Genomic DNA, 53,006 nt, shown 5'->3' on the forward strand with positions numbered 1-53,006 from the left:
TACAGCATGTTGTCCCTTTAAAGCTGACACACGAGCTTCCAGTGCAGCTCTATTTGCCTCCGCTTTAATCCGTGCAGAAGACGTGGTACTTGATCTACCACTGTTAACACTCCTTTGATTTGAGCGTTTACTACCAACCTGGGAAATGCTGTCATTAGGGTTCACGTCATTATTACCTTCAACATTAACACTTGCCAAGTCATAACCTTCATTTTTTGAAACCCACCCTTTTGTATCAGCAATACATTCATCATTAAACATCATTTTAGCTTTAAACCATATTTCATGTTTTTCAATTTCCTCATGTGGCAATAACCCCAACAAAGATTCATGCGTGCATTTTGATTCATCACATACCTCAATCAATTCTCCAAGAGCATTCAGTATCTGTTTTTTATCACGCTTTGATATCAAAGCTTGCATTGATTTTCTTAACACACTGGCTTTGTTAAGCTTAGCATTTCTAACATTTTGCAACGTGTCCAGTTTATCAGCAAGCGCCTTTGCAGTGAGCTTCACTACCCGTTTTCCAGCTGGTGCTTGAGCACCGCTAGTCACACTACTGGATTTACCAGCTGTAACTTTAAGCACACCAGTCCCGCTAATGTCCGACGCTTCATCGCGCGTCTCCATGATAAAGAGTCAGTCACTCAAAGTTCGCCGTAACAGTCAGTGAAAGGTCTATAATTATCCGCCTTTTTTGGCAACCAATGCATTGGGTTTATGCCTTTTTATGTGTGCACACAACTTAAATGGCCAAAAGTGTAGCGCTACACATACCTCTCGCGTTGGGCGCCTTTAGATGCTCCAGTGATCTGCTGCCCGACAGCCGCTTTAGCCTCGTAGCTTCCTGCGCGTCGTTTCACCAACCACTGAATGCATCCGTCAGCGTCGTTTTAATCCCAAGGAAAACAAAGCGACTCATCCTCTCATGCCATCTCATTGCGTCCCACACATTAACGTCACGGTTCAAACTTAGTTCCAAATGAGCAGGTTTTTGACTAATATAGCCGCTCAGTCTAATACTGACAGCTGAGGTGGTTTAGCCCAGGTATGCCTGGCTGACGCGCTGTGTCCTTGTTGTTCTGTTACCTTACTGACTTGGTCTTAAGCATATGCAGGCTTTGTTGTGTTGCTGATTATTCCTTTTATTTGCTTTACCGTGCAGAGGCAAATATCCATTTATCCAGTTTCAACGGTAAATCATATCGGTATACATATACACACAGACTTATCTACAATCAGTTTTCTAGCGCCTTTGCGCCACAGCGGTCAAAAACCTTTGGCCCTTCCGGGTCAAACCCCCCCTGCCTCTTTGGCAGTGTGATACTTCCTTTATAACTTTGACCTCAGGTAACATTAGAGCGACACCCACTGTACAAACAAGAAGCAACACACAATATCTAAATACACTGACACCACATTTGGCTTCTATAGTACTGGAATTCAGACATTCACCGATTCTGATTGCATCATATTGGCCAGGAAACTGTGGATAGCAGGAGTAATTCCATTCCTTTACAATCAACCCTGGCCTCTTCCATTGCGCAAGGACCAGGCAAATGGGGAGATATATCATCCTACACCCCACAATGAAGCTCTGTGTCCGTTGTTCATGAGAGGATGAATTTAAATGTCACTGGGTTAACCACAAAATGTGACTGACACAATACAGTGTGCGAGGGAAGCCTCCACACCCTCTCTTTATGGTTTTACAAATGGAGAGTGTTTAAACAATGGTGTGCAGAGAGGCATATTACTTCCTTTTTAATGCTCTGTATTAGACATTCTTTGCTTTATGCAGGAACCATTGGATAAAGGTAGAGCCTTTTTGACTGTAAAAGTCTATCTTTAGGCTATTTCAGCATGTCATGTGGGGCTGAAATCTGGAACGATAAGTCAGCACCCCCTGATTTGTCTATTTATGAGAGAAGTGAGACGGTTGCATCTGGTTACTAAATCCCTGATCCCATCCTGGACTTAACAGTGGTTCTGTATGCACTCTTGCAGCCGCCTTTTGAACCACTAGAGGGCATTGATTTGTGGCGTCCAGTGTTGCCAGACGTATGAAAATTATCATATTTGTACGATCATTTTTACCTCTGTACGATGTATGATCAATAATGAAAAAGATCCTGTAATGTACAATAATTTCAGAATTTTATGAAAATTTAAATGATGGTAGTTGCAGTCATAGGGCTTCTTTTCTCATACACAAAATCGGCTCATTACAGACACCCTAAATGCATTCGTGTGCAACTCAGGGTGTGTTAAGATTGCAGGAGGGTGCCCTGCTTTAAAGCCAACGAGCACTAGTTGCGGTCCATGACAGCAAGAACCCCTTCAACATCTGTCAACACGCAGGATTCCGATGACAGCGGCTCAGATGTGGAGTTAACTGCACCACGCAGCAACAGCTAAATTCCTTCTTCACTGGATGCGACAAAGCAAGTGTTAAACATCATTTCAATATGTTAATATGCTCCGCGACGCAGACAGTCACTGAAAATAATGGGATAGTATTTTGTCTCACTGATTCCGTCCAACAATTATTATTGTTGTATATAACATAATTATTATGTTATCTATTTTGGTAATTTGCAGGTCGTGTCAAAATGTTGTTGGTTTAGATAAATAACTCTTTTGACTCGTGTAAGATAATTTTCTTCCAAATACGATAATTTTGAACTTCTGGTACGATACTTGGACATTTCAAATCTGGCAACACTGGTGGTGTCTTTCTTTAAAGACAGCTTTGTTGATTGCTCGGACTACATGTATATCAGTACATACTTCCTGTATGCAGTTTGCATTGGATGGATCAAAAGGTACGCTAAGGACTAATCCGGCATTTGTTCCTAAAGTTAGGGACACAACAGGAAGAAACAAATCTATGGAATTGCTAGCGTTCTTTTCACCGCTTTTTTTCTTCATCAGAGGAAGAGCAGTTACACTGTTTATGCCAGGTGTGCTCTTTGAGCATTTATGTGCAGAAGAGGAGACGAAGGAGTAATCAGCTCTTCGACTCTTGAGCTGACAATCATCGAGGATGTTCTGTTTCATGTCAGCTGCTTTCTCACTGGGTGGTAGACACGTTCATAATGTGTTACAAGGAGGCAAATTTACAACCTGGACTTCGCAACCACTCCACACGTGGGATGGCCACGTCCTGGGCGATGTTCATAGGAGTTTCTATTCACGACATTTATGCTGCGGCAAGCTGAGTGTCACCGCACACATTTATCAGATATTAAATGATGTTTTATTAACAAGATTCGGGAGGAGCGTGTCAGATACTTAGCCTAATCAACACAGGTGGACCATAATCAAGTAATCAATCCCATAGTATGAATACTGCTGACTTACCTCTATCCAATGACGGTTTATCAGCATTTTGGTCTGCATGAATAGCACCATGTCCCAAAACAGAGATTCCTCATCAGAAGACCCATCCAGTTTTTCTCCGGTCCCATCACCGCAGCCAGCCGGCCCAAAGGCCACCCCTACCCGGCGTGGCAACCAAATCGAGCCCCTGGCTCCAACCTGCAGGCGCGGTACGACGCAAGCAGCCACTCGCCTCCCAAGACGCCTGAATGCCCACGATGTTGGCTGGAGCCTAGCCTCCCACCACGGCTTATATCCCAACAGCACAGGGGGCTGTAGCTCAAGGAGGCTCCTGGCCGCCTCCTCCACCCATCTCAGCCCCATCGCATGGAACTTTTAATCCAGACCTCGCAGCCCAGGCAAGCGCTTGGCCGAACAGGTTGCCAAATACAGCACCGCCTCCCACTCCTTCCAGCTTCGGGCCCGAGGCTCAAGCTAGCGCTTGGTCGAACTGGCTGTCGCATACTGCCCCGCCTCCCGCTCCTTCCAGCTCCGAGCCCGCGGCTCACACTAACGTTTGGCCGAATTGGCCGCCTAACACAGCCCTGCCTCTCGCTCTTTTCAACTCTGGGCCCACGGCTCAAGCAAGTGCTTGGCCGCAATCGCTGCCAAACACAGCCCCACTCCCAGTCACCATCACCACCCTCCACCAAGCGAAATCCCCCTATTCACTCTTCACGGCTACACCAATGCCCGCCCCATCAAACGCTGTCACCTCTGATCCTCCCCAAGTGACTCACAGCATCCGAGCACAAATACTAGCAGGTGCGGACGTAGATCTCTCATCTCTTCTTTCCCTCCTGCCCACTCCCGATTCAATCCGCCAGATAGACTGCGGGGATTTCTCAGTCACGTTAAAAAATCCAAATCCCCTTTCATCTTGACTACTTTCCTTTTCCGAATTCACCGAATTTCACTGATTTCACTGAGATAATCTGTTCAGCCTTCCCCCACAGGCAACGCAAACTCAACGACTATTTGTCTATTATAGCCGAGCTCGTGTTGTCCTATGGAGGAGGCCACTTTCATACTTACCACAAGCTTTTTTCCGCTAAGTGTGCAATCCGAATCGCTCAGTGGAACCAGTGCCCTTATTGGGGAGCCCTCGACTCAGATTTGCTAAGCCCACATATTTTTAGGGTGCAGGAGCAATTCTTGCGCAGTCTGCAGGTCAGTGGCTCACTCCACCATAACCTGCCCACAAATAAATTCCGATGCACCCCAATAGTCCGATACTCCCCCGGCAAAATCCACCAGCTACATCCCAAGATCAGCGACTTCAGCAAACTCGCGTCCAGCCAAACCAGAAGCAGAAAACAGGCAGCTATGCATCGCTTTCAACAGCAGGAGATGCACCAGACAGCACTGCCGCTACCTACACACCTGCTAATTTTGTGGCGGTGCTCACGCACGCATAGTTTACCCTGTGTCTAAAGCCGTGAATAAAAAATCTAAAAATAACCTGTCGACTCCTGTGAATATCTATCGCATGACCATTGAACTAGCTCACAATCCTGACAAAGAATTTACAAATTATCTCCTGTCTGGCCTCAGACACGGTTTTAACCCCGGCATCATATGCAAGCTTTCCCAAAATAGGTCTGCCATAATCTGCAATCTGCCCACGCAGAGCCAGACATAGTAGTTAACCTTATCAAAAAAGAATTTGAGTCAGCCTTCATGATCGGGCCCTTCAATAAACCCCCTTCAAAACATTCAGAGTCAGCCCAATCGGAGTGGCTACTAGAAAATTTTCAGGTAAGAAGCGCTTAATAGTGGATCTGTCATCCCCACATAAATCCACAGTCCCAATAGTTTGATACCTCTAGACGAATTTTCACTCAAATGCCAAGACATAGATCAGGCAGTTGAACTGATTAAAATCATGGGCCGAGGAGCCTGGCTTGCAAAAATAGACATCACTTCTGCCTTCAAATTGATGCCTATCCATCCGGACTTTTGGCACCTGTTCGGGATCCGATGGCTCAAGAAATACTATTTCGCCATCCAGTTAACCTTTGGATGCAAAAGCAGCCCCAAAATTTTCGATATGCTATCCGAAGCCGTTTGCTGGATCCTTTCCAACAATTATGCAATTACATATTATTATCCATCTTTTAGATGACTTTCTGGTTGTAATGATAAAACCTTTCATATTCATCCGGAAGAAGGAGGCGGGAACCGGCGGACAATCAAATAACGTTTAATTATTCAAAATAAACACAAAACAGCGCACCAGCCCCTCACGGACGACTGGTGCGCGCAAAATAAAACCAAAACAGAACTAAAATCCCAGGCCTGGTCCTCTCTCGTCCTTCACTGTCGTCGCTCCAGTTTTATATCCTTCCATCTCCTCCATGGGCCTCGAGACCGGTGGGTCGAACAGGTGTAGTTCATCTCCAATCACTCCCCCGGCCTCGCTCCCATGTCCCTCGGCCCCGCCCCACTCGTCACATACCCCCATCGCCCCTCGCAGGCCGGGGGGTACTCCCGAGACTGCGCTCTACTCCCCCCCCCCCTCCCTCCGGGGGGGCCGCTCACGGGGACCTGCGGGAACCTGGGGGTAGGACAGATGAGGCGAGAGAAAAGGAGATGGAAGGAGGAGCGACAGAGACGAGAGAGGGGAGAGAGAAAAAAAATTAATAAATTCCGGTTCCCAGACGCACCGCTGCTCGGCCCTCCACCAGCTGGGCGATCTCCTCCGTGGTGCCTGGCGGTGGCACTGGACGGCCCTCGGCGGACGGCACGACACTCCTCCGCCGCCCGGTGGACGGCGACGGCTCCTCCGGTTTTGGGCAGCCGGCAGGAGTCCCCCGTTCCCTGCTCCTCCCCGTTCCGGCGGATGGCAGCAGGCTCCGGCCACCTGGCGAACGGCGCCGACTCCTCCGCTCCCTCACGGACGGCAGCCGTCTCTCCACATCGTGGGCGGCCGGTAGCGAGCTCGCCCGTCCCCGGCAACTCGCTCCAGCCCACCGCCTCGAGCGTCCATGGCGGCACACTCCTCGCCAACTCGATGGCACCGCGGATTCACCACAGCGGCGAGGGATCTTCAGCAGCGCGTCCCTCCTTCTCCCGGGCTTCGGCACCACTGTAATGATAAAACCTTTCATATTCATCCGGAAGAAGGAGGCGGGAACCGGCGGACAATCAAATAACGTTTAATTATTCAAAATAAACACAAAACAGCGCACCAGCCCCTCACGGACGACTGGTGCGCGCAAAATAAAACCAAAACAGAACTAAAATCCCAGGCCTGGTCCGCTCTCGTCCTACACTGTCGTCGCTCCAGTTTTATATCCTTCCATCTCCTCCATGGGCCTCGAGACCGGTGGGTCGAACAGGTGTAGTTCATCTCCAATCACTCCCCCGGCCTCGCTCCCATGTCCCTCGGCCCCGCCCCACTCGTCACACTGGTCATTTCACCTCCTAAGGCAATCCCAGCTGCCCATATCCTCACAGTCCAAAAAGTTTTTTTCGAGCTTGGGATTCCCATTGTTCAGGAAAAAACCATGGGTCCTGCCACATCCATCGAGTTCCTCAGTTTCAACCTAGACTCGGCTAAATTTCAGCTCTCCCTGCCAAAGGAGAAGATCGATAGAATAATCCTTGTCTCCTCCACCCTCCTCGACAGCCGAAGCTGTTCCAAAACCGAACTCCTTTCTCTGCTCGGGCACTTAAATTTCGCAATGCGCATCATTCCCCAAGGACGCCCCTTCATCGCGCATCTCCTAACACTCGCATCTTCAGTTCACGCGCTCGAGGACCTCATCCCCCTATCCCACACATGCGCGATGAACTTAATTTATGGATCCTGTTCCTTAGACAATGGAATGGGCTTTCTTTTTTTTTATAACAATCTAGTTTCGTCTCCCACCAACTTACAGCTATTTACAGACGCAGCTCCTTCAATCAGTTACGGAGGTTTCTACCAAGGTCGTTGGTTCACGTCCACATGGCCCCCCCAGATGCAGGACTCGACCCAGTCCTCAGCTCTTTTCGAGCTCTACCCCCTCGTAGTAGCAGCCTTCCTGTGGGGAAATGAATCGAAGCAGTATTTCAGTGTATAAACTAAGGCCGTTCTCATTCCCCCGCCCTCATGCCTCTCCTTAGACGTCTAATATGGATCGCAGCATGCGACCAATTTATAATTATCGCTAAGCACGTTCCAGGTACAGAAAACCAAATTGCTGACTCCTTGTCTCGTTTTCTGTTTCAGAAATTCAGGAGGCTGGCTCCAGAGGCGAACCAATTCCCTACTCCGGTTCCTCAGTATTCGGAATTAATATTCCCGTAACTCACCCTCTAAAACCACTTCTCGAAGCATCGCTCGACTCTATTCTCCAGGCAGTTTCTCCCAGAACCCTCCAGTCATACGCGACTGCATGGAGATGCTTTGAGACATTTCACTTCACTTATAACATCCCTTTCCCGGATTTTTCCCTACTCTCAATCACCTCTTTCATTTGTCTAACCGGGCACATGCTCCCTTCGGACGCTGGCGAGAGCCTCCTGGCCAGACAACCTTTACCTTTCCATTCTATGGTCGGCGAGACTTACCTGTTCGATGCATGTGCTCCCTTCAGACGTCGGTAAGAGTCTCCCGGCCACGCAACTTACCTTTCCATTTGACGGTAGACGAGGCTTATCCATCCGAAACTACGAGTCTCAACCTCTCGCCAAATCCTGCAAAAAAAAAAAAAAAAAACCTCACAGCTATCCTCACATCTTTTAACCCCGTCTGACGAGGCTTACCCGTTTCGATGTTCTGAGTATGATGCCCCATCGGATGCCGCAAGAGCTCTCCCAGTCGGGTTTTCCTTTTCACTCTCCCCGTCCGGCGAGGCTTACCCGTGTGATGCGTGCACTACCTTCAGACGTCTGGCGAGAGTTCTCCCGGTTGGGTTTCTATACTTGCTGGCCGCAAGCGTGCCTCATCCATCTGATGCTGTGAGTCGGGATCTCCCTTCGGACGTCGCCAAGGTCCTCCTTGTCGGCCAGCCCAAAGCTTTTTATCTGCCAAACCGAGAGGACACAGACGTCCGTTGTCCTGAGTCTCAAATCTCCAGTCAGAGGCTTCATGGGCCCTCTTGGTCAGCCTTGGGCCCTTCGCCCACTGAATAGCAGGGGCTATCAGCTAGTAGGGCCGGTCGGGCATTACAACCATGTTGCTCCTCCTCATCGGCTGGTAGGGCTCACCGTTCCAACGCCACGAGCTCCCGTTGAGCATCGGCTCGAATAATCCTTGTCTCCTCCACCCTCCTCGACAGCCCAAGCTGTTCCAAAACCGAACTCCTTTCTCTGCTCGGGCACTTAAATTTCGCAATGCGCATCATTCCCCAAGGACGCCCCTTCATCGCGCATCTCCTAACACTCGCATCTTCAGTTCACGCGCTCGAGGACCTCATCCCCCTATCCCACACATGCCGCGATGAACTTAATTTATGGATCCTGTTCCTTAGACAATGGAATGGGCTTTCTTTTTTTTATAACAATCTAGTTTTGTCTCCCACCGACTTAAAGCTATTTACAGACGCAGCTCCTTCAATCAGTTACGGAGGTTTATACCAAGGTCGTTGGTTCCCGTCCACATGGCCCCCCCCAGATAGATACATTTGTCTAACTGGGCACATGCTCCCTTCGGACACCGGTGAGAGCCTCCTGGCCAGACAACCTTTACCTTTCCATTCTATGGTCGGCGAGACTTACCCGTTCGATGCATGTGCTCCCTTCAGATGTCGGTAAGAGTCTCCCAGCCATGCAACTTACCTTTCCATTTGACGGTAGACGAGGCTTATCCATCCGAAACTACGAGTCTCAACCTCTCGCCAAATCCTGCAAAAAAAAAACCTCTCAGCTATCCTCATATCTTTTAACCCCACCTGACGAGGCTTACCCGTTTTGATGTTCCCCGTTGAGCATCGGCTCGAGCCCTACCAACTGGGTGCCCATAACCACTTAGTTCAGTACCTGCAGCTGGTAGGGCCTACCTTTCCAATGCCTAAGTCGCTCCCACCAGAGTACGTAGGCTCTTCCGGCCTGCCAACAAGACGACTTCTCAGAAAAACTAAATCAGCCCCTGCCAGTACTCTATGCTATTTTTGGGGGGCGTTCTTTAAACTGGCGGCTGTCCTCTTGTTCATTTGCTTTTTGGGGGGTACTCCCAGCCCTTCCCCAGACAGCACGCCAAATATGCATACCATACCTCAGCTAATTATATGTAAGCGTGAACTCGTGAAATGATGTTTTATTAACAAGATTCGGGAGGAGCACTCAGATACTTAGCCTAATCAACACAGGTGGACCATAATCAAGTAATCAATCCCACAGTATAAATATCGCTGACTTACCTCTATCCATTGACGGTTTATCAGCATCCCTCCTCCACCCCATCTCCTCACTTTGAGTTCACTTTATAAATAGACAGGGAAGGGGGGGTACTCTAGGTTCGGGCCATTCCTGAGCTCGGAGCCCCTCCCCGGACAGCACGCCAAATATGCATACCATACCTTAGCTAATTATATGTAAGCGTGAACTCGTGAAAGATTGGGTGTAACAGAGTCGTCACTGGTGCATTCAGTGCTGGGAGCAGGGGCGGTGCCTGACATGTAATGTCAGGGTGTCGGGTGCCTGCGGGTGTCGCTGTTGGACAGTGTTTTCTCTACTTCCTGTTGGCCTTCTGTAGCAAATTGTAGCTCCGTGTAGCTGTTTTTATTTTATTTTTTTCTCTAGAATCTTTATCTTACTATCACTCTCTGTTTTTTAAAGTGGTAAAATATAACTTAATTCACACCATATTTCTGATATTATCGATCAATCTTATCAGATTAACTTTGATCGTTCACTTTTATTTTATTTCCGTGAGTGCAGTACACCTGCAAAGCGTTAGCACTCGTTAGCTTGTCATTAGCGTTTTCATTCGAACCTATCGCTGTTTTCTTTTCTCCTCTCCCTCGCTCCAGTTTTTCACAAGTTCATCAAACAACCGCAGTAAGAATTTTCATCAAGCACGGTGAGTAATGGCTTCTCCTATCATTGTTTCTTGCACCTCTTGCCAACTGTACAGTTTATCTATCTCTGTCGCTGATGAGGGATTCACATGTGATAAATGCAGGGAAATAGTTAGGCTGACAGAGAAGATTTCAGAATTAGAGACACGCATCCAAACTTTAATTGAGGACAGTAAAAATGTTAGGGCTCTAGATACGGCTTTGGATGCGTCTAGCTCAGGGATTCCTGTACATTGTTCGGTTCCGGAAACAGAGCCCCAGCAGCAGGGCAACTGGGTGACGGTAAGGCAGCGTAGTCGTGGGTCAAAACACCGCTCTTCTGTTCCGATCAAAACATTAAACAGGTTCTCCCCACTCCTGATGAAAACCTGATGAAAGTGCTCTAGTTATTGGTGATTCTATTGTACGGAACGTGAATATAGAGACACCAGCCACCATAGTCAAATGTTTACCAGGAGCCAGAGCGCCTGACATCTTGGCAAATTTAAAAGTGCTGGCTAATGCTAAACGTAAATACAGTAAGATTGTTATTCATGCCGGCGCTAATGATGTTCGACTTCGCCAGTCGGAGATCACTAAAAATAACATTAAAGAGGTGTGTGAACTTGCAAGCACGATGTCAGACACTGTAATATGCTCTGGTCCCCTCCCTGCTTACCGTGGTGATGAGATGCATAGCAGATTGTCATCACTCAATGGCTGGATGTCTAAGTGGTGCCCACAGAATAACATAGGTTTCATAGACAATTGGACGAGCTTTTGGGGCAGACCTGACCTGTTTAAAAGAGATGGTCTTCATCCCTCCTGGGGTGGCGCCACTCTTCTCTCTAGAAATATGGCAAATAGTCTTAGTGTTTATACTTGACTAACTGGGGCCCAGGTCAGGAAGCAGACAGACTGGCTAAACCGACCGACTGCTAGCTGCCTCCCATCACAGAGGTCAGTTAATTCTCAGCACATAGAGACTTTTTCACCTAGATATCACACTATAGAGACTGTGTCTGTTCCCCGAACTAGAAAATACAAAAAACGTCCAAACCAAGTTAAGATTAACAATTTAATTGAGGTTCAACAAATAAAAAACAGAAGCAATATGGCTAAACAAATGATAAAGCTTGGCTTATTGAATATGAGATCCCTTTCTACGAAAACACTTTTTGTAAATAATATGATCACTGATCATAATTTAGATGTACTCTGTTTGACAGAAACCTGGCTAAAACCTGATGATTACATTATTTTAAATGAGTCCACCCCCCAAGATTACTGTTATAAACATGAGCCACGTCTAAAAGGCAAAGGTGGAGGTGTTGCTTCAATTTATAACAACGTTTTCAGGATTTCTCAGAGGGCAGGCTACAAGTATAACTCGTTTGAAGTAATGGTACTTCATATAACATTATCCAAAGAAACAAATGTTAATGATAAATCCCCTATTATGTTTGTACTGGCTACTGTATACAGGCCACCAGGGCACCATACAGACTTTATTAAAGAGTTTGGTGATTTTACATCCGAGTTAGTTCTGGCTGCAGATAAAGTTTTAATAGTTGGTGATTTTAATATCCATTTTGATAATGAAAACGATGCATTGGGATCAGCATTTATAGACATTCTGAACTCTATTGGTGTTAGACAACACGTTTCAGGACCTACTCATTGTCGAAATCATACTCTAGATTTAATACTGTCACATCTCAAATCTCCCTTTTCTGTCCAAGATACTAGAAAAGGTGGTATCCACACAATTATATTCCTTCTTAGAGAAAAATGGTATATGTGAGGATTTCCAGTCAGGATTTAGACCGTATCATAGTACTGAGACTGCTCTTCTTAGAGTTACAAATGATCTGCTCTTATCATCTGATCGTGGGTGTATCTCTCTATTAGTTTTATTGGATCTTAGTGCTGCGTTTGACACAATTGACCACAACATTCTTTTGCATAGACTTGAATACTTTGTTGGCATCAGTGGAAGTGCATTAGCATGGTTTAAATCGTACTTATATGACCGCCATCAGTTCGTAGCAGTGAATGAAGATGTATCCTATCGATCACAAGTGCAGTATGGAGTACCTCAAGGCTCAGTACTAGGGCCGCTACTCTTCACGCTTTATATGTTACCCTTGGGAGATATCATCAGGAAACATGGTGTTAGCTTTCACTGTTATGCTGATGATACTCAGCTCTATATTTCTTCGCAGCCCGGTGAAACACACCAATTTGAAAAACTAATGGATTGCATAGTCGATATAAAAAACTGGATGACGAGTAATTTCTTACTGTTAAATTCTGAAAAAACAGAGGTGTTAATTATAGGACCTAAAAACTCTGCTTGTAATAACCTAGAACACTGTCTAAGACTTGATGGTTGCTCTGTCAATTCTTCATCATCAGTTAGGAACCTAGGTGTGCTACTTGATCGCAATCTTTCCTTAGAAAGCCACGTTTCTAGCATTTGTAAAACTGCATTTTTCCATCTCAAAAATATATCTAAATTACGGCCTATGCTCTCAATGTCAAATGCAGAAATGTTAATCCATGCATTTATGACCTCAAGGTTAGATTATTGTAATGCTTTATTGGGTGGTTGTTCTGCACGCTTAGTAAACAAACTACAGCTAGTCCAAAATGCAGCAGCAAGAGTTCTAACTAGAACCAGGAAGTATGACCATATTAGCCCGGTCCTGTCAACACTGCACTGGCTCCCTATCAAGCATCGCATAGATTTTAAAATATTGCTTATTACTTATAAAGCCCTGAATGGTTTAGCACCTCAGTATTTGAATGAGCTCCTTTTACATTATAATCCTCTACGTCCGCTACGTTCTCAAAACTCAGGCAATTTGATAATACCTAGAATATCAAAATCAACTGCAGGCGGCAGATCCTTTTCCTATTTGGCGCCCAAACTCTGGAATAACCTACCTAACATTGTTCGGGAGGCAGACACACTCTTGCAGTTTAAATCTAGATTAAAGACCCATCTCTTTAACCTGGCATACATATAACATACTAATATGCTTTTATTATCCAAATCCGTTAAAGGATTTTTAGGCTGCATTAATTAGGTAAACCGGAACCGGAAACACTTCCCATAACAACCTATGTACTTGCTACATCATTAGAAGAATGGCATCTACGCTAATATTTGTCTGTTTCTCTCTTGTTCCGAGGTCACCATGGCCACCACATCCAGTCTGTGTCCAGATCAGAGGGTCACTGCAGTCACCCGGATTCCAGTACGTATCCAGACCAGATGGTGGATCAGCACCTAGAAAGGACCTCTACATCCCTGAAAGACAGCGGAGACCAGGACAACTAGAGCCCCAGATACAGATCCCCTGTAAAGACCTTGTCTCAGAGGAGCACCAGGACAAGACCACAGGAAACAGATGATTCTTCTGCACAATCTGACTTTGCTGCAGCCTGGAATTGAACTACTGGTTTCGTCTGGTCAGAGGAGAACTGGCCCCCCAACTGAGCCTGGTTTCTCCCAAGGTTTTTTTCTCCATTCTGTCACCGATGGAGTTTTGGTTCCTTGCCGCTGTTGCCTCTGGCTTGCTTAGTTGGGGACACTTCATCTACAGCGATATCGTTGACTTGATTGCAAATAAATGCACAGACACTATTTAACTGAACAGAGATGACATAACTGAATCCAATGATGAACTGCCTTTAACTATCATTTTTGCATTATTGACACTGTTTTCCTAATGAATGTTGTTCAGTTGCTTTGACGCAATGTATTTTGTTTAAAGCGCTATATAAATAAAGGTGACATTGACATTGACAATGTAATGCATTTTATTCAGAGCATATGCACTTATCTTCAATTCATCAGTATAATACACCTTGTGCTTGTGTTCACTTTATTATGTTATGAAGTGCATCAGGTTTGCTCAAGCATTAAGCCATGATCACTTGTTTATCACCTTTCTAGGTAGCACCTGTTCATACAGTATTATCTGCAATACGAGAGTGGTCTATATCCCATAGTGAGATACCGAACGGATGGAAGAGAACGTTAGATTACTTGAGTAACCCCGATTCTCTGATAACAGAAGTGAGGTATTTCACCTCACCACTATTCTTGTTGACTAAACGGTGAAGAAGCTGTGTAGAGAATGATGTAGCAGCAACTTGCAGCGGCTTATATACCAGGGAGGCGGGACTCCCTAATGGCTTCAGCGATTGGTTTATCAGTCTGACAGAATTGGTGTTAGTTGTCCTTTCGCAGTCAGTCACGCCCGAGGCATTCCCAATGTGAGATACCTTACTTCTGTTATCAGAGAACCTGGGTTACGTTCTGGGGGTCTGAATCCAGCTCAAATTCATATGGTAATATTGACGCCATCCTTAACCATACTAGAGCAGACAGAACTTGCTGCTTTGGCAAGGGGTATGGCAGTACTGAAACACTGTCAAAACTGTTCGGCAATCAAAATGCACTGGTACAGCTAACCAATTGTGTAGAATTTAGTTTTTCGGAAGGTGGGCCTTCATCAAACATAGAACAAATCAAGTCATTGATACAACCCCAAAACAAAATCAAGACTTTGTAAAAGAGCATAATAGGTTAACTTTTTATACTGATTATATCAAACAAATATATATTTCAATGAATATACTGATTATATCAAAAAAGTGAACTATATCTGTTTTGTAATACACTGAAAAACCAACAAAAAACAGGTTGTGATGAGAAAGCCACATGATAAAGAAAAGCATCACAAGCAGCTTTTCCCCTTAGGAGATAAATGCTAATATATAGAAGAAACATAGTATCATTCACAGAAATACAAAACAACATGGTAACATGCACTAAAATTATGCAATAAACATTCATTTAACAACATTAGATGCAACACAAGACCCTAATGAACAATACTGATAAGAAAAAAAACAGTTATACAATGACTTGTTCTTTTTCACTTCCAAAAACTGAATTTAACAGTATTTTCGGTAAAATTACATTAAATGTAACGTTAGCTCTATTACAGTTGTTTACCATATAGTATTGCAAGGAATTTCCTTTTTTGCAGTTAATAGCTTTTTGCCATTGGACTTTTACCATTAAACTCACAATCATTTTAGGTGAGTTCCTACTTCACTGTCAGGTAAATGAAAGGTTATGGTGGTAAATGTTGGTACATTCTGCATGAATGTGTATATTAAATTTACATTTAGAACAAACTCTATATACATTTCTTAGTAATATGTTTATGTTTTAGCAAACACATGCAGTTCTGTATATCATGCACATTTTAATTCACTGTTGAGTTACAATTCTTGGAAAATTGATTTTATGTTTATCAGTGAAACCAAGGTCTGTTGATACAACAGGCATGAAGAATGTCCTAATGGGTGTGGATGATAACCTGGTGCGTCTAGGAATGTTAAATGTATGCCGTTTTGTTTTGTTTTAACATACTTTAAAAAAAATTGACCTAACCCTGACAGTCTGCATTTCAAACAATGGCTAGACTGAAAATGTTTTGTAGTCAAATAAAAAACAACAGCATTAATCCTGACTTCCTGTTTAGCGTAGCACTAGACAGAGATGCCCCACCTTTGTTTACACTATGGAGGCTCTCACAATCTCTTTTCATACTAATCACAGTTTGCCTGGTAATTTAAGAGCAGGAAGAGAACAAAAAACTCCCTTTGTGCAAATGATGTGTTATTTATCATAATCTTCCTCATGTTTTTATTCATTTTGGAGGCTTCAGTGATTTTTAAGTTAAGAGTTTTCCACAAGAGCTCACCCTTGTCAGTTTTATCATTTAAACTAATCATATCATAAGTGTCTTATAAGTTTATTCCACTTCTGGAGTAAAAGAAACAGAAACTTGCTAAATCGACAACACTCCCTCCTTTGGCTGGCGAAATTATTGCCATAAAACTAAACATATTTTCTAAAATCCTTATTCGGTTTCAAAATACGCTGATATTTCTGCCAAAACTTACTTTAAGACATTAGATCAAGTGATTTTGTATTTTATTTAGAGTGGTGGCCCAGTTAAAGTTCAGAAAGTATTTACAGCAACCCAAAATATATAGGCACCTCCAAAATTCTTGGTTTATTTAATTCATAGAATTTTAGTTTGAACTTTGTTTCATTATGGACTTTGGGTTCCTGCATGGGTTTAAATGAACAAACATGAGGGAGAATTAAATTTTCACAGGTATCCCAGAACAAACTTCTGATGCTGGCTGGATTGAGTCAGTCATATGAAAGAGTTTGACAAGTACTAAAACCATATATTTTATGCATTTAGCAGACGCTTTTATCCAAGGCGACTTACATTGCATTCAGGCTAACAATTTTCTCCTGCCATGTGTTCCCTGTGATTCAATCCCCCCAACCTTGTGCAATGCTCTACCACTTGAGTTACTGTTACAACTGGGGTGTGAGCTAACGTAAGAATAAGGAGCTTGAGAAGGATCTGGATCAAATGAGGAGTTTACTGGATAACAAAGGAGATTATAGACTATATACACACACAACACATTAACATCATAACTTCACAATACTACATAAGGTTAACAATAACAACATTACAATACGATAAACACGGACGAGGAAGAACAGAACAGAGGGTATTTAAACACACAGGAGGTAATCTGGGAACTGGAGACAGGTGGGGATCAATCAATTAGCACAACAAGAAAAGGAAGATGACCAAATAAGGGAACAGAAAGTTCATTAATGTAACAGTTCGCCTCCTCCCGGAAATACCAGTGGAGGGAGGGTGGGGGTTCTGGAGGCGGGCGTGGGGCAGGCAAGGGGCAGGCGAAGAGGGAGCAAGGAGGATGGAACCAGGGCGGAGTGGATGGGAGGAGCCAGGGAGGAGCCCGGAGCAGGAGGAGCCAGATGGTCCTCCAGAGACCAGCCAGGATGGAGATCCACGGTGGAGTCGACGGCGGGAGGAGCCATGGTGGAGAAGGGGCCGACGACACCAGGGGGCCGACAGGCAGAGACTGCACCGGTGGGTGAGGAGCACCAAGATGGAGCAGCACAGCCGCAGAGCCAGGGTGAAGCCGAGGATCCGGAGGACCTAGGTGGAGCAGAAGGCTCAGGCGACCAAGGAAGAGGCGGGGCCCTGGAAGACCGCTGCAGAGCCAGAGTGACAGAGGATAGAGGTGGAACCAGAGGGAAAGAGGAGCCTGATAGAGCCGGAGGGATGGAGTGACTAGGTGTAGCCAGAGGAATGGAGTCCAGAGGCGGCGGATGGTCGACAACTGACCAAGGTGGAGCCGGAAGGACAAGGGAGCCCGGTGGAGCAGGTGGGATGCCAGGCCACGGTGGAGACGAGGGAGCTAAGAGCCAAGGCGGAGCCGCTCAGGGCTTCAGGGCTCAGAGGTTGGAGGCGGAGACAGGGCATTCACACGCCAAGGCGGAGCTGGAGACTGGCAGTCTAGCAGCGAACCATCGCGCCCAGATGGCGCGGACTGAGGGTGAGCTGCAGGACTGACTGGCACCAGCAGAGATGAGGTCGAGGAACTGGCTGGTCTAGGAGGAGAACAGAGAGAGGGAGGATGGGAGGAAACACAGGAGGATCAGGGCTGGACGGAACCAGCGGAAGTGGAGCAGAGGAACTGGCAGGACTAGGAGGAGGTGGGAGAGGGAGGCTGGGAGGGAATACAGGAGACACAGGAAATTCAAGGCTGGGCGGAACCAGCGGAGACACGGAAGATTCAGGGCTGGGCAGAACCAGCGGAGACACGGAAAATTCAGGGCTGGGCAGAACCAGCGGAGACACGGAAAATTCAGGGCTGGACAGAACCAGCGGAGACACGGAAGATTCAGGGCTGGGCGGAACCAGCGGAAATGGAGCAGAGGAAAATGACCGGAGGAGGTGGGAGTGGGAGACTGAGAGGGTATACAGGGGGATTAGGGCTGGACGGAACCAGCGGAGAAACAGAAAATTCAGGGATTACCTCCATAGACCAGTCCATAAGATCCATAAGTCGCTCCATATTTCCCGAGACCGAAAACAGCTCACCCTCAGTCGCAGAAGTGTGGGCAGGGCTTTCCTCCACGCCCTCGATCTCCACTAAAACTCCTACGACGCACGGTGTTGCCGGCTCACACACCTGGTCAGTCGCGATTGAGGTCCTGCTCCCTGTTGGTGATAGGCTCGGGCTCTGCGGCTGCGGTGGGCTCTAGCTCCGTGTGTCGGGATGGTGGCTGGCTGGTCTCTGGGTCGGGAGTGGGGCTGGAGATATCCTCTTCGGCGGTGCAGATGGTCCATGAAGATCCATTTTTCTCCAGCACCCACTCCACGAAATGGAGTGACGAAAATCCTCTAGGGGACCGTTTGCTGGTAGGCGTGCCTTACGGGGAAGTAGGTAAGGCACGCCAGATCTAGAAAGTCCCTGGTATGGTCCTCCAGCGAACGGTCCAGTTGCTCCAGGCACAGGAGTTGGACCGCTGGAATTGCCATTCTGGGAGAGGGAAGAAAACAAAAACCAAAAAGAAAGAAAAACGCTGCTAACTAAACTGTTTTGGTCCGTGATTCTGTTAAAACTGAGGTGTGAGCTAACGTAAGAATAAGGAGCTTGAGGAGGATCTGGATCAAATGGGGAGTTTACTGGATAACGAAGGACATTACAAACTATATACAACACATTAACATCATAACTTCACAATACTACATCAGGTTAACAATAACAGCATTACAATACGATAATCAAGGACGAGGAAGAACAGAACAGAGGGTATTTAAACACACAGAAGGTAATCTGGGGGTAAGAAGGTAATCAATTAACACAACAAGAAAAGGAAGATGACCAAATAAGGGAACAGAAAGTTCATTAACGCACAATATATTACAATATATCAGCAAACTTTCACTTTTATGCTGACAAAATATAGCCTATTTACCTATAGAGCATAATCTACATTGTGATGTTTTGGAAAAACCAAGCTATAATTAGTTATAGTTATATATCACACAGTCAAAAGTATTTATTCCAAGAGCTGTATTTTGACTTTAATGTACCTTTTTTATTTATTTATTTATTTTTATTATTATTGTTATTATTATTATTATTATTTTATTTTTTTTTTTGTGGTGCAACATAAAATCCAATCGGAAAAACATTATTTAATTTTACCAAATCAACTTGACTTTACATCAACAAATAGAATTTTTATGGGCTAGATCGAGACAAAATGAAAGACAATTTCTCACAAGCACATTTATTAATAGGTTTGAACTTGGACAGCTGTGCTGAATTAATGTTCAATATTTATAATGTGAAAACAATCTAGTCCTACTCTCAAATATTTGTTGCTTATATACTGTTTCACATAATGTCCTTAAAACAGAACCGAACTCTATATTTAAGTAACTAAGTAGACCTACTTCAAGGTAATGGCAAAATATTTTGTAGGCTACTTTTTTTTTTTGAGAAATACAAAATATAAAATGTAAACCGTGAATTGTAAAAGAAAAAAGACTAGTAAAAACTATCAAATTAACTGTAAATGAATTCAAGCAATTTTTAGCGGTGAACATATGACGGAGGTTCACCGTCACTTTAAACCTGCGCGTCAACTACGGAACTGCTGAGTGGGTTCGGTTCCTCCGGAATCATTACGAACTGCAGTGATGTCGTTGTGTAACGTTTGTTTATGGCCGTGTTTAAAACGTTGAAAGGACTTAAAAATATATGCATAATGTTACATCGAGTTATGATAAAATATGCATGTCATCTAATGAGTCCCGATGGTGAAAAGAAAGCAGATGAGAGTCTTGCGCTATGTGGAGAAGGGCAGTCTGATGAAGTTAAAGTCGTTCCTTCGTAAACACAAGGATCTGGAGCTGAACTTCGCGCAGGGGAAGAAGCACAGAAGCCCTCTACACATTGTAGTTCTCACGGGGATGATGCAGTTCTTAGACTGCTGTTGAAACATGGAGCAGTTCCCCTTCAAACCGACAGAAATGGAGAAACACCGCTACATCTGGCCGCAAAAAGAGCCCTCAAACATGGCAAAAGAGGTGTAATAACCGTGTAATATCGACACACTATTTCTCCAATTAAACTGTTTTAATGCTGTTCAACCTTATTCATCACAGCTTATGATGACCTGGTGGTGCCATTACGAATAAGCTGTCCAGAAGCTATGGGTATTTCTAATAAAGCAGGAGTGACTCCTCATGACCTGCTCCAGTGGATGAAGCCCAAGCAGGTGCTGTGAGAAGAGAGACCCTTATCTGGTGTTATTTGGTTATATCAAGAATAGGTTTGTCATTTTTAGTTATGCATCTTGAAGTTATTAATATGTTTCATGTTAATTCAACTGAAACGGGAACATCAGGAATGAATCCTCGCACATTGATCCAGAGAAACAGTGGGGAGAGAAGCTGTTAGGTGAATGTCAGGAGGAGTTTTTTGAGACATTCGGACAGTATGAGGGTAAGCTTGAATATCCTGCACTATCTCCATTATATATTTGTAATAGCTGGCTATTTCACACAATAGAGTCTATTGTAAAATAATACATAGATGGGTCAGTTAAAGAACATTGAGATTATTTATTATTTTAAGTTCTTAGAAATGTACTCTATGTATTCGTGTTGGTTTAAAAAAAAAAGATCTTCAATATTTTTTTTAATAAAAGCTATGACTTCAAATGTCATGTGGTGTAACCATTAAGTATAATATATATTTTTTCTTTAGACTTTGAATACATGACTCTACATTCATTATGAATTATTAATTACAGTGGTCCTCTCTATATAACTTTTTCTCAGCATGTTGGTTGCACCACTTGACTTTAATTTTGTGGAAAGAAGACTTTAAAATATTAATAAGCAGTGAAGCAGTTTTTATGATAAAAAAAATACTAATTAACAATTTATAAAATTATTCTTTCAGATTTAATTTGTTTTCCATTGTACTTCTTCTCCCTGATCATTTTGATTTCATGGCTTTCATAATATATAAGATTATGTATAACCCTCTTTTAAAATATATGGACCGTCTAAAGCTGAGGCTACAGTATATAGAAGGTGATAAACATATATGAATATGTCCTGTTCGCTCCAGATGACTTTGTGAGGGATGATAAAGATGACGAAGACTTCAGAGACTGGGCGGATCGGATCAGACAGGAGTATTTTACCAAGCAGTGGGCCAGAGAACAGAGGGAAGCAGGTTCTTCGGGTCAGAAGAGGTCGAAGCGGTGGGAGGAGATGGAGGAGGACGAGAGGAGTCGCAGGGAGCTGAGAGCCAGGCTGGACCGGGAGCGTGAGGAGTACCTGCAGTGTGCAGCTCATAAGGAGGAGGAGACGAAACAGGGGAGGAAGAGGCGCTACGAGGAGTGCTGTGCGGCTACGTTTCACACCTCCTCCAGCAAAGCTCCTGAAAGACTGCTGGGATACGATGACATCCCGTGGCCCGCTCCTCGCGGCTCGCTGGAGGAAATGGTGGGCGTTATGTTGCAAGGTGCCGATCGGTCTGATTCGACTGTTTTCCAGAAGCTGCTCTGTCGCCAGCAAGCGCTCTGGCACCCAGACAAGTTTTTCCAGCGCTGTGGAGGCTGTCTCCTGGAGTCTGATAGACAGAAGATCCTGGACACTGTCACTGGCCTCTCACAGGAGCTCAACAGACTCGCACAAAACCTCCGATGACATAGACTTCACTGATCTGAGCTTCAGATAGCTACTATTTTCTCACAAACCCTTTGGTTAACTTACCAATAAGCAATAAAGATAAAAGTTTTCATGTTTTCTGTTTCAGCAAATAATAATTTCCCCACATAAAAAAATGCAGTGCCAATGCCAGTGGCTGGTTTCTATGATAATCAGTAATTAACTTGTTATTTATTAAGTATTCCAGGTACATGCAAATTTTTAAGGAAACTGTAAACTATAGAGGTTCCCTGTAATTTGGTACATTATTAAAAAAATCGATATTGTTAAATTTTTAATTTGTTTTTATTTATTTGCCGGGGGTATTCATATCCAATTTGACCTCAAATCAGCGTAACTGCTATGATATTTTCTTTGCTGTAGTCACAGTCGGCTCTACAGTACGTAAATAAGAGGGCTTGTTCTCTTTTTGTTTTAACTTCTATACTTAATATTACATAATATTATCAGCATATTGTATATAATAATTATCAGACAGCTGATTATGTTCTATTTCTACTAGTATTTCTGTTTACTGCTAATGTCTATATTTCTACTTTGTAAACATGGTGAATTTATCATCTTCATATGCACCATTATAATAGATTATTTCTATTGTTATGTTTTTGTATTTTTATTAATGCTGTAAAGTGATTAGGGCTGGGCCACATTCATCAATTCTGTCAGGCATTTTGCATATATTGCATGAAGAAACTACTTTTGGATGCACTTTTTCATGACAGTTTGGCGTCTTCTGAATATCTGCGTTTGCTTTGAGAAGGACATTCACCTGGAACCTTAGAAAGTAAGTCAAATTGTGGTGCACTATATAAAGGTACTAGCATAAATATACAATGAAGTGGAGGCTAGTGGGTTATATGACGTCACTGTCACATCAGCACCATCACACTCTCTTTCCTTGTTTTGCTTAAAACATAAAATTTCACTGAGTCTGTTTTTATTATTTAAGAATCGTTAACAAGGTTTTGTTTTGCCTTGTAAATCTTTTAATTTTCAGTTATTTAAACAAAGGAAAGGCAGATGGCCTGCCTCTGGTCTAGAAGAATATGGCACAGAATATATTAAATGATAATGTGGTTGCCAGATTGCAGAAAAAAAGCTGGCCAAAAAAACTTGTTCGGTAAGCAATAAAGACCTTTTGAGTGGACCTTTAAGCAGATAAAATATTTGCAAGCCATGGGTTTGTTATGGATTTGTAGAATAGCTGTTCTTGTTATTTTAAATTTCTTAATAAAGTCATTATATTTTTATTAAATATAGTGTCAGTTAATGGAAGTTGGAGTTATTTAACCCTCTAAAAACACTAAATAAAAAACAATGAAATTATTAAATACATAATGAAATGATGATATTAATAAAATTATGATGAAATAAAGTGTTAAATACACAAATCATTTACATTTTGTGTTTATTTAATTTACATTTTTATTATATATATATGTGTGTGTGTTTGTGTTATGTTATGTTTCTATTTTCTTTAAACATTTTTTCAAAAATATTTTTGTAAGTTGAAAACGTGCTAAATAGAAGCAGGGAGGATTTGTTAAAGTACCTGGCAACCCACGGGCGCAATCTGTACACCGGCAGGGTTTTTGCTTTACAGGAGTGATCTTTTTATTAAGGGATTTATTTAAACACCAAGCCTTCATTGTACGTTATATACGTACGTTTTAAGGCTGCATAGCGTTTAGCTATTTGTTTGGCAACATCCCTTCATTAGTATTTAATCTCTGTCGTTATTTCTGTCGTTTCAATGGCAAGACGACAATTAAAGGTACAGACGCCTATCGATTATTATAGTCCTGCCAGCTAGGTAAGACAGTGAATATTACCTCTGCATCTTAATTTGTAGTCTGTGCATAATCTGCATGTTAATACTGAGAATACTCACTAGGTTGCTAAATATAGCATTTATAGGTTAATGATTTTCGGTGCAGTTTAATCTCATCCCGACTCGATCAGACATAAAATCTTCAATAATTAAAAATGCGTGCTAACAAGTCAGTTTATAGTCAAATGAAAAATGTATTGAGTTAGAGTTGTTTGTGTTGAACCCTTGTATCGAAGTGAATCGCAAGACCAGAGGGGGATTGAGTGATCAAGGTGTCCGAGAGAGGAGAGAGAAGATGGGCTCAGGCTTTCGGAGCGAGGAGATGTGTCTGGCGCAGCTGTTCCTTCAGTCTGGCTCTGCGTACGACTGCATCAGCGAACTCGGAGAAATGGGGCTGGTCGAGTTTCGAGATGTAAGTTTGGACTCACCGGGTGTGTATCAAATCCTAGTGAGCTGCCTAGCTAGACAGCATTTCTGGGGCATCACAGGCGCGTTCCGAATCAGCGATGCGTGAACCTGATGCCCCAAATATGCTGTCAGGGAAGATTCTGAGCCACAACCTGAATTCTCAGAACAGACAGATTGAAGTAAATTGAGCTTAAATGATCGGCATTACCTGGCAAGCCATGTTTGTTTGCTGCGTGTCGCTTATAGGTGTGAAACGGATTTAATTAAATGCATGTTGAATCTCATGTTTTGTGTGCACATTTTGGCCTGGTCATAAAGAGAGGCTGATGTATGTCAGTAATGTCCTGCTTAAAGCTGAGCTGGATCAATTGCTTGCTTAAAAAATAGAGCAAGTCTGTTTAAAAGCCTGTGTTTTCTATTCACCCTGAGGTTTTTCGACACTCATTAAAAACTGCATAGGCTATGCATGTGTTGGTCACATGTGTGTGTGACCTACTGTTTAGGTTGTCGGTAAGGGCAGCTGACAAAACAATTTTGAGATTTTTTTTGGATAGTTTTTTTATAAATAATTTTTTTTATTATGCATGCAGCTTATATATTTTTTTTTACATTTAAAATGAATACAAAATGTTAACCAGTTACAGGTCCTAAATCTTGTTGTTATTGTTAGCTAAACTATGGAAAATTATCAGTTGAAGTGAAGCTAGAATAAAATAAAACAAGAATATAAAATGAAAAATTAAAATTAAAAATGATGCATTGGCAACTCACTAAAAAATATATATATATATAAAAAGAGTTTACGGCTAAGTACTATAATGACCTATACTAAAAATTAAATAAATATAAACCAACATTATTTAGAAATATTAAGAAAAAGTAAAAAGCACACAGCAAAATGAGTAAAACCTAAACTAAAATTTGAAAATATAATATAAAAAATATACAAGCTAATAAAATATGAATAAATGCTAATAATATTATATAAATAATACAAAAATAACACTGGTCCTAAGATATACACTTTGCCTTATGCATATGTATGAATTTTAACTTAAAGAGTCAATGTTGATAGTATTTCTTCATACCAAAAATGTATTGTTTTCTCATCTTCATGTTGTTCCAAACTCAAGTTGTTGTTGTTGTTTTTTTGTTTTTTTTTTACTTCTGTAATTTATTTTGTTTCTTCAGAATGAGAATTGAGCCTATAATAAATAAAAGATGAATAGATAAATAAATGTAATAAATGTTATTTTTTTATCTTCTTATAGCTTTGTGTGAGAAACATTCCAAAATGTAAAGTAATATATGGTGAATATCTTAGCTAATCTCTTGTCTAATATCTGAACGGGGCTGATCTTTTCAAATAATAGAAAGATGCTGTTCAAACTGATATGAATGATTTGTTCTCACATCTATCTGATTTTGGTTGGTTGGTGTAAAGCTTGCTGGAATGAAAGACAAAACTATTGTGTGACTTCAGAAGACTTGAAATATGGTGGATGTGTCTTATAAACCAGTTTTATGGTGATGTTATGTTGGTTTTTGTCATTTTTGAAGCTGTAAGCTCTATTCCTCATTTATTGCAATGACAAAGCTGTCAGTCGACTTTACAAGCAGACCCAATTATGCAATGCTGAAATCTGGTCAATGACCAAATATCATCTAATTAATGTAATGCCCACAGCCTTGTCTTGTTGTCTCTAGATTGTAATATGTTGTTGTGTCAAACACACAAGTCTAAATCTGATGACCTGTTCCAGCTCAACCCCAGCGTCAGCTCCTTCCAGCGCCGCTTCGTCAGTGAGATCAAGAGATGTGAGGAGATGGAGAGGATTCTGGGTAAGAGATCTTTATTGAACACTCTGTACATTTTAGGTCAAGCCTAAACCTCTCCTGCTGAGGATATTTCAACTTCAAAATCTGATGCTAAATATTAGCTACAATTATCTTTCTTTATTTTGCAATATGTTTCCAGCATAGCCTTAAAGGTATGTTACACAGACGACAACGTTAGCATCAAAAGATCAAAAATGGTATAATTACAATTCAGTTTTGCTGGAGTAATATAAGAAATAAGCACATAACAGACTCATTTTGTACATTAGAATAGACTTTAGACATCTGAATTTAGCTTTTTTTGATGTGATTGCATTGTTATGCTTCTCTCCCTGTTATGTTTCTGTGTGCTCTTGAATTGATGTTTAAAACACCTTTGCTTTGTTTCCATCACCTGTAGGGTATCTGCTGAGGGAAATCAGGAAGGCTAATCTTGCAGTGCCAGAGGCTGAACTCCCTCCTGTTGCTCCTGCACCTAAAAATGTTTTAGAAATCATGGTAGGTGCTGAGATAACATACTGATATTGGCTGCTTTAGTAAGCAAGGTAAATGTACCAAACAGACTTTTTCTAGTTTCCATAAATACTGTCTTGAGTTCTCTTTAAGCAAAATTAAAGGGATAGTTTACCCAAAAATGAAAATTGTCATTAATTACTCACCCTCATGTCGTTTCAAACCCTGCCACCTTGGTTCAAAAGCTGAGTCTTTTTCATAACAAAAGTAACTTGATATGTCGTGTTGTCAGTTTCCTCTTTTCTCCTTCTGTGTGATTCACTCCTCCTGTTTCTGACTTCTGTGTGAGTTGTGTTTCTTATATACAATTAACGTTTTATTGAGGGTGCAAATTTAACCCACTTTTCAGACATTTTTATTGTGAGTGTAAGTTTTTTTAATGTGATGCTCCTTGAAAAACTGCAGTAAGTATTACATCATAAAACAGATGTTTGTGTGTAAAGGGTATTGGAGGTTATAGAGCCCTAAATGAGAAGAAAATTTCCTTCCATGCAGTTTTAGTCAATTACAGTGTGCATATTTTTCGGCTTAATGGCCATGTGCTCTGTGGTTTGTGGTAATTGAATGTATATGAGAGCTCCAGTTCTCAGCGTCAAGACCCAGTGCTGGTAATTGACTGTGTCAAGTTGCCTAGAGTGATTGATTGTGTATAATGTGTGAGAAAAAGATTTCTGTGAATGGGGGAATTTATTATGCATATTGGATTCATCATGTGTGGCTTAGCTTTATAGTAGTACACCCATGATACCTCATGGCCTTTGGTGCTGTTTTGGGTAACGCTGTGCTGAGTTTTGTTGACTGGTGTGTGTGTCCCGTTTTGAAGGCATTTATAAATATTGAATGTGAAGTGTTTTGACACTGTCATTGGCTGTTGTCAGGAGCAGTTGCAGAGGCTGGAGGTGGAGCTCAGCGAGGTGGCCAGGAATAAAGAGAAGCTCCAGAGGAACCAGCTGGAACTGACGGAGTACACACACATGCTGAGAATCACACACACGTTCATGCACAGCCGCTCCAGGGTGAGTCTCCATTCACCAGCATTAATGTGATCTGTGTGACATGATGTATAATGGCTTAAACTACTGTAACTGTGAGAGTACTGTGAGCAGACGCACCAAATCTTTTGGTACTCTTGAAGTCACGTGACATTTATGGTGCTTATGATGGAGAAACATACAAGCCAAATGTTCAGCTTGGATCCAATCATATATTTGTCTTATTTACCACAGATGACTTTCTCTTTATATATATATATATATATATATATATATATATATATATATATATATATATATATATATATATATAAGAATGTTGACCAGCGGTTGATCAGTTTTGTTATCTTTAAAGTTGCATGCCAGATATGTAATACATTACATTTATTGATAGCAATTGAAATGGTCAATGGTCAAAAATTGCTGAAATTATATATATAAAAAATTGTGTGTGTGTGTGTGTGTGTGTGTGTATATATATATATATATATATATATATATATATATATATATATATATATATATATATATTTGACATAATACAGTTTAAAAGCAAATAGATGAATAAAGCTGAAGTGTAAAACTTTTTAACCTGTTAACCTGCACCTGAACGGCGGTGTATACATTTTTGAATATTTGAAAACAAAGGATTTGAAAAATATTTGCTGACATAAAAATATATTTTATATATATATATATATATATATATATATAAATACAATTTATAAGCAAACAAGTTTAACCAAAATTGCTAAGGTCTTAAAAAAACGTAATATATATATATATATATATATATATATATATATATATATATATATATATATATATTAATAATATATACTATCTGTTGACATAACTTGTTATATTTTGGAATGAACACAATCATATATTCTTTTAATCAGTCAAAAGGACACATTTATCAGCCAATGCTAATCATTTAAAATGGCCAAATTTTGGCTGATAATTAGATTTAGCTTTTATATTTGTCAATCGCATATTATTAAGTACTGTTTAAAATAAACCTTCTGTTTGATGATTGCAATCTGTAGCTCTTAGATATTTGTTAATATTGATATTTGTGAGTGTGGATGTGTCTGTGTTCAGCATGAAGCCCTGGGCCCTCAGTATGAGGAGTTCCCGTCTGTGGAGACTGAAGCAGTGTCAGGCTGCACCAGCATGCAGAGACTGGGAGCCAAACTCGGGTGAGTCACAAAGACCCTCTCACTGACAGATCAGCATGTCTCGGCCTACATCTACACCGCTGTGACCTTCCGTGTGTGTGATGTTTGTGTTTCAGGTTTATCTCGGGGTTGATTCAGCGGGTGAAGGTGGAGGCGTTTGAGCGCATGCTCTGGCGCGTCTGTAAAGGTTACACCATCCTCAGCTACACAGAAGTGGACGAGAGCCTGGCCGATCTGGACACGGTATGCAAACTTTGTGTGTAAATGAGGATGCTGAGATCCACCAGCAGAGTGCCTTTTAATGGCTGTAGTTATATTCAAATGGTTTGGTTTAACAGAATATGCTGCATGTGAACATGCCTCTGTGTTTGTTTCACAGTTTTAGATCATACCCATCTGCTGCTGATAGAGCGTGTTAATGTATTCAGAGCTTGTTTATGGAGAGTCTTTCTCATGTTTATGTGCTACAGGGGGAGATCAGTAAGAGCGTAGTGTTCCTCATCTCATTTTGGGGCGACCAGATTGGGCAGAAGGTTAAAAAAATTTGCGACTGGTGAGTAAATGCCTTGATGTTGATTCTTTTTATTTGGCATTTTTAGGTGCTTTTCACACACATTCATATTTGTGCATATTTTCTGAAATATTTGTTAGGTGCTATATATGTTTAGCTTGACATTAATATAGGATTTAACATAATTCTTAACATGGTAAGCCTGTCAACTGAAAGATTTAAATTAAATTAGTCATTACATTACACAAGTATTTATAAAAAATAATGCCATTAAAAAGCATTGCCTCCTGAAATTATGTTTTTGTGTGGATCTATTATATTAAATTCAAACTCATACATAGACTTCAATACACTTTTTCTATGATGAGCAATTTCTGAATTAAAATTCATTTTGCTAAAAATTTTTGTGGCATTGATTCTGACTTTTTTTGGTGATTCATTTGTCCTGATAATATAATAAAGAAAAGTGCCTGCATTTTGTCATAATCTATTATTATTATTTCTTAGGAAAAATATACCCAATTTGATTTATTTATATTTTAAAAATTTTAAAATGTTTTAAATGTTGTAAACATTTAAAAAGTCTTGCGGTGCGACCACCATGCAGAAGAAAACAGATCAAAAGTCAAATCTTAATCAAAATATCATATCTTTTTTTTTTTTTTACAAGGCCAGGTTAGTAAAGGTTGTAAAATATCATATCAGTTCCCCAGAATTTAAATTGTAATTATTTTTCAATAAATATATAAATATTTGTGTAAAAAAAAAAGAAAAGAAAAAGAAATTATCTACTTTTTGTTTTGAGATTTTTTTCTAGATTTACTGTCTTTTTTCATTTAAATTTAAATTAATTTAACTAAAATAACTTTTTCAAGTCCATATCAAACCAGGTTTTAAGAACTTGGCACATGTGTTTGTTTTTAGATTAAAAAAAATATATGTCCAAGATCCCCTCCTTGAACTGCCACCTTAACGTGGTGGAGGGGTTTGAGTACCCGAATGACCCTAGGAGCTATGTTGTCCGGGGCTATATGCCCCTGGTAGGGTCTCCCAAGGCAAACAGGTCCTAGGCGACGGGTCAGACTAAGAGCGGTTCAAAACCCCTTATGAGAAGGAACAATCAAAGGACCGTGACGTCGCCCGGTATGGCGCAGCCGGGGCCCCACCCTGGAGCCAGGCCCGGGGTTGGGGCTCGTATGCGAGCGCCTGGTGGCCGGGCCTCCCCCCACGGGGTCCGGCCGGGCTCAGCCCGAAGGAGCGACGTGGGGCCGCCTTCCCGTGGGCTCACCACCTACAGGAGGGACCGTAAGGGGCCGGTGCTTAGACAATCGGGTGGCAGTCGAAGGCGGGGGCCTCGACAGCCCGATCCCTGGACACGGAAACTAGCTCTAGGGACGTGGAACGTCACCTCACTGGCGGGGAAGGAGCCCGAGATTGTGCGTGAGGTAGAGAGGTTCCGACTAGCGATAGTCGGACTCACCTCTACGCACAGCTTGGGCTCTGGTACCACACTCCTCGAGAGAGGATGGACTCTTCACCACTCTGGAGTTGCCCAAGGTGAGAGGCGGCGGGCTGGTGTGGGTTTGCTTATAGCCCCCCAGCTCAGCTGCCATGTGTTGGAGTTTACCCCGGTGAACGAGAGGGTCGCTTCCCTGCGCCTTCGGGTCGGGGATAGGTCTCTCACTGTCGTTTGTGCCTACGGGCCGAACGGCAATGCAGAGTACCCAGCCTTCTTGGAGTCTCTGGGAGGGGTGCTGGAAAGTGCTTCGACTGGGGACTCCGTCGTTTTACTGGGGGACTTCAACGCCCACGTGGGCAACGACAGTGACACCTGGAGGGGCGTGATTGGGAGGAACGGCCCCCCTGATCTGAACCCGAGCGGTGTTCAGTTATTGGACTTCTGTGCTAGTTACAGCTTGTCCATAACGAACACCATGTTCAAGCATAAGGGTGTCCATCAGTACACGTGGCACCAGGACACCCTAGGCCGTAGGTCGATGATTGACTTTGTGGTCGTTTCATCCGACCTCCGGCCGTATGTCTTGGACACTCGGGTGAAGAGAGGGGCGGAGCTGTCAACCGATCACCACCTGGTGGTGAGTTGGATCCGATGGCGGGGGAGGAAGCTGGACAGACTCGGCAGACCCAAACGTACTGTGAGGGTCTGCTGGGAACGTTTGGCCGAGTCTCCTGTCAGAGAGATCTTCAACTCCCACCTCCGGCAGAGCTTCGACCGGATCGCGAGGGAGGCTGGAGATATTGAGTCCGAGTGGACCATGTTCTCCACCTCCATTGTCGAAGCGGCCGCTCGGAGCTGTGGCCGTAAGGTTTCCGGTGCCTGTCGAGGCGGCAATCCCCGAACCCGGTGGTGGACACCGGAAGTAAGGGATGCCGTCAAGCTGAAGAAGGAGTCCTATCGGGCCTGGTTGGCTTGTGGGACTCCAGAGGCAGCTGACAGGTACCGGCAGGCCAAGCGGACTACAGCCCGGGTGGTTGTGGAGGCAAAAACTCGGGCCTGGGAGGAGTTCGGTGAGGCCATGGAGAAGGACAGCCTCGAAGAGATTCTGGCAAACCGTCCGGCGCCTCAGGAGAGGGAAGCAGTGCCCTACCAACGCTGTTTACAGTAGAGGTGGGGAGCTGTTGACCTCAACTGGGGATGTCGTTGGACGGTGGAAGGAATACTTCGAGGATCTCCTCAATCCCGCTGTCACGTCTTCCATTGAGGAAGCAGAGGCTGAGGGCTCAGATGTGGACTCGTCCATAACCCAAGCTGAAGTCACCGAGGTAGTCAAGAAACTCCTCGGTGGCAAGGCACCGGGGGTGGATGAGATCCGCCCTGAGTACCTCAAGTCTCTGGATGTTGTGGGGCTGTCTTGGCTGACACGCCTCTGCAGCATCGCGTGGCAGTCGGGGACGGTGCCTCTGGGATGGCAGACCGGGGTGGTGGTCCCTCTTTTTAAGAAGGGGGACCGGAGGGTGTGTTCCAACTACAGGGGGATCACACTTCTCAGCCTCCCTGGGAAAGTCTATGCCAGGGTACTGGAGAGGAGAATCCGGCCGATAGTAGAACCTCAGATTCAGGAGGAACAGTGTGGTTTTCGTCCAGGCCGTGGAACACTGGACCAGCTCTATACCCTCTACAGGGTGCTGGAGGGTTCATGGGAGTATGCCCAACCAGTCCACATGTGCTTTGTGGATTTGGAGAAGGCATTCGACTGTGTCCCTCGCGGCGGCCTGTGGAGGGTTCTCCGGGAGTATGGGGTCCGGGGCCCTTTGATAAGGGCTATCCGGTCCCTGTACGAATGGAGCAGGAGCTTGGTTCGTATTGCCAGCTGTAAGTCAGACTTGTTCCCGGTGCGTGTTGGACTCCGGCAGGGCTGCCCTTTGTCGCCGGTTCTGTTCATGATTTTTATGGACAGAATTTCTAGGCGCAGCCAGGGGCCGGAGGGGGTCAGGTTTGGTGACAACACGATTTCGTCTCTGCTCTTTGCGGATGATGTTGTCGTGTTGGCCTCATCAGGCCAGGACCTTCAGCATGCACTGGGACGGTTTGCAGCCGAGTGTGAAGCGGCTGGGATGAGAATCAGCACCTCCAAATCCGAGGCCATGGTCCTCAGTCGGAAAAGGGTGGCTTGCCCACTTCAGGTTGGTGGAGAGTTCCTGCCTCAAGTGGAGGAGTTTAAGTATCTTGGGGTCTTGTTCACGAGTGAGGGAAGGATGGAACGGGAGATTGACAGACGGATCGGTGCAGCTTCTGCAGTAATGCGGTCGATGTACCGGTCTGTCGTGGTGAAGAAAGAGCTGAGCCGCAAGGCGAAGCTCTCGATTTACCGGTCAATCTACGTTCCTACTCTCACCTATGGTCATGAGCTTTGGGTCATGACCGAAAGGACAAGATCCCGGATACAGGCGGCCGAAATGTGCTTTCTCCGCAGGGTGGCTGGGCGATCCCTTAGAGATAGGGTGAGAAGCTCAGTCACCCGGGAGGAGCTCAGAGTAGAGCCGCTGCTCCTCCACATCGAGAGGGGTCAGCTGAGGTGGCTCGGGCATCTGTTCCGGATGCCTCCTGGACGCCTTCCCGGGAAGGTGTTCCGGGCACATCCCACTGGGAGGAGACCCCGGGGGAGACCTAGGACACGCTGGAGAGACTATGTCTCCCGGCTGGCCTGGGAATGCCTCGGTGTCCCCCCAGAAGAGCTGGAGGAAGTGTGTAGGGAGAGGGAAGTCTGGGGTTCTCTGCTTAGACTGCTGCCCCCGCGACCCGGCCCCGGATAAGCGGTAGAAGATGGATGGATGGATGGATATGTCCAAGATGTCTGCATTATGAACACTGACCCAATTTGTTATAGAACTGTTATAGAACTGTTTTTGACTTGACTCTCCATCTCCACTGACCATTATTGAAAACAAAATAAAAGTATTTTGCAGATGGCATATGCAAACATGTTCTGTCCCTAAGTCTGTCTGTCATATTGAATTTTGTTATATGGTTTTCACAGTTACCACTGTCATCTGTACCCCCACCCTGAAACAGATGAGGAAAGGGCCGATGTGATGGACAGCTTGAGGACACGCATCCAAGACTTGCAAAATGTATGTTTTCTTTTTCTCAGAGTGCCTTCAGAGTCTCCTTATGGGTTTGATTATCAGTTTGTCCTCTGCAAAATCATGCTGACGTTACCCCATTCACTGGAGAATTGCCATAATTATTTGATCCTGCTATGTCATAATTAAAACGTCAATGACGCGATGTTTGCGCATTAGGTATTGCACCGCACTGATGATTACATGAAGCAGGTCTTGCATAAGGCGTCTGAGTCGGCGCACTCGTGGGTGCTGCAAGTGAAGAAGATGAAAGCCATCTATCACATCCTTAACCTCTGCAGCTTCGACGTCACCAACAAGTGTCTCATCGCTGAAGTGTGGTGTCCGGTCAGCGACCTGGCGAACCTGAGGCGGGCGTTGGAGGAGGGCTCAGTGAGTAAAATCGTTCTCATTATACTTTATACCGATTAATCCAACCTACTGACGTATGAGAAGCAGGTAATAAGTTTTAATGTGCCTTTGAGACCATTACACAATCTGAGATAAGTGCCGTAACTGTAGCATCCTTAAAAAGAATAGTTCACCCAAAAATGAAATTTTGCTGACAGTTTACTCACTCTCACTCCATTCAAGATGTAGATGAGTTTGTCTCTTCATCAGAACAGATTTGGAGAAATGTAGCATTACATAATTTGTTCATCAGTGGATCCTCTGCAGTGAATGGGCGCCGTCAGATTTAGAGTCCAAACTGCTGATAAGAGAATCACAGTAATCCACACCACTCCAGTCCATCAGTTAATGTCTATTAACTTCAAACCGTGGCTTCCAGCAAAATGCAAGTCCTCTATAATTTTGCTTTCTTAGTTGAAAAAGTTGTCTTGTCTGAATCAGGAGAGAAATATGCACAGATCAAGCACAGTTTGCATGTGAAAACACTTCTAGCAGTTCTAAACTAATATGTGGGTTGATTTTGATGTGAGAGGACAATGGGGGATAGACTTTTCCACTGGAGGAAGCGTTAATATATGGATTATGGACTATATTTTGATATTTTGACTTCATAAAACATTAACTTAAGGACTGGAGTGGTGTGGATTTCTTGTGGATTATTGTGATGTTTTTTTTTATTAGCTCTTTGGACTCTCATTCTGACGTCACCCATTCACTGCAGAGGATCCACTGGAGAGCAAGTGATGTAATGCTACATTCCTCCAAATCTAATCCGATTAAAGAATGGTTTGAGGGCGAGTGAATTTTTAAGTAAATTTTCAATTTTGGGAGATATATTCCTTTAATTTTCTTAACAGAGAAAAGGTGACGCCACCGTCCCTTCCTTTGTGAACCGGATCCCAAGCAGCGACACTCCGCCAACACTTTTGAGGAGCAACAAGTTTACCTCAGGCTTCCAGAGTATAGTGGAAGCGTATGGAGTGGGCGACTACCGGGAGGCCAGCCCAGGTGAGTGCACGACACCAACCATTATTCACAACCTTGATGAGAAGCTACAAGGCTTACACTGGAAATTAAAGCAATGGTTTACCCAAAAATTAAAATTCTGTCTTTATTTACTCACGCGTATGTTGTTCCAAAACTAAATTTTGAAGAATGTTCATGCTGCTCTTTTCAGTGCAATGCTGCTCTCCAGTCTTCAGTGTCACATGATCCTTCTGAAATCACTCTAATATGCTGCTTTGCTGCTCAAGAAACATTTGTCATTATTATCAATGTTGAAAATTGTTGTGCTGCGTGATATTCATGATTTTCAGATTGTTAATGAATTTAGTTTTTTATTTTTATTTCCTTCCCTCACAGCTCCTTATACCATTATCACCTTTCCCTTCCTGTTTGCGGTGATGTTTGGAGATCTTGGTCATGGTTCAGTCTTGACACTCTTTGCTTTGTGGATGGTGTTGACTGAGAAGGACCACAAGCGAAGACAACCAGGAAATGAGGTCAGAGTTGTAACTAAACTGAATGAAGCTGATTGCATTTAGCCATGGTTTAGCATCGAGCTATTGTGATAATGCTGATCCATATATGTCATTTTTTGTTTCTGATTAAATGATTGTCTCTGTTCAGATCTGGACAACCTTTTTTGATGGGCGGTACATCATACTGATGATGGGATTATTCTCCATATACACTGGACTCATTTATAATGACTGTTTCTCCAAATCCCTCAACATCTTTGGCTCAGCGTGGAGCGTCAAGGCCATGTTCACACAGCAGGAGTGGACGTAAGACACAAAACACACTTTTAGGGTCCAAGCACTGATAGTTATAGGCCACCAGCTGGCAGCCGGAAGTGTGTTATTAAAATACCTTGAGAAAAATCCTTTTCTATTTGCCTGCTTAAATGGCATTGCTTTCCCGTCATATAGTGCTTGGGCCCGTCATTTCAACTCACTGCTATAATTCATTTTTTACTTTATTTAAGGATCCACAATAATGATTGTTCTCCTTTTACTCTGGCACAGAAATGAAACTCTACAGACAAATGCTTTACTCACCTTGGATCCCAAAGTTTCCGGTGTTTTCTCTGGACCTTATCCATTGGGCATTGATCCAGTGAGTGCACAATCTCTGTGGGTGGAAGCCATATCCTGAAATGATAGATTACTGCTCAGACTAATTCACTGATATAGCTCTAATTTGGGGTGTTCGATTGAGCTGTAGATTTGGAACATGGCTGTGAATCGCCTGAACTTCCTCAACTCCTACAAGATGAAGATGTCTGTGATCATCGGAGTCATCCACATGAGCTTTGGGGTGGTGCTCAGTGTCTTCAACCACTTGTGAGTGAGCATCAATTTCTTTAGGTCTTGGTTTATGTGTAATGGTGAATTATTAGACGAAGAAGTGATTTTGCACAGGGGTTTTCAAACTGGGGTCCGAGCACACAGGGCAGTGTTTTCTTTTAGTATCATTGGGATGCTGTTATAGTTTTTTATAGTATAGTTTCTATTGATGGATTGTTGATGGATTGTCTATTGATGTTTTTAAATATCTGTTAATTGATATGTCTTATTAGTTTTATTTTTATATTTTCCAATCATTTGGATTTAAAATTTTTGAATTTGAATTTGTGAATTTTTGTACTTTTTGTAAAAAAATAATTTTTTTAATATGTCTATATAGTTTTTATACATTTTTTTATAATATTTGTTATTTTAGTACATCACATTAAACTAAATTAAAATGAGAAATGTTGAATGTAGCTAAAACCAAATAGGTTCTTTATTTCTGTAAACATGTATTTTATTTCAAATAGCAATTTTTTATCATTTTAGTTCCAGTCAACAAATAACCCACAATAATAACAATAAAAATGTTGATTCAATATTTATACATTTGTTTAAAGATAATTTACAGACATTAATTTATATACTGTATGTAATTACAGTTTATTTGTAAATACAATTATTTATACTTATATTATACTTGTTTTTAAATTAAATGTTTAATGTAATAATTTTTAACATTGACTGTATTTACATATTATTAATATTTCATTCTGCTTTAAAAAATCTGGTCAGAATTCATGAGTTTAATTGTGATTAACAGTAAGAAATAAAAACCCAAAGTGCATATAGTGTTACAAGAAAGTCTTAGTGCTCATCTCTCGTGTGGCTCAGTGTGTTTTGATTCACTAAACAGCCTCAAGTGCGCATCTAAACGTCATGGCCCTCGCCTCAAAATGCCTTGCCTCCAGTTGTATTGTAAACAATGGTGTCATCAATATTGCTTATCAGTTTGAGCCTGAATGAAACCCACAGAATATTATTGAAGAAGATTGCGCAAAACCTGAGCAAGCATGGCTCTTAATAGTATGTTTTCTGTTTGTTATTGTCTCATACTTTTAGGTAAGCTGTTATTTCTAAATTCTTCTGCTTCTACTATATGGTTTTATCCTGATTAAAGTTTTAATACAGCAGAATACATGATTGTGTTGTAACATTTTTGTAACAGTAAGGCTATGTTCACAGCTGCCAGTGTCTGTTTTACATTATAATCATATAGAGTTAATCGTGTTTTCAAAAAAGTCCTGAGCGCTTTTTAAAACGCCACTCCCGTGTTTTTTTCTGCATCTCAGAGCGTCTTTTCAAGTTTAAAAAAGTTCAACTTTTCTGGAAAAAACGCCCTACGTCAAACGCCTTTTTGACAGCTGACCAATAACAAGGAGAGAAAAAAGAGAAGATAGATGGTAGACAGATCATACTAGTTTCAGAGCACAAGGTTGTATGATATGAGTACAAAACTCTATCTAGTCTAGAAAAATATGCCGCAAATTGTGCATCATCCAACCAGAGCCCCTGGACTAAATTGTTAGAAGCACTATACAGTTTCCTTCATCGTATAATATTGCACTCCCACAAATGTTGTTATGAACTGACATTACCCTCCCCGTTAACTTCAAAAGCAGACATTTCTGCAGCACACAGCGCTAGGCTACCATTGCAGCTGTTCTTATAGCAACAAAAAACGCCCTCGGCTGCTATTTGTAACCAAAACGCTGCCAGCTTTTTATTTGACTAAAAAAACGCTTGTCAACATGTTCTAGTCAAAAAAAATGCCAAGTGTGAAAACGCCCTAAGAAGTGAGAGAGGGAGAGAGAGAGAGAGAGATGCAGAGTGTGTGCAGAGCAGGGGATCCGAGGAACAGGATCAAGAACCGCTGCTTTAGAACATTAGTTTAAAAACTTGTGAATCCATTAGAATCGTTAGAAGGAAAAATCGTGATTCACATATGAATATTTCTGTGGCCCCGCCCCCTTTGATGCATGCTCCCAGGGGCGTAAATGTGATGTCACCAACCCAGAAAGTAACTTGTTGTAGTCCCTACCAGCCATTTTTGTAGGCATTAAACTGCCATAATTTTAAAAGACGATATCTTCGGTTTGCATTGAACTTTTAGCGCCATAACTTTGCTGATATTGTTTATGCTCAAACAATAACATTACACACTGACTAACGTAAAGCTCTCTTTGCTTGTAAACTCTCTAAATTCGGTCTAAATTCTACTCTTTTCTCCTCTCTGTGTGTTCACAGGCACTTCCGACAGAAGTTTAAGATCTATCTTCTCTTTCTTCCTGAGCTGCTCTTTCTACTTTGTCTCTTTGGTTACTTGGTCTTCATGATCTTTTACAAATGGCTGGCGTTCTCAGCGCGAGACTCACAGCTGGCTCCAAGCATTCTCATTCACTTTATCAACATGTTCCTAATGCAGGAGAGCGCCACTGCACCACTTTACCCTGGCCAGGTGTGTGTGTGTGTGTGTGTGTGTGTGTGTGCGTGCGTGTGAGCTCTTCCTTCAGTCTGCCTGATGTCTGTATTTGTGTTTATCCTCTTGTAACAGATGGGTCTGCAGGTGTTTCTCGTGGTGGTGGCTCTGCTGTCAGTGCCAGTGCTGTTATTCGGGAGACCTCTGTACCTCCACTGGCTGCATCATGGTGGGAAGAGTCTGGGGGTCCATAGGGTGTGTCTGTGTTCTTGTGTATGTATGTGTTCGTATCTGATATGATACATTCATGGTCTGTTAGGTCCTACTGGTTCATACTAAACAACTAAAGAAAAAGAAAAATGGCTGTTGATCACTTTTAAAATGCTAACATGTTATAATAAGCTTGGATCCTTTAAACACTATTAACAGAGACAGCTTATGTATTCTTAATAATGTATTAGTAAAGGTTAAAATTAACATTAACTAAGATTAATAAATGCTTTAGTTGATTTTTTTTTTATTGTTAGTTCATGTTAACTAATGTGTAGTTAACTAATGTTAACAAATGGATCACACAAGTTTGTTATTAATCATGATTAATCACACAACATTAAAATCACACATCTTCGCATTTTGCATATTAAATTAGTTATTATAGCCATTTAAAAGTATTTTTGAATGGTTGAACATTTTTAAAAAGGCAAACTACAAATTTTCATATTTATGTTATTATATACTTCACCAAAATATATATTATTTAAATTAATAAATAATGTTTACTTACATTTCACTGCTGGTCATATGCTCTCCATATAACCATGTATGTGACAAATAAAAATCTTGAACCTTAATTATACACTATAAAAGTGTTTGTAAACGTTTACCTTTAAATTTATACTGATTAAACTGTTTAAATGTAGTTAAACTAATTAAAAAATTAAAATTATGTTTTTAAGTAATGAAGTTCCTACGATCGTACAAGAAGAATTGCTATATATAAGACATTCAGATACATTATGGTAAGGAGAAATTGAGGGGGAAAAATCTTAATCAAACTCAAAATACAGTTTTTCATTTTTTAATTATTTGGTGTGAAATGTGATCCACATGCTTTAGCGAGATTGACCAAAATGACAACTATAGTCTTCAGATGGATGTGCATGTGTGTTTAACAAAATGTATATAAAGATACATTGATGTTTGATGGATTGGTTAAAAAAGGGTGAAGATGCTACATCATATTACTTTGTGTGCAGGGTTATGAGAGAGTTCGGCGTGTGAGTGAAGAAGACCTGTCCCCGTCTGTAGTCCATGATGAAGAGGAGGGACAAAGTGACTCAGGAGGGCCTCGGGAGGTTAAAGTTGACCTGTCTCACATTCAGTCACCATTAAAACACAAAGATTTATCCTGTATGAATGTCACTAACACATGTATGTTCAATGGCAGTTTGATTTCGGAGACATCTTCCTGCATCAAGCCATTCACACCATAGAGTACTGTTTGGGCTGCATTTCCAACACCGCCTCCTACTTGCGTCTCTGGGCCCTGAGTCTCGCTCACGCCCGTGAGTGTCTGATTATACACACAGAAATACATCAGAATTACGACACGTCGCATTACATCATGGGCATATGAATCTGTTTTCTAGACTTTTTATGCATATGTTGTGTGTGTGCTTCTCAGAGCTGTCAGAGGTGCTGTGGGCCATGGTGATGCGTCTGGGTCTGAGGGTTAGCTCCAGACTGGGTGTGCTTTTCCTCATGCCTGTGTTCAGTGTCTTTGCTCTGCTCACTATCTCCATTCTCCTGGTCATGGAGGGTCTGTCCGCTTTCCTCCATGCACTGCGTCTTCACTGGTGAGCACACAGCCTCAGATACAGCCAGGTTTGATTTTTAGAAATGAGAATTAAAGAAATGGGTCTTCTAGAAGAGACTTTGTCTTATTTGTCTTCTCAGTACACTTTTTAATATTTTAACATTAAATTGGAAGCAGGTCTGGACAATGAATCGTATTTTAATCATGGTCATGATCCCTGCCTCTTTCGCTTTATGAAGCATAATCCCTTGCGATATTTTGTAATACATCTGCGACATCCACTATATATTTATCCCGAAACATTTTCTTTTAATTTGGCATTTGTGTTATCTTGCATTGGTAAGAAGCCTCCACAAGCACTTATGGTTGCGGTTGCCAGATGTCAAGACATTTAATCCCCAATGAGAGGTTTTTCTCGTAAAAGCCCCTTTCACACAGCGCACAGATCTCAGAAAATTGCCAGAGTGCCTTCTGTGTGACCGCAAACATGTCCTGAGATTGATCAAGGAGACGATCCCAGGATAAGGACTTAGTAACATTGCACACATAAAAAATGATGTGTGTAAAACAAGCAGCAACCCCCCGCTCTCTCTCGTGAAGCCTATATTAAAGAGACTAAAACTGTTTTCAATGACTGGCTGCTAGAGGCTGGCTCCAAAAGGGAGTCAGTCCCATATGGCGCTTTTCCATTATGTGGTATGACTCGGCTCAGTGCGGTACGGCACGGCTTGACTCGGCTCAGTTTGCGTTTCCACTGCAGTTCAGTACAGCTTTATTCACATGCCGTTATTGTTGTGCCGCCTCTACTGCCACGACTCATTCGGAGTCGCCCCATCAAGTTCTTGCTGGAACCGCTCCTCTGCTATCAACGAGAGGAATGTCTGTACTTTCTCAACAGACAACGAAACGACCATTTTTGTGTTGTTAAATGTTTTTTGCGTTCTATCCTTCACTGGCTGTGCAGAATTTAATCTAGCAATTTGTTTGTGTCACAAGTTCAGTGACGCAGGTAGTGAAGATACTCTTTGGCCAGTCCGTGATCAGCAGAGTTTACACGTCACGTTTTGGTAACGGTATGGTTCACTTGGAACCTAAAAAACCTACAAAAAAAAGTACCAGGTACTGGGTACTGTACCCAGTGGAAAACCCCCCAAAAGTGAACCATACCATGCAGTGGAAAAGTGCCAATAGGCTCCCCATGTTAAAATGCCTAACTTTACCGCAGAAAAAAAACATATTTACATCCTGGTCCAAAAAATTATTTTGGTCTATATAGCTAATTTTGCCCTTTGTGACAACTGTGAGGGGGTGATTTTTTTTTATAACTCATCCATTTAAATTGTATTAAGCATTAAAGTTCTGCATAATTAAGGGCGTGGTCACTTGAGTGACAGGTGGATTGCTGTTGCCACCGTCGAGCTTGGTGGGCATGGCTTGAGAAACCAGCTCCCGCCTTTCTGCCCATTTTTAATGATCCGGGAGTGATATGCTGCCAAGATTGTGACGACCCACTCCACCCACTTTGAGCTTCAAAAACGCTCTTCAGAAATCTACGGGTGATGTCATGGACACTACGTCCATGTTTTTATACAGTCTATGTTGTAAACTAGAATGAAGCGGAGATCAGCTTAGTAAAACGGTACATGTCATGTTGCCTATCACATCCTAATATCACATGTCTTTATGGGATCTTTTTATGAGATGTGTTTTTTTGCACACACAGAATCCGGAAAATCACTAGCAGTGTGACTCTACCAAAATCAAACCATCCAGGGAAAAATCACGGGACACATTATCAGTGTATTTTCTGGAATCTCTGTGGAAAAGGGGCTAAATTGATACATTTCTGCCCAGTGGTTTAATAATCTTCCCAACCTGGCAACCATGTGAAAATATAGTGCAAAACATTCATGATTTAACTGTTTAATCTTTATTGTGAATCCCTTATTTTAAGCTAATATTAATATTTTCATTTACACTTAAAATTCAAATAAATATTTCAAAACATAAAAAATTAAAATCTGTATTTCTCTATCTTTTTATTTATAGATTCTTGTTTACTTTTTGCAGGGTGGAATTTCAGAACAAATTCTACAGTGGAACAGGAGTCAAATTTGCCCCCTTTGACTTCTCACTGTTGCCCTCTGTCTTTGAGCAAGAAGGGTTACTCTGATTGTAACCTACAACACTTTGAACAAGACACCGTAGCTTATCGTGACCTGCTGACCTTTGGGCACTGGACAATGACCCAACAGTTGTACAAGAAAAACTTGCATTCTTGCACTGCACTGCAAAACATGGTCATGGTGGGAATCGGATCGGTACACTAACCTGACAGCCCTATCTACGCCAGTCTATATCAGATGATTCAGGTGCAGGTTTATCAGCTGTGGTTACATCATGTGCTGTCATTCGAAGATTGTCCTGTTATTATATTTATCTTCAGAGATACTGTATGACTTGTATTTGGCACTGCACCTTCATAAGCATTTACTGTCATGTCTTTTCAAAGTGCCATAACTATTTTTCAATGTACAGTTTTGTATGCTACACTGAAATGTACTTTTGCTTGCTTTAGCTAGGTATTAGGGTGGTAAAATCTTTGCAGATAAACCATGGTGTGGGTAATGCTACACTGTGCAATGAACAATGCCAAATAAAAATATTATTTCCAATGTGATATTAAGAATAATTTACAGCATTTAGCATGCAAAGCAGTTTTCCAGGGTAGCATTTTTTTGTTTGTTCGTTCAAAATGAATTCTAAGACTGATTAATTCATATTTAAAATGAAACACTTCGGTTTTAATACTTTAACACTTTTCGGTGTTTATGGTTTAAGAAGTGTCAATCCTACAGATGTAGGCCTACATTGGATTACAATTTTGTTTGCATTATGTTTTTCATCAACACTCCTGTAAATTTACATTTGCCTTTCAGATACTCATAAACAAGCTATTATTTCATAAATTGTGCAGAGTGGTGCTTACAGTGATGCATTTCTTTCATAGATCACTCCTCTTGGGAAGGATTTAATGAACTGTCATCGATTAGGTAGGTCATTCTGTAGATCCTCAGGACGAATCCATTAACAGAAGTATTTAATTTCGATATATTAATATTCTTCACTGTATGGTATGTTTTACCAAGCAAAGCGCCTCAACAGTTAACGTTCAGACAAATTTAAGTATTTCATACCAAATAATCATTAAATTATAACGTTTGCAATTAATGTCCACCCCCGCTTGACAACATGGTAGCGCCTGAAGAGTATCATCCGCGCATGCGCAGTGTGAGTAGTCAGAGGCTCACGAAATGGCGTCTGCTGCAGGTAAGAGCAGCGTTAAATCTTTTTTTTAAATTTCATACATGTTAGAGGTTTTAAATATATATATATATATATATAAATGTCGATATAAATTATGTTGCCAGTTATGGTGATGTAATGTACTCCATAAAACGCGATGAATCTATTAAATATTCATGTTTTCTTGTTTGCCGGTGTGGTTCGAACCGGTTCCGTTTGTCTGCGTCTGAAAATGGGGGATGGGTCGATAACTGTGATATTGTACATTTTGGCTTCATACACATCAAAGTAATTTCTTTAGCTGACAACACAAATTTACCTTAATTATTTTATACCCAGCAAATTTCATTTTGAGCAAGTTTACGTTACACGCGCCGGTCTGTTGCTCGGCAACGTTTAGGCTAAGAGGCGGGCTGATTGTTATTAGCGCTCGAGCTCAGCTCCTATGTCTGTTGTAGATGTGTTGTATCAAAATAACACTGTTATTCATAATCCTGTAAATTATTATCACAGAATGCATCCACTTCAACATCTGCTGTACAGTGTTGTAAATCAATAGTATCAAAATGGTTCATATTCACACATTCATTTTCTTTTCTCGTGTCACTTTGTGTGTGGCGCTTTCTCATTAAAACATTCCCTCTGTCGTCTTCTGAGGAAACAATTATTTTACACCACTTTATGTATACACATTTTATACTTTTGTACACTTACTTTCTTTTTTTACATTATTAATTTGTTTTTTGTATGAACCCAATATAAGCGTTTTAAAGTTAACTTATATGAAAACCTGTGACTCAAAATCCTTGTTTTTTGTGAATGAGTTTGATATTTAAAATGAATGTTAATGTGTTTTTCTCGCAGATTACAACAGTTACGGACAGGCTGCAAGCCAACAAGGGTATGGTTAAACTGTGTTCAATTTGTGTATGTTTTTTTTTAAATTGCAATTCTTTATAGAGATGCCTTTATCCTTATTCACTAATAATGGAAAGCTAGCACATTCATGTGTAGTCAAAAGATGAGGCAGTCTTGTTTATAACAGTTGTTTAACTTTAATAAAATGAGAAAATCATCTTTTATTATCAGGTACAGCTCCTATGCGGCCCAGCCATCTCAACCGGGTTATGGACAGGGCACTCAGGTAAACTGTCACCTTAAACGATCTTATTTTTGGCATGCTTTTTGTCATAAATGCTGCCGTTAAAGTGGCCTGGTGTGAGTGACTTGCAGTTTGCTTTCTGTAGCAGTCGTATGGTCAACAGCAAAGCTACGGTTCATACAGCCAACCGACTGACTCAACCTACCCCCAGACCGGCAGCTCCTCCTCTAGCACTTATAGCCAGCAGCCATATGGATCATCCTACGGACAGCAACCACCAGCCAGCGGTGTGTTATTTTTATTTTTCATCCAGTCATTATCTCCAAGGGGTGTATTTATTCAGTGGCTTTATTTTTACCCTCTGTAGGTGGTTATACTGCCACCCCGGCCACACCGCAGGGCTACACTCAGCCTGTGCAGGGATATGGAGGCAGCAGCTATGATTCCTCCACGACTGCGGCTTCATCGACCAGCAGTAACCAGACTTCATATAGTGGGCAGGCCGGCTACAGTGCCCAGTCTGCATATCCTGGATATGGGCAACAGCCTGCTTCTGCTGCACCCCCCAGGTATTTGGCTTACTCTGTTCTTCATAGTCCCCCAACGTTTTGCAGTGTATTTTTTGGTCCCTGATTGTAATTTGTGTCCTTCAGCAGCTACAGCTCTAGCAGCCAGCAGCCCTCTGGATATGAGCAGGGCTCATATTCCCAGCAGCCTCAGCAGAACTCCTATTCCCAGCAGCAGCAGGGAGGATACCAGGGCCAACAAGGAAGCTACGGACAGCAGAGCTCCTACAGCCAGCAGGGAGGATATCAACAAACTTCAACCCAACAGCAACAGGCTCCGCCTTCCAGCTACCCCCCACCTTCTGGGTCCTACGGACAGCCCCCTGCTAGTCAATACGGACAGCAGGCCAGTACTGGAGGAGGCTATAGCCAGGCAGACTATAAACCACCCAGTCAGTATGGTAAGTCTGCTGGTAATAGCTTGGCAAAGACTGTCATGTACCGATGTGAAGACTTTAGTGACACAGTTTTCTTTCACAGGTAATTACAGACAGGACCATCAGAATGGCATGGGTGGAAGTGGCTACTCGGGTCCTGAATCTGGAGGATATGGGGGCCCTGGAGAGGGCCGAGGGGGGGAGAACCGCGGGCGTGGCCGGGGTGGGTTTGACCGGGGGATGATGCGAGGAGGTGGTGGCATGCGAGGGGGCATGAGCCGTGGAGGCATGGGGTAGGTGTGCGTTTGTGCAGTCTCACCTCACCAACTCTTTTTTTTTTTCCCCTCAGACAGGAGCTGAAAGATGCCATACAGGGCTGAGAGCCACGCTATGTACTTAAATTGGCAGAAATGAACTTCATTATTTGGAGCCAATGCTTAAATCATAAACTGTAATTTGACTTTTTTTTTTCTGGTTAAACCAATTCAACAATTGTTGATATCACAATCTTAAGTGTTAGTTTTTTTTATTGTTATTTTTAAATTATTATAAGCTTCATAGCAAGTCCATGCAGTTGTTTTGACAAGATGCCAAACTTTTTTAATATTCTGAAGGTCTGCTGCTCTCAGCTCTGCCTCATTATGGCCTACGGTAAGATGGTTGTGCTTTGGGAAAGAATATAATCATTTCAACTTACATTGTCTTTATCATTAAATATGTTTGAGGGATCTTAATTATTCAGAAGAAGGATTTATTAAGATGTTAGAATAAGAAACAAAATAATTAAACATTGGTGAGGCACAGTTCATAAAATCTGTGCTCCAAATGGTTGTAATAAAATTGCCAATGCATGTGATCCTTTAGGATATTTCCAAAAGGTTTTTTAATCACTCCAAATAGGATTTTATATATATCTATATCTATATATCTGCCTTCAAATCACAGGTTTACACGTACAGAATGTTTCATTTAGTCTCATTTAGTTATTTCCCTGTACTATAAATTGTGTGAGTAAAAATGTGAAATCAAGGGCTAAGAGATAAAGGTGTTAAAATGGGTAATATTTACTAGAATTGAGTATAAATATCAGTGCAGGTTATGAAAATGTTTTGAATAGGTGTAGTGTGAATAAAATTAACATCGTTTTATAATTAACCATATTGGTTCCCAAAGACGAATTATGCTGCCGAAAGCAGGAAGCTAACACAAATTAATTATGAAAGTGAATGCAGTGATGCTTGACACAAAACTGTTACTACAGAGCTGCTTGTCCCTTTAGTATTATCTTGAATATGTCCCCTGCTCTGCATATTAAAATCTGTGTTGTGTTAGTACACTTATTTAACTGAGCTTGGACAATACTACTTTTAAAGTTAACCGTTTTGGTTATGATGAAGGTATTCTCTAAATGGTGAAAATGCACTGCATTCATTTTCCCTTTTAAAAAAGGGTATGTTTTCTTTATCTGTTACACATTTGGATTGCAATTGTCTTGTGCATTCTGAAACTTTTTCTTTAACATGCTTTGTCGCATTTATACGCTACAGGTAACAAAGTGAGAGCCATGTAAACACATCAATACTTTTACAGTACCACTACTCAGTTCTGAGTCTGGGCCGGAAGCCTTTTGAAATGGGGACTTAAAGTTGGTGGTGTCAAGAGGTGTTCCAAATGTGTTTTTCCTACAAGAATGGGAATTTTGTTTTGCAGCCAAAGAAATGTGTAATAATTATCTAAACATAAGTTTACTCTTTTTACAAAAGTGTTTTGATAGCTTTTTTTGTGTGTTGTGTAATTATATCAGAAACATTTCTGTAAAGAGAAAAGTGGTGTTCTGGTTTACCTGCTTTTTATTTGTTCTTTGACAAATGCATGTACCAGCTTTATGTAAGCAGATTGTTTCAGATGCAGCCACAAACAGGCTACTCCTGCATTTTGGTGCTGCTGCCACCAACATGCAATTAGATTCTTTGTGAAGACTAATAGTTTCAACATTTGGGTGCAGTTTTAAATTAAGCATATTCTCATTTTCATTTAGAGTTGGTAGCAAGGCTGTGTCTGAAACAATTACATCTCAGTTATAGTTAGGGGTGGGCGATTAACCAGTTAGAAATTTGTCAACCGGTAGATTTTGGTTACATGCTCACGTCACATTGCTGTGCTACATGATCACGAAAACTTATATTTAGCATTTCTATTTAAAAACAAGTGATTTTAAGCCATTGAAATGCAGTCAGCAGCGAAAGAGAACAAATTTTGTGATATGTGCATGAAGACATTGCTCATAGAGTGGGCATGTACTGAACAGAGTTATTTTTACAGATTTACACGCTTTTGTGTTAAAATGGCCATCTTTGCTCATAAATACAGTAATTTAGGTCTTAAGTCAAAGTGAACTGCTGAGAAAGAAAGCGTGTAACAGTATATTGGATCCGTGTAGATCTTAAACTGAAAGCAGTCCACAAATTCCTGTCTTTCATTTCAACAACAAAAGACAAAATCTCTCACTGCTCTTGACTAAATCACTGTTTTATCCTAAGTGATCAAAGATTTATACATCATTTGAAAGCTAAATGAACAAGCTTTCAATTAATGTCTGGTTTGTTAGGATAGAACAATATTTGGTCGAGACACATCTATTTGAATATCTAGAATCTGACAGTGCAAAAAAAATTTAAATATTGAGAAAATAACCTTTATTGTTATAAGTTGTCCAAATGAAGTTCTTAGCAATACATATTACTAACAAAAAATGGTTTTTGATACATATATGGTAGGAAATGTACTAAATATCTTAATGGAACATGAGCTTTACTTAATATCCTAATGAGTTTTGTCATGAAAGGAAAAATCTATAATTTGACCCATACAAGTGTTTTTTGGGCTATTGCTACAAATATACCCCAGTGACTTAAGACTGGTTTTGTGCTCCAGGGTCACATTTAATTTATGCAGTGAGAATATGCAGTTTTTTATAAATTTGTTTGCTTTGTACAATATAACATTTCTTATTTGTTGTACTGTAGTTTTATCCTATTGATTGAAATTAGATTCAATTTTTTTTAATCACTGACTGTTTACTTTTCTTCAGTGAGCTTGATGTTTGTTTTTTTGTTTAAGGCTAGTATTAGTTTTTTTGTGATATTTACACTTGTGACAAGAATTATGAAATTTCTATGGCATCAAAGATTTTGATATCATAAAGACCTTATTTATGACAAAAATAACATTGTGATATACATTGTTGCCATGAAATATAATTAGCCTACTCGTATCGTGATACAAGATTTTGGTCCTATCACCCACCCCTAATTACAGTGTACAAATTTCTGGAGTTTGCACCTATAACAATAAAGATCAATCCTCACTTATGCTCTATATAACCCCAATACTGTTCAGCCACTAATGTCATAAAATTGTAAGTTGAGCAAGTCAGGCCCAGTGCTGAACATTGTAATGCTACAGCACCCCAGTGCGTTGCTCTTAGCAGTATTGTGTTTTTATAAGGGGGTCTTGTTAAGAGTTAATTAGAACTGTGCATATGCCCCCATTCCCCTTTTTGTGGTACCAAAGTGGCTGTTTTAAGGGATATCGCCTTCATATCTTCGCTTATTCCCCCCAGCATCACTGGAGACAGAGGTGGCTTCATTAAGCCTGGTGGTAAGTTTAATGAGAATCACAAGACCATACACTAGAATTCTCTAACTTTTATGGGTGTTTTACAGAAGGGAAATAATTAATACCTTGCAAAACTACACTGCTGGCTAGAATTAAGAGTTTTTCCATTGGTTGTATAGGAATGGTTCAGATATATTTTTATTGGTTAAAAATCCTGAGTGTGGACTCCAATGAAAGGTTACTTTTGCCCTTATAATCAAGAGTTAATGGTAACTGGCCTACACAACCACGTAGAGTATCACCATTTTATTGTTTACCATTTTATTAAATTTTATATGATATCAGGTATGGAGTCCAATTTGGGTCCTTGGTTTTTCAAGGGTTTTGCAAATATATTTTTATATTTAAGGCACACTGGAATAAAAACTTGGTAGCTTTTGAATAGTTTCATTTTAATACTTTTTCACAATCAAACCAATTTTGGGTCAACAACGTCATGGTATTTTGTCATTTTATGTCTTTGGTCAGAAAGAGTGTGCCGGGGCAGTCTTGACCAGCAAATGGTAGCATAATATTAGGTGCTTGAGGAGCTCAGCTTGTAAAATAATTTGTTTCTCACTTTCTCTTTCTCCATGTGTCCTGCTTGATGATAACCTGAAACAGATGGTGACATGGGTAAGTTTGGATCTTCAAAGGATGTCTCTCTTGTCTTTTTATTTTATTCATTTCTTCTGCTTTTAACACTGTCTGTTCTCTGCAGGACGCCCAGAGGAGCAGGATGACTCTGAAAACAGCACTATCTATATCACTGGGCTCACGGAGAACGCTACATTGGAAGAAGTTGCTGAATTTTTCAAGCACAGTGGAATCGTCAGGGTACTTAATGGTCTTTTTCAATAAGATGAAGTGACTTTGGGAAGATGGATGGCTTGTTGCTTTTCCATGTTACTAATACATGGCAGCATCTAATAATACTGAAACATTTAAAGGGTTGGGTTGCATTATGCATCAGATGGTCCCTGAATTTAATATGGTGTCATCTTTCTAAGATAAACAAACGCACGGGCCTGCCTGCTGTCAACATCTATACAGATAAAGATACTGGAAAACCTAAAGGTGATGCCACCTTATCCTACGAAGAGCCTCCATCTGCAAAGGCAGCAGTCGAGTGGTTTGATGGTGCGCTGAACTCAACTGAAATCTTTCTAGAACGCCTTTCCTTTCATCACGAGTCTTCAAGATTAAAATAATGTTTTCCCATTAGGAAAAGATTTCCAGGGCAAGAAGCTCAAGGTATCCATGGCCCGCCGCAAGCCTATGATGGGAATGATGCGTGGAGGCATGCCAATGAGGGGAGACCGAGGTGGCATGATGGGACGAGGAGGTACGCTGATTTAGAAGCACCAGAAAACCTACATTTCTGTTTTTCTGTACTAAAAATTTCTAACCTTTGAGTTGGATTGGCTCCGTTCCTGCAGGAATGATGGGTCGTGGTGGGATGGGCAGAGGTGGGGATCGTGGCGGATTCATGCCACGTGGGGGTCCCAGGGGAATGGGCCGCGGAGGACCTACGGGAGGAAACATGCAACAGAGGGCAGGAGACTGGCAGTGTCCAAATGCGTATGTATTTCAGTAATAGCGCAGTGTTACGCAATGATCCATGTATTGAATTCAAACTCAGATTTGAGTCTTTGTTTTTCTAGTGGATGTGGAAACCAAAATTTTGCCTGGAGAATGGAGTGTAACCAGTGTAAGGCACCCAAACCTGAAGGCTTTGGACCTCCTCCCTTCCCTCCTCCAGGTTACTGTCTTTTGTGTTCACACCTCGCATAGCTTTCAGAGCTGCAAACAGCAGTGCTTCAGATTCATATTCACTAACTGTCCTTTGGGGTTCAGGTGGTGACCGTGGTCGTGGTGGACCTGGTGGGATGCGTGGCGGCCGTGGGATGGACCGTGGAGGCCCAGGGGGACCTGGTGGCTTCCGTGGAGGTAGAGGTGTGGATCGTGGAGGTTTCAGAGGAGGACGTGGCATGGACAGAGGTGGTTTTGGAGGAAGGGGTCGAGGTGGACCTCCTATGGATGACATGGGAAGAAGGGGGCGAGGAATGGGCCCGCCTGGCAAAATGGATATGAAGTGAGTGTTTCTGTGTAAAGGTGTATTGTAAAGGTATTGTAGCCACAAAAAGGAACAATAATCCATTATCATCTTTTTTGCAGGGGAGACCATCGTCAGGAACGGAGAGAAAGACCATATTGAGGGATGTGTCCCTGGTCAACATCTGCCCAGACCTGTTTGTTTTTCACATGATTTTAAAGTTGCAATTCCAAATTTATAAATGGTTATTGAACCCGGTACTGCTTTGCTGTTAGTCCTCAGTGAATGTTTTATTTTTTATTTTACTTTTTGTGTTGTGTGCTCACTTTTCTGGTCCAGAACTGTATTTGAAACCAGATGCACATGTAAATGCAAAGTGTTCAGTGTACCATTTGGATTTGTCAGAAATGTTTTTTGTGGAACAATGTGAGATTATCTCTTTTCTTTTTTTAAAGAAAAATTCCCAGTACCCCTTTAATTGCTTTACTCTGCTTTCATGTCTAAAAAATTTTGAATATAAAATTAAAACCATTCTGTGGGTCTTTTTAAATGCATGGCTGTAAATACTTATGCCATGTGCCGGTTTTCTGCTTTTACTGTCATTACTTCACCTTAACAGTGTGGCATATTAAGTGTGACTGAAGAATGTAAATATCTGATGCTATTCAGCCCCTTATGTCATTTCAAACAGTGTTTAAAAGAGTTCACCTACAAAAATAAAATTCTGGAAGAAAAATCTTTACTTGCCTTCATGATCTATTATTTTTTTCTTGTTAATTTATTTTCCTGGTGTTGATCAAAAGGAGACTGGAGCATCTTGTGATTGTTTATCTTTTTAAAGTACAAAGAAATTGTTCATACCTCTTTGGGCCAGATTTTCTATCGGCTTGCAACAGCGCAAACCTTCATTTGACATTAAAAAAAATACTGTTGGGTTTTTACTAATAATGAAAGTACAACAGTAAATTTAATTCATCACTAATAAGGGTATAAAGCAATCAAGTAAGCTTACCAAAAAAGCAAAGGTTT

The 53,006-nt window shown here is 41.6% G+C and overlaps 2 protein-coding genes and 1 pseudogene across 7 annotated transcripts; all 3 read left to right on the plus strand.

The window, feature by feature from the left end:
* The first annotated feature begins 19,977 nt into the window (after positions 1–19,977).
* LOC132127625 (NF-kappa-B inhibitor-like protein 1) lies at positions 19,978–22,133 on the plus strand (annotated as a pseudogene).
* Positions 22,134–24,120: 1,987 nt separating this feature from the next.
* LOC132127368 (V-type proton ATPase 116 kDa subunit a 2-like) lies at positions 24,121–43,115 on the plus strand. Of its 4 annotated transcripts, none has more exons than XM_059539205.1 (20): positions 24,121–24,300; positions 26,060–26,138; positions 26,536–26,633; positions 27,527–27,664; positions 28,745–28,842; positions 28,938–29,064; positions 29,292–29,374; positions 33,832–33,925; positions 34,097–34,309; positions 35,185–35,335; positions 35,690–35,829; positions 35,957–36,114; positions 36,355–36,445; positions 36,554–36,672; positions 38,926–39,136; positions 39,233–39,370; positions 40,354–40,458; positions 40,545–40,662; positions 40,782–40,953; positions 42,984–43,115. In XM_059539205.1, exons 1-20 carry the CDS (start codon positions 24,184–24,186, stop codon positions 43,084–43,086), a joined length of 2,553 nt encoding a protein of 850 aa, XP_059395188.1. In that variant the 5' UTR covers positions 24,121–24,183; the 3' UTR covers positions 43,087–43,115. The 4 variants fall into 4 exon arrangements, with proteins under 4 accessions (XP_059395188.1, XP_059395189.1, XP_059395190.1 ...); XM_059539206.1 differs by having other exon boundaries at positions 40,354–40,452; XM_059539207.1 differs by having other exon boundaries at positions 39,233–39,352.
* Positions 43,116–44,161: 1,046 nt separating this feature from the next.
* Positions 44,162–52,713, plus strand: LOC132127431 (RNA-binding protein EWS-like). 3 transcript variants are annotated; one of them, XM_059539294.1, is made up of 16 exons: positions 44,162–44,243; positions 45,084–45,120; positions 45,309–45,363; positions 45,467–45,608; positions 45,689–45,890; positions 45,978–46,288; positions 46,368–46,557; positions 49,887–49,924; positions 50,546–50,557; positions 50,643–50,758; positions 50,932–51,061; positions 51,147–51,266; positions 51,361–51,502; positions 51,586–51,683; positions 51,779–52,016; positions 52,100–52,713. In XM_059539294.1, exons 1-16 carry the CDS (start codon positions 44,228–44,230, stop codon positions 52,137–52,139), a joined length of 1,887 nt encoding a protein of 628 aa, XP_059395277.1. In that variant the 5' UTR covers positions 44,162–44,227; the 3' UTR covers positions 52,140–52,713. The 3 variants fall into 3 exon arrangements, with proteins under 3 accessions (XP_059395277.1, XP_059395274.1, XP_059395276.1); XM_059539291.1 differs by having other exon boundaries at positions 44,165–44,243; positions 45,975–46,288; XM_059539293.1 differs by lacking the exon at positions 50,546–50,557 and having other exon boundaries at positions 44,165–44,243; positions 45,975–46,288; positions 49,887–49,918; positions 50,625–50,758.
* The last annotated feature ends 293 nt before the right edge of the window (positions 52,714–53,006 follow it).

This window comes from Carassius carassius, chromosome 45 (assembly GCF_963082965.1).
Source record: "Carassius carassius chromosome 45, fCarCar2.1, whole genome shotgun sequence".
In the NCBI taxonomy this organism is placed as follows: Eukaryota; Metazoa; Chordata; class Actinopteri; order Cypriniformes; family Cyprinidae; genus Carassius; species Carassius carassius.

Coding starts and splice junctions, on each gene's coding strand:
- LOC132127368 (XM_059539205.1), top strand. CDS start 24,184: ATGGGCTCAGGCTTTCGGAGCGAGGAGATGTGTCTGGCGCAGCTGTTC. Junction 35,830..35,956: donor GAAGACAACCAGGAAATGAG/GTCAGAGTTGTA, acceptor GTCTCTGTTCAG/ATCTGGACAACCTTTTTTGA. Junction 36,673..38,925: donor CTCAGTGTCTTCAACCACTT/GTGAGTGAGCAT, acceptor GTGTGTTCACAG/GCACTTCCGACAGAAGTTTA.
- LOC132127431 (XM_059539291.1), top strand. Junction 46,558..49,886: donor ATGAGCCGTGGAGGCATGGG/GTAGGTGTGCGT, acceptor TATTCCCCCCAG/CATCACTGGAGACAGAGGTG. Junction 51,062..51,146: donor AGCAGTCGAGTGGTTTGATG/GTGCGCTGAACT, acceptor TTTTCCCATTAG/GAAAAGATTTCCAGGGCAAG.